The sequence below is a fragment of the Pelobates fuscus genome, chromosome 4 (assembly GCF_036172605.1).
Source record: "Pelobates fuscus isolate aPelFus1 chromosome 4, aPelFus1.pri, whole genome shotgun sequence".
NCBI lineage: Eukaryota > Metazoa > Chordata > Amphibia > Anura > Pelobatidae > Pelobates > Pelobates fuscus.
This window is the reverse complement of record NC_086320.1, coordinates 310,917,819-310,981,017: the sequence shown is the minus strand read 5'-3', so window position 1 is coordinate 310,981,017 and position 63,199 is coordinate 310,917,819. Positions and strand designations below refer to the sequence as shown.

At 40.7% G+C, this 63,199-nt stretch overlaps 1 protein-coding gene across 1 annotated transcript; it reads right to left on the bottom strand.

The window, feature by feature from the left end:
• Positions 1–2,698: 2,698 nt before the first annotated feature.
• Positions 2,699–31,942, bottom strand: SGO1 (shugoshin 1). The gene is made up of 10 exons (XM_063452298.1): positions 31,883–31,942; positions 23,087–23,250; positions 22,792–22,988; positions 18,474–18,575; positions 11,754–11,818; positions 11,215–11,360; positions 8,894–9,688; positions 5,623–5,838; positions 3,325–3,514; positions 2,699–3,199 (listed from the first exon to the last, which is right to left on the bottom strand). Exons 1-10 carry the CDS (start codon positions 31,930–31,932, stop codon positions 3,061–3,063), a joined length of 2,064 nt encoding a protein of 687 aa, XP_063308368.1. The 5' UTR covers positions 31,933–31,942; the 3' UTR covers positions 2,699–3,060.
• Positions 31,943–63,199: the final 31,257 nt, after the last annotated feature.

Here is a 63,199-nt window from a genome sequence, read left to right as displayed (position 1 = left end):
ATGTACATATTTATACAAATTAATTGATCCTGTCCCAAAATAACATGTGATGATGATATGGACAGAAAACAATGGTAATTTAACCCACATAACCTGTATTACAATTTGCATTTTTGGCTTCCATGCGTAGTTTATGAATCCAATCTGGACCGCTGTGTCCATCAATGCTGTTAGAACTGCTACTTCGCATTCTGCAATACGTGTTAAAGCGGCATTGTCATGCCGAACTTACCTTTCCCCAAAAGATTCCTCTTCTCTCCCTCTCCCAGGATCTGTTCTTTTCTTCGTATCTGCTCTAGTTTTCTTTAAAACATAAGACAAAGTAGGGACTATTTCTCTTATAGAGGTTTCCTACGCAGTGACCAGCGGAGGAGCAAAGTGTGCTTCGTTTCCAGTGGCCACAGCAATTTTCCCATGATCCTTTGCTTTCCTATCTGTTCCCGCGATGCTTCCTGTCACTTAGAACGCAATTCGGCAGTTTTGCCGGCGCCCTGTCTAACAGTTTCTCCATTCGTGTTAGAACGCAATTCGGGACTTTGTTTGGAATTTCATTCTAATGAATGAAACTCCGATCCGATTCATTGCTGTGGCTGCATCTTGCAGCCGCTTAGTAGATAGCTCCCTAATACCGTGCAAATTAGGGAGTTATCTACTAAAAGGCTGAAAGACCTAAATTGGTCTTTCAGCCACATTTACTAATACTAAGTAAAAATTACTTAGTATTAGTAAATGATCTGCCCCTACTCGCTATATGTCTAGTAAGCAGTGAGCAGCCTGTGGCAAAAAAACCCTATTACCCTAAAGGCTATTTTCTCCCCCCCCGGCCCCCACCCCTGCGTGGCGGGGGCTCAATAAAAGAATAATGGGGGGAGGGGGAAGGCTTATAAAGCCTTGCCACGCCCTGCAATTAGTCTAAGAACACTGATTGGTTGGTTTAAGCCAACCAGAGTGCTCTTTGTCATTTTACACAGCGTGGGAAAATTCCAAAGAACTTTCCCACGCTGTGTGAAATGACAAAGAGCACTCTGATTGGCTTAAACCCACCAGAGTGTTCTTTGCCTAATTGCAGGGCGGGGCAAGGCTTTATAAGCCTTCCACCGCCCTGCGGAGCTCAGTCTGCGCGGAGCCCTCCATGGGTGAAGATGGATTGTTTTTTTGGCGCTCGGGTTTTTTATTTTATTTTAAGTTCGACGGGTATAATGGATTTTTATTTGGCCTTTTTTGGGGCTGAAAAATGAAGATTTCAGAAAAAAGAAGACGTCGAATGGAAGGTTTAATTTTATTTACAAGGTAGTAATTTTATTACCCCCTCACTATTTTTTAGGTTGAGGGGGGTAGGTAGGGTTTTTTTTATTTGGGTGGGGGGTGGGTGACTTGGGGACCCCTAGTCACCTTTGATGGAGGGGGGGGGGGTTATTTTACTTAGGGCCCCCTAGGGGTGGGGGCCGGGGGGAGGGGGGGGGGGTGAAGACAGTAGCTGTGTCCCCCCCCCTCGTTATCTTTTTGGCCCCCACCTGCCGCCCAGGGGTGGGGGCCGGTGGAGAGGACAGTAGGTCCCCCCCCCTCATTATCATTATGGCCCCCACCCGCTGCCCAGGAGTGGGGGGGAGGACAGTAGGCCCCCACCCCTCGTTATCTTTATGGCCCCCACCCGCCGCCCAGGGGTGGGGGCGAGGAGGACAGTGGGTCCCCCCCCCCTTCAATATCATTATGGCCCCCACCCGCCGCACAGGAGTGGGGGAGGACAGTAGGTCCCCCACCCCCTCATTATGGCCCCCACCCGCCGCACAGGGGTGGGGGCCTGGGGGGGGAGGACAGTAGGTTCCCCCCCTCATTATCATTATGGCCCCCACCTGCCGCACAGTAGGTCCCCATCCCCCCCATTGTAATTTATGGCCCCCAACCGCCGCGCAGGGGTGGGGGCCGGATAGTAGGCATTTTGTTTTACAGTGAGCAGCCACAGGCCGCTTACTGTTTAGTAGACATGCCCCATCTCGTGGTATAGCGAGTAGGGGCATTGGGGAGATTTTATTCTCCTTTATACTATTATGGGGGGTCATATTGACCCCCATAGAGTGAGGGGGGACCTGGGGGGCTTATGAAGTGGTGGGGAGCACTGCTCCCTGCCGCTTCTATCTTTACATATTACAAGGAGGGAGCTGCACGCCAGTAGCTCCCTCCTTGTAATAAACTGAACGAACACTGATACACAGTGTTTGTTTGTCTGATTTTTCTATTCATTCATTCGTCTGTCTGATGAATGAATGGATGAAATTCCCGTTCGCATGTCCAAGTGTTTCACTGGGCATGTGCTATCTAGTGTGGGCAGATGACTTGTCCCACAGGGACTTCACCTACCCACAAAGATGGCGGCGCCCTGAATATAGATCAGGGCAGAAAATAAAGATTAATAAATAGGTAATATGGAGGGCGACTAGGGGGTCAATTGGATGTAGTGGGATTCGGCACGACAGTGCCGCTTTAAGTGATACAAAAAAGTTTTTGTTTTTTTTTTCTTATCAAGCCACATGGACATGTATAGCTGATGGATGATTGTTGCTGTATTCAAGGTAATAGAGTTCACTTGATTACCACAAACCTAATAGATTTAAATTACCAGAGACAACAATAACACTAATTATGATAAATAAAATGATTGCCTTTTTGTGCACACATAACCAGTTAATCTTCATGTTATTTCACACCACTTCCAATGTTACCAATCTCATGGAAAAAGTTAAGAGTTTATTTTTAGACATTTACACTTCATTTACAAGGTACAGGACTATGTATAAAAAAAAATAAATCTGTAGCTAAAACATTACCGATTTACAGAACAGATTAGAAAACAACAGGGAGAGGCAGATTCCATAACTAAAATACTCATGAAAACTAGTGATCATAACAAATTAAAATGTAGGCCCGTGCCAACGTTAATGAAGACAATTGTACACTACTCACAAGAATAGACACCTTACAAACGTACGGTACAAAACAGGAGACCACAAATTTGTGCATATACAAAATGAAACCTCGCAACAGTTCTATAGCCACATTGTCTCATCTACTGCAGCCAACAAATGCTTCATTGTATCTCGATAATGAATTCTTTTTAAGGGACCTCCGGGCATCTTTCTGCTTATAAATGGGAGAATTTAAAAATTCTGTGTCTGTGAAGGGATCCCCTCTTCTGAGTTTCCTGTAAAAAAAAATTTATACAATAGCATTAAATTAAAAAAAGTAATGTCAAGTAAGAAATAGAATAACCTTAACTTTATAACATTATTGATTATGTAAAGGTTAAATATATATCTATATACTTACGCGCTCAACTTGGGCTCAGCATAATTAACAGTTACTGTACAACGCCGTTTTCGGATCGGAGTTCCATGTTTTTTTCTTTCATCGCTGTTGTAAAGTGGACAAGAGCGTTTTTTAACTTCTGAACATCCCGATAAGTTTGTGACATCAGATAGGCTGAAGCGTGGGGTTGGAGGCGCTGCAGCAATGCAACCTGCGAAATATATGTAATATTTTTCTAAACGGTAAATACATGAGAAAATGGAAATAATGCTTATTGGAAGTGTAGCATCACAGGCTAAACTACTTATAGTTCTCAGGTCTGATCTGGCTGACTCATTCGAGATTGCTCTTTTACATTACAGGTACTGTGATGTGGTTGGAATAATTTTACATTATTAATAAAATTAAGCACCAAATCTTTTTTTTCCTTCTCCCAAATTATAAATTGCTTTGTTGACCAGCAGCTTTGCTTAACAGCAGCTGAATCACTTCATGACTGGCATCACGAACCAGCCGCCTATTTAAATAACAACGGTCACCAAAATTACTTTTTAATACAATAATCCTTACATCAAGTTTTGAAAGGAAATATATATTTTATATATATATATATATATATATATATATATATATATATATATATAAAAAGTTTTTTCTTCTAATGAAATATATGTAAAACAATGAGAAAACCAATTGCTACCTTATATAACATTATATACACTTTAAGAAAAAAAAAATGATATTTATTTTCAAAACTTGATAAATGGATTATTATATTCAAAACAATTGTTTTGAGGAGACAGTTGACCTTTAAGACTTTGCAAGATGGCAGAGGTCAGATGGATTTTTCAACAAAAGTTCTCAAGCATGTGCATAGGTATCAGACTGCCATCATTTTTATGTTGTGCAGCAGATGTCTGTCATCAATGAATAACAGCTGATGTGAATGCGAGGGCCTATCAACAATTATGTTGGTTTTGACCTACCCTTTTCAGTTACATACCAATATAACACAGTTAGTTATCTTAAACTGTCAGTAGGGATCGACCGATATTGATGTTTTAGAGCCGATACTGATAATCTGTGAACTTTCAGGCCGATAGCTTACTGATATTCTGTACATTTACCATTTTGAATTTTTTTTTTCACTATTTCTAAAGGTAAATGCACAAAATATACATGCCACGTGTAGTGGATGCAGTGTTTTTAGACAGGGGAGCTGTGTGTGTTTGTGTAGTGGATACAGTGTGTATTTGTGTAGTTTGTATATAATGAATGCAGGGTGTGTGTGTAGTGTGTGCGTAAAGTGAATGCAGTGTGTGTAGTATGCGTAAAGTGAATGCAGTGTGTGTAAAGTGAATGTGTGTATATAGTGAATGCAGAGTGTGTATGTGTGTAGTGGGTGTATAGTGAATGCAGTGTATTTGTGTAGTGTGTGTATATAACACAGAGTGTGTGTAGGTATGTTCTATGTGTAAAATGGGGGGGATGGGGGATAGGCATTTTTTATTTTAAATATTAAACTTTTTTTTAGCCCCCCTCCCCATTTCTTACTTGGTCAGGGAGGGGGATATGGCATTCCCTGATGGTCCAGTGGCTTGGACTGTGCAGTGGGGGCCCAGCAGCTCGCCTGTGTGCCGTGCAGAGCGTTGCCATGGTAACCTGTGGCAATGCTCTGGCGGCCGTGGGACTCGCAAGGTTTACACAGGGGAGCTGAAGGGAGCGGCTAGGAAGGTAAGTAAGCGCTTGCTGGGTCCCCAGGACCACGGGCTTGTCATTGGCCCGGCAGGCCTGGTATGCATTATCAGCAATATTGGTATCTCTATTTGCCGATACCGATATTGCCGAACATCGGTCGATCCCTAGTCAATACACACTTCTCTGCTCTCATTGCCTCACTGGAGTAAACATGCTTCTATTATATTCTTTTGTGCAACTGAAATTAGCAATGAGCCACCTTGAGCACACCTTTCTCACATTTGCTGATCAAACTGTCTAGATTGCGGAGGATAGTATAAAAGAATGGACACCTGGTTTATATACCAGTTTTACCAAAAACATTCTATGAACCTTGAAATAACAGAAATTGAACATTTTTACATAATTATTATTATCGTAACTGTATAGCATAAAATAGATCTCACAATGTTAACCCCTTAATGACACATGACGGAAATATTCCATCATGATTCCCTTTTATTCCAGAAGTTGTGTCCTTAAGGAGTTTTAAAGGGCAATTAAGAAACCATCCCCGCTTAGTTATATTTTGGGGTTGCAGGATTACTGAATAACTTTACACAAATACAAAAAATGCTATACCCAGAATTCTTTCTGTAGGAGTGTTTGTGTCAAGGTGAAGCTTCTCAGGGGGAACATTAAGCTGGAAAGGATTGCCGATTAAATCCTCTGCATCCTCATATGTTGGTAACAAGCTTTCTCTAGTTTCCACAGTTTCTGTTGGCACATTTGTGCTAGTCTCCACAGCATGCTCAGTCTTAACCTTTACACCATTTCTTCCATTTGTCTTTACATTCACTAAAACATAAAAATTAAACCAATAAATACTCAAAAAATTAAAAGGTCATGAATGGTTCAAAAAACGCTAAACAATTCCCAAACTATCCCTAAATAGCCTAATATATCTACACATACAAGATTAACACCAAGATGAGGCTAGATCCAATTTAAATCATTGGAAGAAATATTGGATGGTTCTGTAAATGACAATAAAGTAAATTAAAATTTGCTTCAAATAGAAGCAATTATACTTTACAAACACCAGTGCTTCCAGTTGAAGTAAAAGAGCTCTTGGCTTTATGGCCGTTTTAATACCATGATGTTTTTCATGGTTCTTATAGAAAGAATCCCAGGCACTCACTGTGATTGTTCTTCAAGCAGGTTTATTGCAACGTTTCGACCTCAATGAGGTATTTTTCAAGCTTGAAAAAGACTTCATTGAGGTCGAAACGTTGCAATAAACCTGCTTGAAGAACAATCACAGTGAGTGCCTGGGATTCTTTCTATATGCATACATTTCTTGGGGTTTTTTTGCTGACCCTTGCCCAGTAGCACCCTGTGTTTAAATTGATGTGATTGAGTGCGACCCTATCTCCGTCTTTCATGGTTCTGTCACTCTGTTCTCTAGAAAGCAGACAACCAGGAAGCAGTAAGTTGCTGTAGGCTGCTCCACTATAATTGTGAACTTTGCTTTGCACGCAAAGTGAAAGACGTCCAGGTGCCTGGTGTAACCATTTCATTTTCTTCTGCATAGTATGAGAAACACCATGAAGAGAAGCTAAAATTCAATTGTTTCATTACCAGAGAATTAGGTTTTCATGCCACAGGGACAGCTGCAGGACAATGAGATGCCAACAGGTTCCATATGGAACACAAGCAGTCTCCTGTCAACTTAATTATTTACAAATGTACACAATTATTATCATTGTTATAGTGCTGCCATATTCCTAGGGGCTTTACAATAATAGATTGGGGACAGCTGACAAGTAATGGACTTACTATATAATGACCGAGACAAGAGGTGAAGACCCTGCTCAAACGACCTTACAATATATGAGGCAGGAGTAAATAAAGACAAGAAAAAAAAAAAAAAAAAAGAATAGCAAGTCAGAGGGAGGCATTAATGAAGAAGATTCCGGTGGCAAAATAAGCTAATAAAAGTGGTGTATGGAAGAACCAAAAACTGGAGAGTGAACTAGGCTGCAGTAGAGAGGGAAGTGAGGAGGGCAATTGTAATGAGAGAAAATAATGAGAGCAACATGGGAACAAGGAGATTACAGCAAAAAGTTTCTCTTAGAGCAAAATAAATAACAGGAGGGTGTGTTATTGGGACAAAGGCAGCAACGTTTTGACCCTACCGGGGCTTTATCAAGCTTAATAAAGACCCGATGGGGTCAAAATGTTGCTGCTTTTGCCCTAATAAAGCTGTTTTTATTTTGTTATTCCAGAGTGCCTGAACCGTTATTTATTCTGCATATCTTGGAAAGAAGGTCTGGCCAGCTCTGGCTTCAGAGCACCTGGGTTATTTGGGGAGTGCAGTATCCAGTACACGTCTCTGCTCTTAGAGCAAAGGAAACAAGAAGGGGTGTTTTATCAACTAAAGAAAAAAAAGGTAATGAGGAGTAGAATTATGGAAGGCTTTATAGTAGGGATGCACCAAAACTTTGGCTTAAAATAGGCCTATCCCATAGAACTGGTACAGGACAAGCCATAAGCCGCGTTCTCTATTGCTTGTAACTTCTGTGTTGGAGCGCACTTTCTGGCGGAAGGCATGCGCTGGGCAGTCATGTGAAGAGGGGGCGGCCGCCCTGACGGCAGACACTACCCGTGAAGCTGTCCCGGAGAGCATGCAGCCTTGCAGGCCCGATGATTTTGATGGGCTGCAGCCGCCTACGGTGCAGGCCGAGGGGAGGACTACCAGCTCGTCTTCCCGGCAAGGTCATTCAGCTCCTTGTGTGAGCCGTCCCAGCATTAAGTGACCACCCCAGCGGACTTACCCAGCAGCCGCAACCTACAATGGGGGAAGAAAACACCTGTCTATGGGAGAGACGGCAGCCTGCCCCCAGCTGGCCTGGGGGAGGAGAGCAGCAGCAGTGGGGGTAAGAGGGCCGAACCTGGACAGCACATATAGAACCCACAGCAACAGGTGCTGGAAGAACTACAACTCCCATCATGCTTTCTCCCCCACTTTAGGCTCACAGAGCATCATGGGAGTTGCTGTTTTACAACAGCTACCGCTTTGACCTAGTGATAAATTCAGGGTTACTACTTAGCTGTCAATTGAGGAAGTGAAATTGAAATTAAACTGGCTAATTTGGGCTAAAATAAGAAAATCAAACTGAATTTATTTTTCTCTTAGTTTAGTTATTATGGCCTAAATAATGAAACTCACTTTAAGTTGTTAACAATTAAAAATATTAATAAAATGATAGGGAAAAAAATTAATTAAAAATAAATAATTTAAAATCATTTGGGGGAAAATGTCTTTCGGTTTTCGGCCAAGGGCATCCTGAATTTTCGTTTTGGCCCAGAATTTTCATTTTGGTGCATCCCTACTTCATAGGTTAAAGTTAACAGTTTAAATTGGATCCTGAAGTATAAAGAAAGCCAATGTAACAATTAGCAGAATAGGAAGCTTCAGTGGAAAGCCAGAACTGTAGCAAACAAAAGAAACTTCAGACTGGTATTCCCTCTTTGTATTGCAAGTGTTCTATTGTTGCAAATTCAAGATTCATCTTAAGTTAGAAGTGATGCTTGATTAAATAATGTTTAAATATTGTGGAAGTATGAACAGTTGCATTTTAATTCCCATGGTATTAAATTTCAACCTGTTGCACATAGGGAGGAAGAGCAGCACCTAATACAGAGAAGTCCAGCTACCCTACCACAAAAGATGTGTCGAGAAGTATTTGAATGCCAACACTTGGCAATAAAAGTCAGCTGAATATGCATGAGAATTTCTTTCACTAAATGCCAAAGCTGGACCCCCCACCCATTTTGAATCTTTCACACAAATTTAGCATTTTAAGGTTGATACATTACTCTCAAAAATTAATGTTCCATAAACACAAACCTTGTTCTTCCTGCACTTCTTTTTTATTTTCTTTCTTCTGAGGTTGAATAGCTTTGCTTCGTTTAGATCTGGGTCTTAATGGAACAGAAATACTGCTTTGTGTGCGATTTCTGTTTTTTGCGTTTTCCTTGTGAGGTACATACAAGCTGTCATCCATGTCATCCTCATTATTGCTTTCAACAGAACTGTTCTCATTAAGGTCTTCTTCCTCTGGTTTATTTTGACGAAAAGGAGTGACATGTACACTTTCCTCAAAGGCAAAGTCATAAGCATCGCCAGAATTTAAAGAAGAATTCATTTTTTCATTGGAGACCAAGTGTTTGCTTGTTCCCCGCTCCCTACTTTTTGATCTGGCTCTGGGTTTGGAATTTTCCCATGGCTTTTTCAAAGGGAGGCTACCTGCCTTATCCGTTTTGCCTTTTCGAACTCTCTCGCTGCCAGTCCGAGAGTCTTCTTTGCTCTTGGCTGGTATATCTTTTGTTTTTATTTCAGGGGTTGAACTTGCTATTTTGTTAATTTCGGAATCGGGCAGAAACTCTTCTTTAGATGGGCTTGGAAATGTGTCCAAGTTCTCCATTCCTCCATTATTTCTAAAATTACAATCCTCTACAGGAGCAATGTTTTCTGTTCCAGAATGAACATAATCTGCATTTAAAAAGTCATCTTCTGACCGGTCTTGAAACACAGGTTCCTCTCTGCAGGAGTTCAAGTTAGAACGGGGACGTCTGGTAGACACATTTCTATGCAAGTGAGCTATTCTTTCAGGCTTCTCATTAGGAACCAAATGCACTTCTTCTGATATAAAGCCAGGTTGATAAATATGAGAGAGAAAACAGAGCAGAAAATTAAGACTAATTTTTATTACGTGTATTTTCATACTAAACATAGTAATAGTGATTTGTCCTTACAAATATATGACCAAAGGGGAGAACATATTAGCTACATACATATACATTTTTCATTTTACAATATCTTGTATAAGATGTAATAAAATCACACGATAATTCCAGACATGCACAAGTTAAACTTCTCAAAAGAAAAAGAGAAAAAACAAAAACACACATTTACAGAAAAACTGTGAAATCGAGGGGGCGGGGCCTGCTTGCTGACCAAGATGGCCGCATGTTGCTGAAGCTTCTGAGAAAAATCCTTTTGCTACACCTAATCCTGGACAGCAGCATTCTAAATTTGGCACAAACCTGCTTATTATTATCGAGAAGCACATTGGTGAAGGGTTGGCCTCCTTAGGCTCCACCCTGGAGGCATAAGCCCATGCAAGGTTCTCTCTGTGGCCTGCACGAGTACTCGTGGCGGCGGCCAATCCTCTGCCCGGTACCTGCACTCTCCTGTTCTAGAGTCCTATCCCCTCCCTCTGGACCGGCAGGGGTTATTCTGGTCTCCACAGGTACACTCTCGTGGTGTGCTACTACAAGCGGCATAGTGATCCACAAAAACAGAAGAGGTTGGGGCCTGCTGTTTAAGATGGCCGATGCACCGGGACCTGCAGATTTGCATTCATTCCCAAAGCCATCCACCTATGTTGACCCGCTCCTTCAGGACTGACAGGTTGTGTACCCAATTCTGGGTGAAGCTGAATGCTCACATACCCACCTCTACTCCTGTCAGCCAAGGCAGAGTCCACGGAATCCGGCCTGTGTGTCAAAGCCGCATGGCAGGACCCATGTGGCCATCGCAAAATATTGCGAAAATAATTGGAGATGCAGAAGGCCACTCTTCGGTTGACTCTCAAAGTCGAATATCAGTAGCCTCCTTATCCACTGGCATCAGTTAAGTAGTCCTAAGAGAAGATCGCAGATTTTCTACAGCTCTGATTCTTCTGCTGGTTTATGCTCCACTTTATTTGATTTATTTACCCATATTTGATAGGCTATTATGCTTAGGTGCCTGGTGATTATTCCTGAAATGTTTCCTAACAGTTAGGGTCAAAAGGGAAAATATTTACTATGGTTGTTGCATGTTTTCTATATGACATGATCTCTTTTTCCTTACACCATAAAAGTGCCATGCTCGCTCTTCTGCAACAGTTAAAACTACTCCTCCAGTTGTATTACCTCCTGAAACTCTCTAAGGTTCTATTCTGCTACATCACTTATTCTTCCTATGCGTGCTCTAACAGAATAGTGCTCATGCTGTATTTTCTCCTTTACTATTATTATTAAAAATGTGCTGGATGATCGTTTGCCATGCAATTGTTCTACTATGTATTTTGATATACTTGCATCTGTTGTTGTGGCACTGCAAACTCGTCTGTAAATTCTAAACACAGCAAGACTAAAGAATAAAAAAGTCAGGACTCTAACCTTTGTTTGCGGAAGTTATCTTTTCAGAACTTTCAAAAACATCATCTTCGCAATTAAGGTTCTCGTCATTTCGGCCACTTTCCTTTGGGTACATAGAAGGTTCACTTGGATTTGAAGCAGGAGCATGTTGTGGAAGTCCCCTACATCTGTAAAATATGGTTGCATTTACATATATATGCAATGGTGTGAGGTAACACACAAACAGAAGAAAGGACATTTATAAGAAGGTATTTGATATTAAAAAAAAAACATGCTCAACACCATAAACACTACAGCTCACTGTAGCGGTTATGGTGCCAAGAGTGTCCTAGTGCACCTACATTGTAAGTAGTTAAATTATTTTAGAATGGTTTGACTTCTAACCTGGGGTTCATCAGGCAGCGACCCCACCTCCACTTCTAATGCTGGAGAGTGAGAAGCACCTAAGCAGGAGCTTCTGTTAGTTCTATTGTACAAAGTCTTGCAAATGACTTGCATATAGAAGTAAAAAAAGATATTGAATAGCTAAACAAAAGTACATTTAAAATAAAATTACTCACAAGGGTCTGATGGTTTCATACTTCTCCAAAGGTTTTTCACTAACAGAAGGGGTATTATCAATGTTCTAAAATAAAATAAAATGTACACATTATTTCCATGTATAGAGCCCAGTGCAGGAATGCTGATGGTATGGCAGTGTCATTTGTAGGAAAGATTCTCCCTAGGGACTCAGGGAGGGGAGATATCTTTACATGAATTACGGATTTATACCTCTTCATTTCCACAGAAACTACAGAGATGGCATTTAAATACTTTGCACCATAATGAACTCTGCTGGTGATTATGCTTCGCTTTGTTGAAATGAGATTTCTTTAAGTAAAGTAGCCCTTTGACTGTTGTTGATACTCTCAAAGGAAGACAAAGAATGAAGCATAACGGCAGCCATTTCTTTTAAATTAAACCATTGAGACAAAATAAAAAAATAAAAAAATACATCTGTGTAAAACAGTAAGGTATGAGGGTGCCTGGAAACTCAAGGCTTCGTAACTTAATTAGGCAAATTTAAGACTAAATGGTGCATGTGTATAATTAGTTTCTCTAGCTTAAGGATTTTGAGAATTTTCTTGGCTCTTTATTCTGCCATAAATTACAGCATGTATTAAGGCCTTTTGGCCTGTAATTGTGGGAGGGGCGTATGACACACCTCTTCCCTACTTAAGGGACACCCCTTACCTGGCTCCATATCGTTCGAGGTCAGCGCTGCATCATTTCCACTTCCGGGTCATCCAGACGCCATTTTACCTGATTACTCCATGAGGTTTTTTAAGCAGAGCTGTGTCAGGAATCCAGCCACAGGCTTTTCCGGCCTACCACCTTCTTTCTTCAATCCATCGCCGTGGATGGTGTCCAAGTGACTCACAAACTGTAAGTCAACCTACCCGTTATGCCAGGCATCAGTCCCACGGCACCATGCACGGGTCAGGTCCTCACTTTACGGCTGCATTTTGTCTAAGTCTGTTCTAAAACCATTGCATGTTCATGCATATCATTCGTTTAAACCCCCTACCGGTCTTTGGGTGTACTACAGGCTTCTTAGACATTATCGCATTTCATGTACAAACCAACGAACCACTGCATTTTTCGCCTACACACTGACCCCTACCGGTCATTCAGGCTACTACAGGCTTCTCAGACATTATTGCATTTCATGTACAAACCATCGAACCACTGCATTTTCGCCTACACACTGACCCCTACCGGTCATTCGGTGTACTACAGGCTTCTCAGACATTATTGCATTTCATGTACAAACCAACGAACCACTGCATTTTCGCCTACACACTGACCCCTACCGGTCATTCGGTGTACTACAGGCTTCTCAGACATTATTGTATTTCATGTACAAACCATCGAACCACTGCATTTTCGCCCACACACTGACCTGCTTCTCAGACATTATTGCATTTCATGTAAAAACCAACCTTGCTTCATTTAAACGATTGTCATTTCGGTGTGTTTTCTGGTCGGCACTTATTCATAGTATATTCTATGCACGATTGCTGTTCGCATTAAAATGCATACGGTTAAGCTATTCATGCTAACTTCTGTTTCCCTTCATACTAAGATTCGGTTATTCTGCTATGTATTCACATAGATCTTTTTCGTGAGTTACATTTCATCATTTCATGTATTTACATTTGGTTAAAAAGTTGCTTGGTTAAATAGACAGACCATTTTCATGCTATTTTTAAGGTATCACTTATTACATCAAGGTTATGAAACCAGCTAACATTTCTGTATAGACATTGGACTCCCACGCTTACTGGAGTTTTTTTTTTATAATTATCCATTTCATTACAATTAAATCAGCCTACGTTACAGGCCTCATTTCTTTGTTGTTAACCATGACACAAGGATTTAATTCCTTTTCATGCATACTCGAACTGATCCAACCAATCATACGTTTCCTGCACAGTTATCGGTTAAACTTTCAAATACTTATTTTACACGATCTTAGGTTGTCTATTTTGTTTCAGTTTGCTTATTATATATATATGGTTTTAATAATAATAGTTATTTTATTTTACAATGCAGATATTACATGTATATTACTGTTATGGTTAGCCTACATTACGGCTCCTTTTTCTGTCATGCTCGTACGACATACCACGAGTTCAAGGACACGGTCCTATTTTCAAAGAGTATAATGGAGATATGATGTTATTACAACCATGTACATTACGATTACATGGCACTAACTATTCAGGCCATTTCTTATCATACTCATACGATATACCACGAGTATATAAGAACACGGTCCTACCTTCCACAGAGGGTTTCGGGTTGAATCACACGCATTGGTTCAACCACTCATACGTCACGTTACAACATTTTCTGCATAGATTGTCATTTCACATAATTTCACATGGCATTTACAAACTCAGGCCTTTTCTTGACACACTCAGGCGACGTAACACGAGTATTCAAGAACACGGCATATACGTCTCAAGACTTTCGGTTTTTGAATCACACGTTCTGGTTCATACATTCATACGTCACTTTACAGCAACATTTATGATTCTGCATATTGTCACTTCACATTAAAAAGTCCCTTGCATTCCCAGATCAGTTTAGTGACATGCATATCATCTGATCACCTTCCATATATACACATTACACGGCCAATCCCCTGCTGCCAGGTATCGGACTCAGTGTAACGCTTGTCACCAAGCATGGGCAGTCATGTCACTATCATACTCATAGATTTTACACCTCCCACACATACTGCTAGAAGCCTAATCCCAGCCTATACAGATTACACAGGTCTCACAGGATCCATTCTCACTCGATCCCTTTTTAGGTTTATCCAGGTTTTCATACCTGTCGAATCTCAAAACTTCATACATACTACCAGGTACGTAAGCCTGCTCACGTTGTAGTTCACATACGTTTCATTCTTCTAGGCCATAGAGTACTGGCAAGTTAGGGGTATAGGCCCAAATAGGTACCTCCCTTCTTGGCATTTCTGCCTATCGTTTAGTGGTCCGCGAGGCCAACACCCCGCCTCAACGTTTCGGAGGCAAACGCCATCGGGCCACACGTGAGTTAGCCGCCTCGCAATATTATAGAGAGGGCCTCACCTGTCACTCCCTCCCCCTGTTTTCTTTTACTATCACCGAGAGGCCTACGATTCCTGCCACTACGACGGGTGGCCTCAATAACCCCTCGCGCCAACTCATAGACAGAGCCTCTCATAGCCACTTGGCAACTAGCAGGGCCTCACCTGTCACAAACAAGATTAATTTTTCGCCTTTAAGGCCTAGTTAGCCTGCCAGTATCACCCCTGGGGAATCGGTCACTACACCCCTTACCATGGCTGGGTCGGCCGCTGCGACCCCTCCAACACTGGTTGAGTTGCAATCACTTTCTCCAGCCATCTGTTTCAGGGCACATGCTAAATCTGTGTCCAAATAAAATGTATCCCAAAACTATACTTAACATCAATAAACATTTCTGTACTTACGACATTACTGCCACATCATCCATCTAGACATTTGGTGGAATTCATTATCTCGGGTCTATCAGAAGGATTCACACAGGCCTCATACACATGCCTTTCGGAATCCTGGAATGTCCTAATTTACAATCTGCACAACAAACCCTACAGCGGTGGAGGCACTCATAGCCAGGAAGTGGCAGAGGACTTCCTATGGGGGCCCTTCCAGTCCCCTCCGTTCACCACATGGCGGACAAACCCCATCGGTATTGTCACGGGGAAATCTTCTCACAAACAGAGACTTATCATTGATCTATCAACACCTCACACCTCTGCCACTCCTAGTCTGAACTCCCTCATACCCTCTGAGGAATTTTCACTGCAATATTCCACCATAGATCACGCCATTACGGCTATCATGCAGGCAGGGGCCGGAGCATGGCTCAGTAAGACTGATATCACAATGCTTTCAAGTTACTGCCTATCCACCCTACACTGTGTCACCTGCATGGTATCAAGTGGGCAGGGAACTACTATTTTGCTCACGTTTAACATTTAGGTTCCAAAGTAGTCCGGCCATTTTCGACGTATTCGCCGAAACCCTATGCTGGTTTTATTAAATATAGCCAGATGCCCTACAGTTATACATTATCTGGATGATTTCTTACTGGTCGAGGAGAATATTTCCCCTCCCAGTAGCCTAAAAGAAACCATCAGTCTATTCGAACAGGTGGGTGTCCCAGTCTCCTCCACCAAGACTGAAGGACCAGATACCTTCATCACATTCCTGGGTATCATACTAGACTCAGCCACCATGCAAGCTAGCCTGCCACGCCCAAGGTAGAAAACATTCTGATCAACATAATCTCTACATACAACTCGGTACTTGCAACCGCAAGAATTACAGTCTCTGCTTGGGTCACTGAATTTTGCCATTCGCATCATACCTCAAGGCCGGGCTTTCATCTCACAACTCCTTTACATGTTTCCCACTTTTAGACATGATGGACACAGGTCACCCCTGGATACCCAAGCCACGGCAGGTGTAATTATGTGGAGAAAATTTTTAACCACCTTGAATGGTAAAAGCATGTTCCTTCCAAAATTGTCTGACTCCTCACCTACCATTTGGTCAGACGCGGCGTCTACCACAGGTTTTACAGCAATTTTTCAGGAACAAATGGCTTTGGGGCAGCTGGCCTTCAGAAGTTCAGGACCTGGAGGGTTTTTCCACTACCTCAGCTCTGTTTGAGATATATCCCATCATGACGGTTGCCGTGGCATGGGTGCATTTATGGGCAGGTTCGTCTGTACGTTGCTACTCAGACAACCAAGTAACTTGTCACATTATAAACAAGGCCGATCCAAATCACTGACTATTATGAGATTCTTGAGGAAACTCACTTGGCTGGCTGCATGTCATAATTTTCTCTTGTTTTGTATTCATGTTCCAGGTGTATGTAACACTGCTGCTGACAATTTGTCTCGCTTTAATTTCCAGGCTTTTCGTCAAATACTCCCGTCAGCCGCACTCACAGCCATGAACACCCCACTATTCCACCATCTAGTAATGGACTAGATGCTATAATGCAACATAGCAGAACATTGTCCTAATTAGCACTGTCTACTAATACCCGGGAAACTTACGATAGAGCTTTCATTTGATTTAAAGATTCCTTTCTGAACCTGGTTGGGCTTTGCTTCTTTTTGCCACCTCAAACTCAAACTATCAAACAACACAATCAAACCATATCTGACAGGCATCCAACATCACATGCTAACTTTACAACCAGACAAATCAAGTGTCCTCCTACCAATTAAGAACATCCTTAGGGGTATTCAGAGATCCGAACCCCCACGTACGGCCCAGAGGCTACCCATAGATTTCCATATTTTTAAAGACTTATACAATTCACTAGATTTAAACCCTTTGCCAACAACACAAACCTCATCGTTAAAACCACCATATACGTAGCCTTGTTTATGGTTTCTTGAGACCAAGAGAATTTACCGCCATCAGCACAACACAGTCCACTCACATCCTACTTCATTCACACTTAACAAAACACATGGACTATTATATCTTGACTCTGCCTCACTCCAAAACCAGTCAACATGAACTTTCAGTAGAGGTTAAGTACTATCCTACTCACAACAGGTGGAGCCCCGTCAAACTACTGGACTCATATACCCAGCATAACAACGAACCACCATCTGAACCACTTTCAGTCTACAAGGTTCGGTACTCACTACCACCACCTTTATGACACACGTCAGGTCTTTACTTGCACAGCTGGGCCTCAAATCAGCTAACTATTCGGGCCACTCCTTCCGCATAGGAGCGGCCTCCACAGCATCCAGTGCAAACATTCCAGTTCATGTTATCAAGTCACTAGGGCGCTGGAAATCATCGGCTTACTCTAGATACATACCTAACCCGGTACAAGAAGTAAGAAATGCCTTTCAAGACATGTCTGGTTAAAGTATGTATATTGCTGGTATGTAATAAATTTGATTTTCTACTTTTGCCCTCTTTATTTACAGGCCTACCTCATCGTCGGTTCCGGCACACCACAACCGACTTGCTCTTTTAATACCATCCTACACTTATCAGTGTTTGTATCTTCTGTACTATCATGAGCCCTTAACACAAGTATTAAGGCCTTTTGGCCTGTAATTGTGGGAGGGGCGTATGACACACCTCTTCCCTACTTAAGGGACACCCCTTACCTGGCTCCATATCGTTCGAGGTCAGCGCTGCATCACCCTCCCACCCACTCCTCATTATTAACTCCTTTTCTCTTTACATTTCTTCTTGGTGGGCCCTCTTTATTTACAGGCCTACCTCATCGTCGGTTCCGGCACACCACAACCGACTTGCTCTTTTAATACCATCCTACACTTATCAGTGTTTGTATCTTCTGTACTATCATGAGCCCTTAACACAAATATAAATAAACGTGGAGGAAGATAATAGCCCCCCACTACTACCAGGGAAGGCACTCTAGAGCGCTATTTCTCGTCTAATCTTATTTCTCAGCCGTATCCCAAATATTTCTGGTTGTTCTATATAAATAAAAGTGGGCATGGTTGTGTAAGAACCATAACAAAGCCATCCAGTTGTCCATTTATCTTGCAATCTGTTTTGGTTTGTTTGCAACATCCTAGTGTCTCCCCAAAATTAAGGTGCAATCCCAATGTGGATCCTCTCTCTCACTGCACCCAGAGGAGTGCCAGTCACTCCTCACTGACGAGGCCATAGAAAAACTTGAGACATACTTACATTACTAGTGCATAGAACTTGAGCTGGTCCCAGGAGTTTTGCGGTCTCCAATAAATTGGAAGTGACTTTGGCAATTATGTCTTTCAAAGATGACAGTTTATCCTAGAATACAGAAAATGATAAAAGGTTACTCCTTAAAACCGATGAATATTGTGAAATTTGGTAATTTAATATTGTATAGGACAGGGCTCAAAATCTCCACTTACCACTGGTCTTTAGCAAGTGAAAGTGTAGCCATGGCTAGTATAAACTCCTGGTAAGTATGCTATGGCTTACAGTGGCAAGTAACTTTTAAAGGACCACTCTAGGCACCCAGACCACTTCAGCTTAATGAAGTAGTCTGGGTGCCAGGTCCCTCTAGGATTAACCCCCCCCCCCTTTTTTTTATAAACATAGTTTCAGAGAAACCATGTTTATAATAGGGTTAATCCAGCCTACAAATCCTCTAGTGGCTGTCTCACTGACAGCCGCTAGAGGCGCTTGCGTGATTCTCACTGTGAAAATCACAGTGAGAGCACGCAAGCGTCCATAGGAAAGCATTGAGAATGCTTTTCTTATGAGACCGTCTGAATGCGTGTGCAGCTCTTGCCGCGCATGCGCATTCAGCCGAAAGTGAGGATCGGAGGCGGAGAGGATCCGCCCGGTGCTGGAATAAAGGTAAGTTTTAACCCTTTACTCTGTCCAGAGCCCGGCGGGCACTATAGTGGTCCTTTAAGCTCTAGCTAGTAGCAAACGACTTTTCATTTTAACCATTAGTATAAGACCTTTAAAAAAATTTAAGTTACTCCCAGAAGGCTTACAATACTGGCACCAAAACAACTTTATCTTAATGAGGCAGTTTTGGTGTAAAGATCATGCTCCTGCAGTTTCACTTCTTAATCCTGTTATTTAGGAGTAAATCACTTTTGTTTTTTGTATATGTATACCTAGACACACATTCACTGGCTGTGACTGACAGCAGCATTAAATAAAACATGGTTTCAGTTCTTACTTACTTTAGTTAATTGCCCTTTAATTACACACGAGGATCATACAGGTTCTTGGCGTAGGAGATGAGCAATTCGAAATTCAACAGACAGTGCAATAGAGGAAGTTTAAACATTAGATCCCTCCTTACAGGAAATGTGTAGGTCACATGCTGGGGTTGTGTGACTAGGGTTGCATAAACAAAGCTATTTAACTCCTAAATAGAAGAAAATTGAGCAGGGGCATGATCTGTACACCCAAACTGCTTTATTAAGCTAACATTGTTCGGGTACTTATAGTATCCCTTTTATAGAACACCCTAGGCACTAGAACCACTACAGCCTAATGCAGTGTCTCTGGGGAAAAGAGATTATCCCTGCAGGTTCAGCAATACCTTTTTTGAGAACGGCAAGTGTTTGCAATGCTGTCTAACACAGTCTGACAGGCACTAAAGGGACTTCCTGTTTGGGAGCCTGCAAAAGATTACAGGAACGTTGTTCAGTGTCTCTACGCTCTGCACAAAGAAGCGGAATGATCCCCATCTCTGTGAGGAGATGCAGAGTAGTGCAGCTCAGCGATCTGACGCACATGCACACTAACCTCACAAAGCTTCCTGATAAGTAAGCATTAGATTGGCTGAGATCATCATTACTGCTGATCTCCGTCAGTTGAGGCTGGGATAGAAGGGGAGTAAAAAAAAAACTATTATATACACACACATAATATATATATATATATATATATATATATATATAAATAAATTCCTAACGCATGACTGTTTGTAATCATAAAAAGAAAATGCCTACTTTCACATTACTGTTGAGACAATGGAAACATCTCACAATACAATACAAAACAGATTCTGTAACAGAACTTGTGTACATCTCCCAAACGCGCACAAAGCAACATGGGACAGATAAATTGTTACCATGAGGAAGTGCAGTGGAAGTCATGCTTCTTTTAGTAAAAGCTGCAACAGTGCTTACTGGGGTGAAGAAACATAAATCTGTGTGAGAGTCCCTTTAAGTATAATTTTACTTAGTACTATATGCTGAATAATTACCCATAATTGGACTGAAACAAAAGTTAATTGCTTTCAAAGCCACCACCTTAGAATAAATTTTCTGCACTGGTTGATCTTGAAAGTTAAAATATCTTTCAATGTCTTATTTGCCAATTAGTCAAATTTAACAACTTGAATTATAGCTCACAACTAGACATCCAACCACTTTATAGTTCTGTTACAGAGTGAAGTGAGATAACCGATTTCCCATTGACCTCCTTAATGTGAGATTTCAGCCGAAAAAATAAATCTCCATTTATAACCTTAGCACAAATGGAATTAAAACTTGGTCAGTTTGCTGTAGTCGACTTATGTGCTATCAACGTGTTTAATCTTAACATGTATTGCCATTCAATATAGAGCTAGCGGAGTAAACAAAAACAAACAAAAATACTATTTTGTACAACCTATAGGTTTCTGTTACATAAAATAAATGATGTTATCTCGGAAAAGGACAATCTTCTCCCAAAAAGAAATTCACATTGATTTTGACATAATTTTTTGCAGTGTGTGTGTGTGTAGTGTGCATTATATAAACACTGCATTCACTACACAAACACTGCATTATTTAAACACACTATACAAACACTGCATTCACTATACAGACACTACACAAAAACACACACTGCATTATGTACAGTGTGTTTGTGTATATAATGCAGTGTGTGTTTCTGTAGGGGGGAGGGGGCATTTTTTAATTTAATTTTATTTTTAAATATTTAATTATTATTATTATTTTTTAGTCCCCCCTACCTGCTTGTTACCTGGTCAGGAAGGGGGGATATGGCATTCCCTGGTGGTCCGGTGGCATGGAAAGTACAGGGATTATCCTCCCCTCTGTACTCCTTACCTGCCTTATCCTGTTTAGTTCATGGATCTTATTACTTAAACACCAGGTGCCCAGGATAACATAGAAACAAAATGCTCTCTTTATACATAGTTTGTTGAAATGTAGAATCTTAAGATGGGCCCATGCTTAAAGCAGTCACACCAGCCTTTCTTTTGCCAATATTTCCATTTGAAGCGTGAATAACTGATTTTATAAACTTGTCACTGGTGTGGGAGAAATTGCAAGAGCCATGAAACAGAAGAGATGGTTCATACTTTTTGCCTTGAAGTCTACATAATTCTTAGCCGTAACTATACAAACAAGAAGGGTATGTCTATAAAAGTCTATATAAAAATATGTAATTTACACACATGTTATGGTCTGCCAGTTCTCAGAAGTCAATTCACAGTTCAAACTTTTCTTTAATTTGCCTATTCCCTATTAAACTGAATTGTCTAGAATGAACAGTGGAATTTAAATTATGGGTTATACCAACAGTTCCTAAACTGTGTGCCACAGCGCCCTGGCACACAGGGGTGCCGCCAAATATTTCCGTGCCTCACTCTCCCCTGCCGGCTCTGCAGGACTGGAGATCAGAGATATCTCTCACCGGCCTGCTAGAGTTCACTCTCACCACATGGACCATCAAGGTTTAGTACTGCTCCCCCTCCCAGGTAATGGTAAGAAGGGAGGGGGGAGTGGTATATGGATAATAAAAAAAAATATGAATTTATTAACCTGCCCTCCCACCCCCACACTGCACCCATCTCTCACACACACTACACCCTTCACAAACACAATGCAAGCCTGTACACACACACACTGTACCCCCCTCACACACACACACACCACTGTCCTTATCCCATACTACAGACCCTATCCTGGCAGACACCAGGTAAGTTGTCCAACTGTTCTTAAAGTTTATGCCGCAGCGCTATACATATATACAACCTAGAAATTTGTTTAGACTTAGGGCGCCTTGGAAAAATATTGAAATATTAAGGGCGCCTTGAACCTAAAAAGTTTGGGAACCACTGGGTTATATACTCATTAAAATGCACAAAAAATGTGGAGAGTTTTTCAAATGTGACTATTTTGGTTTAAATGTGAAATTAACTTCTGATAGCTTACAGTTGATAGGGATGATCTCATTCATGGTAAATCAGGGGGTATTTGAGCTTCACCATACTCCATGGTACTTTCAGAAGCTGTTAAATCACTAGCTGCTTACCGTTCCCACTTAGTATCTCCCTTTAACTTAAAAGTCCATCTTTCACACTATCTGCGGCTCATATAAATATCAAATCTTAAATGGACCACAATATATCATGCAATACAGAGACATATAGCAAACCCCAGCCCACCTACTAGACAAAATAATATTTATGGATTATTAACTCACAATATCAGTTAATCCATTATGTGTTCCTTTGATCAAACAAAATAATATAAGCACTTACGTTTGTAGACTCCCTTCCATTGTGCAAGCTGAGCTTCCTTCGTAACATGAAAATTTCAAACATCAAACTCTGGTGTTCTCTTTTTAAATGTAAGATAAGATCTTGAGCTTGCCTTGATGTGACCTTCTCTTCTTCCAGGGCCAAAGCAAGCGCTTTGTTGTTCTCTTGAACACTTTTCACGGACACAGAGCTGTTGTCTATAGTAAATTCGAAGGAAAAAAAAAATACATAAATAAAAATAGACTTTAAAAAAAAACAAAAAACAATGGATGAATTCAGGTGTGAAATCTCTTACTGATCTTCGTGGCTTTTGCAGAATAGGCCTTGACCGTAACCACCTTTGCCAGCCTTTTCACTCTTTTCTCCTTCATACGCTCCTTTATGTCCTCCAGGCTTTCCTGAAAGGTCTTTTTTAAACACCTTACTTTGGCCATCTTTAACAGGTATATCGACTGAGTGCTGTAACAGATTAGACTATTAACTACAAAACAAACAAAAAAAGAGAATTAGCAATTTATTAAAAATAATTTAAAGTAGTAAATTTGGAATAAAATATATTTAGACAGACTGTCTTTATTAAATAGAATTCACCCCAGCAAAAATGACAAACGATTCAGCAAGTATTTTGATGCGAGATGACTACTAGGTGATGAAAACAACAAAAATGGCATTCAAAACACAAAATTTGCACTAGCCCTGTGGATTTTGCTATAGAACGCTCACTGAACTGAAAGCAGCAGCTTGTTCTAAATGTGGCTGCATAGTTGATATCTACAGCCAATTCATCACAGTGAAGTTGATAAAATATTGGTCCCCTAACTTCTTTATGATTAAAGGACCACTAAACTTGTTTTCCTGACACTATAGCATCCTTAGGAACCCCCCCCCTACCGCCTGGCTCTCTCGGCACTGGTGACCTCCTCCCCTGCTCCGACTGGAGCGGAATGCGCGGCGCGCGCATGCAAACAGTCCATAAGAAAGCATTTCTCAATGCTTTCCTATGGACGTTCTGCACGCTGGATGCAAATTTTGCATCCAGCGTCACAGAAGCGCCTCAAGCGGCTGTCAGGAAGACAGCCACTAGAGGTTGGATTGGGCCTGCAATGTAAACATAGCAGTTTCTCTGAAACTGCTATGTTTACATCTGAAGGGTTAAAACCTGGGGGGACCTGGCACCCAGACCACTTCATTGAGCTGAAGTGAGTGACTATAGTGTATAGTGGGTGACTATAGTGTCCCTTTAACTTTTCTATTGTCTATTACAAATGTATCAATACACAGTGCTAGCCAAATGTTTTGCAAATATATAGCATTTTATTGTTTCTGACTTCCTTAGCTTTAGACTAAATATATTATGAATTCCCCAAGCATCCTGCAACAGCATACTAGGAATTGTCAGAAGTGTTAGTCATTTTGTGTCAGGGAGGTGGAGTGTTTTTCTTTGCGGTCCATTCCCAGTGGTTGCATTAGAAGAGAAGCTTTGCAGTGACAACTAAAAGTACTATTTTTACATTTTAAAAAAGTAACCAAATAATATTCTAAATTTGTAATATGGCAATTTTTTCAGAATAGAAGACGCACTGGAATACAACGCCAACCCATATATTTTAACTAGAAATTTAGGGAAGAATAACAACGCAGCCTGTACTATAATTACAGTAAGTTTCAGCTTATGTGTAGAATATAATGAATGCAGGGCTGGGGGTGTGAAGTGTACATAAACAGTCCAGCGCGGTCTAATAAATCAGAGTGTACCGTAACTCACTGAATGCTAAGAGTGAACCAGCTACAACAAAAAATGCTCTATCGAAATACCAGTACATGAACAGGTATTGCTTTACTGCCCCATGTAATATATAGACAAATGATGTCTATATGAGACAAATGAGACAAATGATTTTTGTCTCAAATGAGACAAATGAAAATGTGAAATGATTTTTCACACCAACCCTATTAAATTACACACAAGCTCCATACAGCCAGAACACACGGCACACTGTCAGCAAACCGTGTCAGTCAGCAAACAGCGCACTCGCATGCACACAGTCCGCAAACACATGGCACACTCTCCGCAAACACGCTATATCAAAGACAAACTATGGGATAGCGAGACACTCACTGTAATTCACAAAACTGATGTTTTGCTAATAAATCCAAATGGCAAACCGGATATAGAAATAGCCATGTTGTGACTATAGTAGAGAGAGACCATATTCCCATTACAACTATTTTTGCCTCAGTTTTCCATTAAGATTTAATTTGTGAAAATTGAGACATTAGTAAATAGCCCTGTCAATTTACCGGACTCTTAGAAAGGACCCAAATCTTTCTCATTTAAAATTATTTTGTGACAGGCGAAGCAGATTCTGATGACGGACAAAAAGAAAATAATAATAAGGTTCACACCCGCTGTGCCCTTTTGTGAGATTGCCTTCTCTTTCAAATATTTTCTTAGAGTATATTACAATACATCAAAATAATACAGGAAAATACCAGAGGGAAAAAATAAAATATGTACAATAAAAATAATAAATAAGATAAATCAATTTATGCATATTTCAATTAAGATCAAGATTAAAAAATTAAGAGATCAAGATTAAACATTAAAATTAGATATCAAGACCTGGGTCTTTCTGATTTAACTGATTATGTTACATTACAAGCCAAATCCATCTTACTTCCAAATGCCCAAATGTTACTGTTAATACCTGCCTCTGTCATTATCCAAGTTTATTTTTAATTTATTCTCAGCCAGCAATCCTCTTCTCTTACCCTTTCCTCTAATATAGAACCCCAGATTTTCCAGAACTTGGACAACATATTCGTAGCCGAATATGCCATATATTCCATTTGACATCTATTATAAAGCATTTTTAATAAGCCTTGTATTAAAGGAACTTCAATGCTCTTCCAGTTTTGTGCAATAAAATTCTTAATAGTCATAAAGAAGAAGAAGGATATCAATATTTTAGTTTGCAAGGTAATTGTTATTGGATAATTATTTAATAATGCTACCTCTAAAGAGAAGGGAATGCAGACCTGAAGATTAGATTCAATAAGATCATACACTAAACAAAATTATAAGCGCAACACTTTTGTTTTTGCAACCATTTGTTATGAGCTGAACTCAAAGATCTAAGACTTTTTCCATGTACACAAAAGGCCTATTTCTCTCAAATCTGTCTAAATCTGTGTTAGTGAGCACTTCTTCTTTGCCGAGATAATCCATCAACCTCACATGTGTGGCATATCAAGATGCTGATTAGACAGCATGATAATTGCACAGGTGTGCCTTAGGCTGGCCACTCTAAAATGTGCAGTTTTATCACACAGCACAATGCCTCAGATGTCGCAAGTTTTGAGGGAACGTGCATTTGGCATGCTGACTGCAGGTATGTCCACCAGAGCTGTTGCCTGTGAATTGAATGTGCATCTTTCGAGTTCACTTTATGATAGGAGACCTTCCCATTAGAAATAATCGCTTATTTAAGATGGTCTTTACCCTATGAGAATGTCGTCTGCAAAAATAACTTTTTCGAAACAAGATTAGGCATTGAAATTCCATGAATAGCTATATCTGATCTAATCCTATCTGCCAAAAGTTCTAAAGCCAGAATATACAACAGGGGAGACAGAGGGCCCTGTCCAGTAACCTTACTGATTGTAAATGAATATGAGACTGAACCAGAGAGAAGTACGGCTGCCGTAGGGTTAAAATATAAAGCCATAACAGCTTTTATATATCTATATAGCAGACCCAATTTCTCCAGAACTTGGAACAGAAAGTCCCAATGAAGACGATCGAATGCCTTCTCTGCGTCAAGTGACATGAGAAGGCATTCAGTCCTAGAGTTCCCAGCCACCGAAATCATATTGATGATTTTACGAGTGGCATCTGAAGCTTGACGCCCCCCTACAAATCCCATCTGATAGTTTATAAAATATTGGAAGTAAAGGAAATAAACAAGTTGCCAGAATGTTAGCATAAATTTTATAGTCAAGGTTTAAAAGAGATAAAGGGTGTAAGTTAGAACATTGAATTAGAGGCTTCCCAGGTTTTAGTAGAGCTCTAATATAGGCAGTCAACTTTTATTTTGACATTGTACTATTAGACATACAGGGAGTGCAGAATTATTAGGCAAGTTGTATTTTTGAGGATTAATTTTATTATTGAACAACAACCATGTTCTCAATGAACCCAAAAAACTCATTAATATCAAAGCTGAATATTTTTGGAAGTAGTTTTTAGTTATAGCTATTTTAGGGGGATATCTGTGTGTGCAGGTGACTATTACTGTGCATAATTATTAGGCAACTTAACAAAAAACAAATATATACCCATTTCAATTATTTATTTTTACCAGTGAAACCAACATCTCAACATTCACAAATATACATTTCTGACATTCAAAAACATAAAAACAAATCAGTGACCAATATAGCCACCTTTCTTTGCAAGGACACTCAAAAGCCTGCCATCCATGGATTCTGTCAGTGTTTTGATCTGTTCACCATCAACATTGCGTGCAGCAGCAACCACAGCCTCCCAGACACTGTTCAGAGAGGTGTACTGTTTTCCCTCCTTGTAAATCTCACATTTGATGATGGACCACAGGTTCTCAATGGGGTTCAGATCAGGTGAACAAGGAGGCCATGTCATTAGATTTTCTTCTTTTATACCCTTTCTTGCCAGCCACGCTGTGGAGTACTTGGACGCGTGTGATGGAGCATTGTCCTGCATGAAAATCATGTTTTTCTTGAAGGATGCAGACTTCTTCCTGTACCACTGCTTGAAGAAGGTGTCTTCCAGAAACTGGCAGTAGGACTGGGAGTTGAGCTTGACTCCATCCTCAACCCGAAAAGGCCCCACAAGCTCATCTTTGATGATACCAGCCCAAAACAGTACTCCACCTCCACCTTGCTGGCGTCTGAGTCGGACTGGAGCTCTCTGCCCTTTACCAATCCAGCCACGGGCCCATCCATCTGGCCCATCAAGACTCACTCTCATTTCATCAGTCCATAAAACCTTAGAAAAATCAGTTTTGAGATATTTCTTGGCCCAGTCTTGACGTTTCAGCTTGTGTGTCTTGTTCAGTGGTGGTCGTCTTTCAGCCTTTCTTACCTTGGCCATGTCTCTGAGTATTGCACACCTTGTGCTTTTGGGCACTCCAGTGATGTTGCAGCTCTGAAATATGGCCAAACTGGTGGCAAGTGGCATCTTGGCAGCTGCACGCTTGACTTCTCAGTTCATGGGCAGTTATTTTGCGCCTTGGTTTCTCCACACGCTTCTTGCGACCCTGTTGACTATTTTGAATGAAACGCTTGATTGTTCGATGATCACGCTTCAGAAGCTTTGCAATTTTAAGAGTGCTGCATCCCTCTGCAAGATATCTCACTAATTTTGACTTTTCTGAGCCTGTCAAGTCCTTCTTTTGACCCATTTTGCCAAAGGAAAGGAAGTTGCCTAATAATTATGCACACCTGATATAGGGTGTTGATGTCATTAGACCACACCCCTTCTCATTACAGAGATGCACATCACCTAATATGCTTAATTGGTAGTAGGCTTTCGAGCCTATACAGCTTGGAGTAAGACAACATGCATAAAGAGGATGATGTGGTCAAAATACTAATTTGCCTAATAATTTTGCATTCCCTGTACAAGAATTAAAAAGAGAAAGAAGAAGATTTTGGACCCGAGCTACTAAGTGCTTACCCCTTCAAAGCACTATAGGTTTTAAGACTTTAGTAATAATCCTTAACCCCTTAAGGACACATGACATGTCATGATTCCCTTTATTCCAGAAGTTTGGTCCTTAAGGGGTTAAGTGAAGAGAAGTTAAAAACTCTCCTACTTAGAAACATTTGTCATCTACCTTGCAGCATAGATAATTAACTTATTCAGGCTAGAGTAATTTAAGACAAAGCAAAAAAGCTTACCTTAAATGTCCTCAGAGTGTGTTGGAGGTTGGTGAGAACACACTTGCAACAGATTCTGAGTGCACCTGGCAACAGTTAGTTGCTGCTGGGTAAACAGCCTCTCTAAGTCCTGGAAACCAATATCTTGACCCCGGAGAGAAAAAACAAAGATATTGGCGCCTGAATTTAAAATCACACTACGCATGTCCTGCATTTTGCGATTCCACGGTGGAAATAAATATAACCTGTACGAGTCTTCCACCGCCAGGACAACCCAGCCAGTGCCCAAAAGCGCACCATCGTCTGCCCGGCACCTGGCTCAGTCTAGACGGAACTAATACAACCCGGGGAGATACAGCCGTCTGGATTGTTAACCCTGGCTGATCTCTGAAAAAAGTATTTAAAAGAAGTAGAGCCTCCAGAGCCTAAGCCCTCTCACCATACTTCTAGGGAGAAAACCTGACACCCTCCTCTGCCAGAGGCAGGCAAAGAACTGGGGATGTCATGGGTAGGAAGCAATTTATAAGGCCAAAGGTTAATTGGAGGAGGTTCTTGAAAAGTTTTGGAGAGTGCCTGCCTGTTTTTCCCCTCCAGGTGATGAAATCCCAGTCGTAAAGCACTGCCTCTAATCTGGGGGAAAAAAACAATAATTTAATCACACCATGAACTATGTACGACAGTACTCTAGTAACTTTGGTGGGTATTATATTTAGCCCTTGTATTACAGGCATTAATTCCAACAAATTGGAAACAATAGAAAAACCTTGTCCCCTAGGGGGAATTAAAAGATAAATAGGGGGAATTAAAAGATAAATAGAAGGAAGCAACGACAGAGAAATTAAAGGGGAAAAAAAGGATACATGCATTCCTGTTATAAAGTATTAAATCATTTCCACATCAACAAACAATGCTTAATAAATTAAGCTAATAAAAAGAAAAAGGTCAGTAGTCTACCGAGCAGTACAGTAAATAATTGTATATAAATGGCTGCGCCAGAGTGCTGAATCCCAATATGAGGAAAGTGCAACCTAACATGTAACACATATTTAATTCTACACAGTGTTAAATCATTTCCCATAGTGCCAACGATGCATAATAGATTTAAAGGAACACTATAGGGTCAGGAACACAAACATGTATTCCTGACCCTATAGTGAAAAATCCACCATTTAGGTGGCTTGCTCCCCCCCCCCTCCCCCCCACTCTCCCTTAAAAGGAGTTAAAACTGGCTCCGCCCCCTTGATGACATCAAGATTGCTGATGTTTGGCCAATCCAATGCTTTCCCATGGGGAAAGCATTGGATTGGATAAAATCGGCAAGAAGGCAGGGCCAAACGCTGTTTTGGAAATTCAGCACCTCCTCATAGAGATGCATTGAATCAATGCATTTCTATGAGGAAAATTCAGCGTCCCCATTCAGAGCGTGGAGACGCTGAACGGCAGTGCTGCCTACTGTGCAGCACTGAGCCAGGAAGCACCTCCAGTGACCATCTGAGGAGTGGCCACCTGGAGGTGTGTCTAGGGGGCAACGTAAACACTGCCTTTTTTTCTGTAAAGGCAGTGTTTGCATAAAAATGCTTGCAAATAAATGATTCTACTCACCAGAACAACTACATTAAGCTGTAGTTGTTCTGGTGACTATAGTGTCCCTTTAAGCAAAAATAAAAATTAAATAAATCTTCTAAGCAATTTTAAGCAGTACCTAATTAAATATATTTCAGTAAAGGATAGCTGCTCACCGGTCTTATAAAAATCCTAAATTTATTTAAACAGAGTTAAAAATGAGACCAACGTTTCAGTCCCCGCTCGGGACTTTCCTCAGGGTATCAAAACAATAATAAATCAGTTCAAGTCATGGCACCCGGCGAACTGATATCTACAAAAGCGTGAGTGCGGGGGATTTTCAATTGTTTACTAATTAAATATAGATATCTGCTCCAGGGTGCAGGTTCCCAATACAGGGAAGGTACAGCCTAGCACAAACATTTATTTCTACAAAGGATTAAATCATTTTCCACAGCGTCAAAGGGTGCTTAGTAGATTTATGCTAATAGCAAAGGGTTCGGTAGTCTTATAACCACTTTTAAACAATACCTAATTATATATAAATAGCTGCGCCAGGATGCAGATTCCCAATATAGGGAAGGTGCATCCTAGCACGTATATTTAGTTCTACAAGAGGTTAGATCATTTTCGACAACGCCAAACAGTGCATAGTAGAGTTAAACTAATAAAGTTTTGGCAATCTTCCAACCAATGCCTAACTGTATGGTAGCTGTGCTAGGGTGCAAGCCAGCATATACATTTCAAAAATTCCACAAAGAGTTAAATCATACTCCACGGCACCAAACTGTGCACAATAGATTAGGTTGATAAAGATTTCAATAGTCTTCTGACCGCGTGTAATCAATATCACAGATAGCTGTGCCAGGGTGCATTCTCCCAATCCAGAGAGAGTGCAACCTTGCACAAACGATCCACATCACAGGGGCCACAGAAAGGCCTCAGATACCAAATTTGCAAACCCAAAAAAAATATAAGTGAAGATTCACTAAACGATTAAAAGTTTACAAGCATAACTCAGTTAGGCAGATATGTCTGAACAGCATCTCTATTTGAAGAGTTCGTTAAATTTGAGCTCTTAGAAGATTTTGAGTGCAAAGTGGAGGATAATGCCCACTCTCTGCATATTTTGTTTGGTCTCTGGGAATGGTCTCTAATTTGTTTAGATATGGGAGGTAGCTGAATTTTCCATAGTTCAAATAATTTATTTCCTTCTTGAAGCGATGAGATCACCTTGGTCGCATCATTGTGTGAGATCACTTTAACACACCAGCGGTAGACAATATTATTGGTTCTCAAAGTCTGTGTTATGGGCTGGGGTTCCTTACTCACAGTAGAAGATGAAAAGACAGTGAACAATTGAATACGAGCAAACTTGTCAGCCACTTCACCTTTAGAACGGCCTGCCTCCACAATTTTAATTTTATGATGGAAAAGTGGATCCTTGCTAACATCTCTTGAAGAATCCGGAGGAGTCTTCTGGCTTTTTGGTAGCCTGTGAATCCTGTCAATTATGATCTCAGAGGTTAATATGGAGATTTACAAAATATTGGACTTTTCTGGCAACTAATTTTTACATTAGCTGCTGTATGCTCTCATTCACACTAACCACGATCCACAGCAGAGGGGAAAGGCTGTTAGATGTTGGAACAGCTCCATTTGTTTAACAACTCAAAAAAGGTTTGACAAATGCAGAAAAAGAGCCTCTCCATCATAACTACCATAGTGAGCTGGGAGCCGGTCACAGCTTTCACAACTCCCTTTGGAACAACATGCTCCATCCCCTGAGCTAAGCCCTGCATTGCCAGCCTAGCTCAGAGAACTTCTAATTCACCTGTAGCAGATATCCAGCACATTTCAGTTAGGTGTCAAACTGTACTTAACCCCTCAAGAATTGTACACGTTCTGATCAAAAGAAAACCTAAACAAAACCTAAGATTGGAGCTATACGGTCTGCTCAACCATAATTCAAAATTTTTATATTAAGTTCACCCTCGCTTAATATATATCATTTTGTTCAGGAGAAACCAGGCTTTCATTTCACATCACATATTTATATATAAAACAAATTATGAATTAAAAAAAAAAAATGTGAAAGTTAAGAAATGGTTTAATTTTTAGTTCTGCATAGCATTTTAACTGTGAATGTCCTAATACGGTTTGCTTTTACTGCAATAAAAAATACACATATTTGTATTCAGCGATGTCTCACGAGTACAACAGTACCCCCCATTTAAAGGTTTTATGGTGTTTTGTAAAGTTACAGGTCAAATATAACACGTTACATTTTTCATATTATACACATTGAAATTTGCCAAATTTGTTATGATGCCTTTGAGACCGTATAGTAGCCCAGGAATGAAAATTACCCCCACGAAAGCATACCACTTGCAAAAGTAGACAACCCAAAGTATAACAAATTGGGTATGTGATTTTCCAGCGTGTGCAAACAGCAAAAAGTACTTAGCTGCAGCAATACAGATACGTAAGAGTCAGTGACGCTGTAATCTGAGGGAATAATAATGAGACAATGGTGATTAATAAGTGGTCTCTCCAGCTGTAGCAGACACACGACTCTCTCTCGGATTTTGCAGCCATAAAGCTGATAAAACATTTTTAGTTCTGGTCCTGCACCATCAGAACACCCTAATTTCAGACGAACTTGATCCAAAACAATAAGACCCCCCCCATCCCCCTAGAGTGGGGATAGCAGCATAGAGAGCTCAGTGTTGGTGTCTAGCTGGGCCCCACGTCCTGCACTCACACCCAGGGACACAAACACCCCTCGCCTCCCTCTGCCTGATCTCCATCCCTGCCCGTTGGACATGCCCGCCATATTGGCTCACCTTACACAGAGTCCGGTTCAATCCCGACCAATAAGTGACAGCCCATACACTCACACAGCCCGGGCAGAGCCGTTTACACTCTGCAGTTCAAACGCCTAGCGCCGTAACCTGTGATTGGACAGGATGGTTACATCACGTGACCTAGACTAGCCTAGCTGAGCTGAGCGGACGTACCATCGAGCAGTCAGGGCAAGTCGTTTACAGAGGGCGGAAAGATGGGTGCCGCCATCTTTGCTGAGGGCAAAAGGAGGGTCGTTGCTGACCGAAAATACAGGAGATGAGGAAACATTTTAATCAGACATTGTACAATGAATAACTTTTATTTATTTATTTTTCTAAAGTAGATCCGTGGCTTATATTGGAAGTGAGAGTTGCTTGTTCACTCTCCCTAAAATCATACCTACTAACACAACACATAGGGGATGAAGCCAGGGGCGGGGAGGTTTTAACAAATTATAGGGGATTTACTAATACTTTATTTATTTTAAATGAAACTGTAATTTACCTCTTTAAGGGCCCAGGCAATTTTGAGATGTGATGGTTTTGTGAGCAAGGCATTTTTTTTACACTTTTGCCATGTGATCATTCTACAACAATGTCACAATGTCCTTTTTTAATAAGCGCACCCATACATTTTATAAAGCATTTTTTTAAAGTAGAGTTCAGACCTTTTCTTTTACATCATATTTGTATGCGTAACACAAAATTTACTAAGAGTAAAACTTTTTTTTTTGTCTCAGTTTTTACATTTAAACATTTCTAAACACCAAGACAGTGCAACTTGGTGCAACTCAAAGTAGATTAAATAATTAGTTCTGATTGTTAAAATGCCCAATATGTCTAGGATTAAATTCGATTTTGGAAGTTATAAAACAAATACTGCAACGAGTGAATTACATGTTTATATAGTATTCGCAGAATCCAAAACCACTACACAAAAGTATATATTTGTTGAAAGTACGCACCCAGGTTATGTAACTAATGGAATTTTGACACCTTTCCTCTCTTCTTCTCTCCGATTTCTCCTCTCCCTCTCCTCTCCTCCTTTCTTTTTTCTCAAGCTCTTTCCCTTTTTAAGGACCTTTAGTTTTCCCAACTGTGTACAAATATATACAAAATATGTACAATAGTATTTATGCACTTAAAGGACCACTATAGGCACCCAGACCACTTCAGCTCAATGAAGTGGTCTGGGTGCCAGGTCCATCTAGGGTTAACCCTGCAGCTGTAAACATAGCAGCTTCAGAGAAACTGCCATGTTTACATTTGGGTTAATCCAGCCTCTAGTGCAGTGATGGCGAACCTTTTTGAGCCCGAGTGCCCAAACCGCAATATATGCCAACTTTTTTTTCCTCAAAGTGCCAACACTGCAATTAAACCTGAATACTGAGGTTTAAGTTTAGAAAAAACAACTTATACAGTTGTCCGAACTAATTAACATCTTTTGTTTTAAAAGAAGAACACAACAGAGAGTTCAATGATACAGATTTTAAATAATGATATAAATAGATAAAATTCAGCTTATATTTATTAGTATCTCCAACAAATGCAATACATACACACAGACTGCAGAACACATTCTCACACCGTCCGCTAAACACATACACACATCGTCCGCTAAATACATACACACACACTGTCCGCTAAATACACACGCACACACAGTCCGCTGAGTACACATACAGACAGACTGCTGAATACACACACATACTGCATTGAGGGGTGCAGTGTGTGTGTGTAAGGGTGTGGAGTGCTGTGTGTGTGTGTGTGTGGGGTGTGCTGTGTATGTGTGGGCAGGTAGGGGTGCTGTGCTGTGGGTGGTACTGTGGTGGTAGGGGTCCTGTGGGGGTAAGGGGTAGTAGGGGTGCTGTGGGTGGTTCTGTGGGTGTTAGGGGTGTTGTGGGTGGTACTGTGGTGGTAGGGGGTCCTGTGGGTGGTACTGTGGTGGTAGGGGTGCTGTGGGTGGTAAGGGGTGCTGTGGGTGGTAAGGATGCTGTGGGTGGTAAGGAGTGCTTAGGGTGGTAGGGGTGCTGTGGGGGTAAGGGCTGCTGAGAGCGGTAAGGGGTGCTGTGGGTGGTTAGGGGTGCGGAGGGTGGTAAGGGGTGCTGTGGGTGGTAAGGGGTGCTGTGGGTGGTAGGGGTGCTGTGGGTGGTAAGGGGTACTGAGGGTGGTAAGGGGTGCTGTGGGTGGTAGGGGTGCTGTGGGTGGTAAGGGGTACTGAGGGTGGTAAGGGGTGCTGTGGGTGGTAGGGGTGCTGTGGGTGGTAGGGGTGCTGAGGGTGGTAAGGGGTGCTGTGGGTGGTAAGAGGTGCTGTGGGTGGTAAGGGGTACTGAGGGTGGTAAGGGGTGCTGTGGGTGGTAAGGGGTGCTGTGGGTGGTAAGGGGTGCTGTGGGTGGTAGGGGTGCTGTGGGTGGTAGGGGTGCTGTGGGTGGTAAGGGGTACTGAGGGTGGTAAGGGGTGCTGTGGGTGGTAGGGGTGCTGAGGGTGGTAAGGGGTGCTGTGGGTGGTAGGGGGTACTGTGGGTGGTAGGGGTGCTGTGGGTGGTAGGGGTGCTGAGGGTGGTAAGGGGTGCTGTGGGTGGTAAGGGGTGCTGTGGGTGGTAAGGGGTGCTGTGGGTGGTAAGGGGTGCTGAGAGCGGTAAGGGGTGCTGTGGGTGGTAGGGGTGCTGTGGGTGGTAGGGGTGCTGAGGGTGGTAAGGGGTGCTGTGGGTGGTAAGGGGTGCTGTGGGTGGTAAGGGGTGCTGAGAGCGGTAAGGGGTGCTGTGGGTGGTTAGGGGTGCGGAGGGTGGTAAGGGGTGCTGTGGGTGGTAAGGGGTGCTGTGGGTGGTAGGGGTGCTGTGGGTGGTAAGGGGTACTGAGGGTGGTAAGGGGTGCTGTGGGTGGTAGGGGTGCTGTGGGTGGTAAGGGGTACTGAGGGTGGTAAGGGGTGCTGTGGGTGGTAGGGGTGCTGTGGGTGGTAGGGGTGCTGAGGGTGGTAAGGGGTGCTGTGGGTGGTAAGGGGTGCTGTGGGTGGTAAGGGGTGCTGAGAGCGGTAAGGGGTGCTGTGGGTGGTTAGGGGTGCTGAGGGTGGTAGGGGTGCTGTGGGTGGTAGGGGTGCTGTGGGTGGTAGGGGTGCTGTGGGTGGTAAGGGGTACTGAGGGTGGTAAGGGGTGCTGTGGGTGGTAGGGGTGCTGTGGGTGGTAGGGGTGCTGAGGGTGGTAAGGGGTGCTGTGGGTGGTAGGGGGTACTGTGGGTGGTAGGGGTGCTGTGGGTGGTAAGGGGTGCTGTGGGTGGTAGGGGTGCTGTGGGTGGTAAGGGGTGCTGTGGGTGGTAGGGGTGCTGTGGGGGTAAGGGGTGCTGAGGGTGGTAAGGGGTGCTGTGGGTGGTAAGGGGTGCTGAGGGTGGTAAGGGGTGCTGTGGGTGGTAGGGGTGCTGAGTGTGGTAAGGGGTGCTGTGGGTGGTTAGGGGTGCTGTGGGTGGTAAGGGGTGCTGTGGGTGGAAGGGGTGCTGTGGGTGAGGTGGTAAGGAGCTGTAAGGATGCTGTGGGTGGTAAGGGGTGCTTAGGGTGGTAGGGGTGCTGTGGGGGTAAGGGGTGCTGAGAGCGGTAAGGGGTGCTGTGGGTGGTTAGGGGTGCTGTGGGTGGTAGGGGTGCTGTGGGTGGTAAGGGGTGCTGTGGGTGGTAGGGGTGCTGTGGGTGGTAGGGGTGCTGAGGGTGGTAAGGGGTGCTGAGGGTGGTAAGGGGTGCTGTGGGTGGTAGGGGTGCTGTGGGTGGTAAGGGTGCTGTGGGTGGTAAGGGTGCTGTGGGGGTAAGGGGTGCTGAGGGTGGTAAGGGGTGCTGTGGGTGGTAAGGGGTGCTGATGGTGGTAAGGGGTGCTGTGGGTGGTAGGGGTGCTGAGTGTGGTAAGGGGTGCTGTGGGTGGTTAGGGGTGCTGTGGGTGGTATGGGGTGCTGTGGGTGGTAGGGGTGCTGTGGGTGATAAGGGGTGCTGTGGGTGGTAAGGGGTGCTGTGGGTGGTAAGGGGTGCTGTGGGTGTTAGGGGTGCTGTGGGGGTAAGGGGTGCTGAGGGTGGTAAGGGGTGCTGTGGGTGGTAAGGGGTGCTGTGGGTGGTAGGGGTGCTGTGGGGGTAAGGGGTGCTGTGGGTGCTGTAGGTGGTAAGGGGTGCTGAGGGTGGTAAGGGGTGCTGAGGGTGGTAAGGGGTGCTGAGGGTGGTAAGGGGTGCTGTGGGTGATAAGGGGTGCTGAGGGTGGTAAGGGGTGCTGTGGGTGGTAAGGGGTGCTGAGGGTGGTAAGGGGTGCTGTGGGTGGTAAGGGGTGCTGAGGGTGGTAAGGGGTGCTGAGGGTGGTAAGGGGTAAAAATACATAAAAAAACAAAACAAAAGAAAAGCTATATTAATGCTGTATCCCTCCCTTCCTCTTACCTTTGGTGAAGGGGGGGGGACGGGGGACGGGGGGGGACGACACAGTCATCCCTGGTGGTCCGGTGGTAAGTTTGTTTGTGGCAGCTACGAAGCAGCTCTTCTGTCCTCCTCCGCGATGCTGTGTGGAGCGTTGCCATGGTAACGCGCGGCAGCGCTCCACACAGCATCGCGCGGGAGGACAGGGGAGCTACTTGCTAGAGCCCTCCCCCTGCCTCCCGACCCGGAAGCAGAGTAGGCGCCTGCCGTTTCGGGCAGGCAGGTGCCTACTCTGCAGACAGCCAGCAGCCCCCTCTCTCCCGGCGACCTATGGCCGCGTGCCAACAAGGCGGGCCCGGCGTGCCACCTGTGGCACGCGTGCCATAGGTTCGCCATCACTGCTCTAGTGGCTGTCTCATTGACAGCCGCTAGAGGCGCTTCCGTGCTTCTCACTGTGATATTCACAGTGAGATGACGCCAACGTCCATAGGAAAGCATTGAGAAATGCTTTCCTATGGACTGAATGAATGCCGCGCATGCGCATTCGGCGGATGACATCGGAAGAGGGAGTAGAGTCCCCAGCGCCGAGGAAACCCGGTGCTGAAGAAAGGTAAAAATGTAACCCCTTCCTCCCCCTCCCGGCGGGAGTGGGACACAGAGGGTGGGGGGGACCCAAAGACCCTATAAAGCCAGGAAAATAAGTTTGTTTTCCTGGCACTATAGTGGTCCTTTAAGTGAGTTATTGCATTAAATGGCCTATTCATGTTATAGAAGCTATTTACAGTGATATATACAGTGCTTCTTAATGCCGCTCTGTGTAATCAGTTTCCTTATTCTTTATGATGCTTTTCCATTTGCCGTTTATCTATTCTTGCAAAACAAGAGAAAAAGGGTGCTAAAGGGTCTCAAACTAAAACAGGTTGTGAGACCCCGTGCATCCCCTGGATATCAGTATAGCCAGCTGGAAAATAAAAATATATAAAAGCTGGTTGGCTCAATGGCCCAAAATAGAGAGGTAAGTACTGCAAAAAAACAAAATATATACAAAAGATCTAATCCCTACTATGTGGCAAAACTGAAATAGGGCACACATGCCGCGGCTCTCGCGAGATTTACACTGTGAGCTGACAGAAGAGCTGAATGGACCGGCGGAGGAGGAGAGAGCTGACAGGAGCTGCAGGAAAGGTAAGTAACATCTCTCTGCAGCCCCCACAGCCCCCAGTCTGTATTATGGCAATGCAAATTGCCATAATACAGACTATTGACTCGAGTATATGCCGAGTTGGGGGTTTTCAGCACAAAAAATGTGCTGAAAAACTCGGCTTATACTCGAGTATATACGGTAGTAGGGAAAAAAAAGAGAAAGAATAAATCAAAAGTAGTGGCTTAGAGTATCATCAAGGTGCTCTACACCCAAGGTGTCTAATAAGTGCCCATGTGAGAACAGCAAAGTAATAGTAACAAAACGCCCGACGCGCGTTTCGGTGCCTAGAGAAAACGGACCTCTATTGGGGGGGTTATTATTTAAAAAAAAAATATATATTTTTTTTTTTGGAGATCTTGATAAAAAGCTCTTACAAAGAGAGAGTTTTTGGATCTATAATTTGTAGCCACGCCCCCAAAACATGAGAATTTGAACGTTTTGGCAGGCCGTGACGTTATTAGCGTCATGATGCCGAGGAGCACGCGCCGCGGCATAAAAGGGGGTGGGACTATTGCGGCCAGCACTGGAAACAAGATAGGATCTTCTGAAAAAAGTTCCCAAGCTCCTGCAGGATGTCTTCAGTGTGTGGCATAGCCTGTGACATAAGGTACCCTGACAGTCATGAATACATGTTTGTATTCCTGACACTATAATGTTCCTTTAAATTCACCATAGCATCATATCATGCAAATATGGGTATTTGGTTACATCATATATTCATACCATGTTCAGTACCCCACCCCTCCATTTCATCTGCCCCCTTGGAAGTGACTACAGGAGAGCATTTCAAGAGAGTTCTTAAAAGCAGTTTAACCCCTTAAGGACTGAGCCAAATGTACACGTTGTGATCAAAACAAAACGTAAACAAAATCTGGAATTTGACTATATGTCTGTTCAACCGTAATTCACCTCTTTCATATTAAGTGCACCCACACTTACTATATATAATTGTATTCAGGGAAAACAGGGCTTTCATTTAACATCAAATATTTAGCTATGAAATATAATTTTATATGAATAAAATATTTAAAAAAAGGGAGAAAATAAGATTTTTTTTTTTTTTAAAATTGTTCTACGTGACATTTTAACTGTGAATGTCATAATACTGTTTGCTTTTACTGCAATAAAATACACATATTTGTATTCAGCAATGACTCACGTGTAAAAGTACCCCCTATGTACAGATTTTATGGTGTTTTGGGCAGTTACAGGGTCAAATATAGCATATTAAATTTTTCAGTTTTTTTCACATTGAAATTCACTAGATTGATTACGTTGCCTTTGAAACCGTATTGTAGCCCAGGAGTGAAAATTACCCCGATGATGGCCTACCATTTGCAATAGTAGACAACCCAAGGTATTGTAAATGGGGTATTTTCAGTCTTTTTTAGTAGCCACTTGGTCACAAACACTGGCCAAAGTTAATGTTAATATTTGTTTGTGTGTGAAAAACGCCAAAAAACTAATTTGGATGCAAATTTTGGCCAGTGTTTGTGACTAAGTGGCTACTAAAAATGACCGGACATACCCCATTTGCAATACCTTGGGTTGTCTACTATTGCAAATGGTATGCCATCATGGGGGTAATTTTCATTCCTGGGCTACCACACGGTCTCAAATGCAATGTAACCAATCTGGCAAATTTCAATGTGAAAAAAATGAAATGCAAGCCTTATATTTGACTCTCTAATTTTCCAAAACACCATAAAACCTGTACATAGGGGGTACTGTTATACTTGGGAGACTTCACTGAACACAAATATAAGTGTTTCAAAACAGTAAAACATATTACAACAATAATATCGTCAGTAAAAGTGCCGTTCGTGTGTGAAAAATGCAAAAAAAGTCACTTTTACTAAATATATCATCGTTGTAATACAATTTATAATTTTGAAACACTAATATTTGTGTTCAGTGAAGTCTCCAGAGTAAAACAGTACCCCCCATGTACAGGTTTTATGGTGTCTTGGAAAGTTACAGGGTTAAATATAGTGCGTGCTAATTTCATTCTCTGCACTTGCTGCCTGGGTTGTCAGGCACATCAATACAATTTTAATTAGGCGCATCCAGGATGACGTAGGACGTACGACGTCAACCGGAAGTAACGCGTTGCGTGAGCGTGGAGGCGGCAGGTAGGGAGAACAAGCTAGAGGAGCGGCGGCGTTCTCTAAGTGAAGGGTCCTATGAAGGGTCCTTTGACAAACCCCTTAACACCGAGAGGTAACGACTGAGGAACGATACGTTCTCAGAAGCAACACTTAAATTAAGGTACGTCTGTGGGCGCTATCAGAGGCAAACAGAGGGACATCGGCGTGTAATGTGAGTTGCCAACGATCTCCACAACGCTGTTAGGTGCAAGGAGGCTCCATTACAAACACCATATCTAAGGTATGAGTTGATAGTGAATCTTGATGAGGTAAAAGATCTTACAAAGATCCTGCAAAGCATTAAGGTAAGATCTTAGTGGATGTAAAGTGAAAATTTATCCTTATAATTTTAAAACCAACAAAGCCAAATATTGAGAAATTATATACCGTATTAGAGATACTGAAGGAAACTGCAAAAGTTTCTTTTTTTTTTTCCTTTCTCTCCTCCTTTTTTTTTTTTCGCATAACAAAGAACAGAGCATAAAAGACTAAAGACCGAAAGAGGTTATAGAGACAGAAAAGCACGGAGTGCGATACAGAGGAGAAGGGGGGAGAAGGGGGGAGTTTGAAATAGAGAGGGACAGAAAAGGAAGGCAGGGGAAAGAAAGGAAGAAAGGAAGAGACAATTAAACTAAGAGACAATGCCCCCCAGGAAAGAGAAACAGATGGAATCAGATAAAGCAGACAAATCAAAAACTATAAATACCTTCTATTCCCCAAAGTCACATAACCCCCCACCAAAGCAATCGAGACAATCTATTACACCAGAGGACTCTATGCCTCAAATTAATATAGAAGAAGGAAGAGTAATAACACAAAAAACATGCTCACAAGAGAGCATGATAGAAGCATTGGATAATTTATATTGTAAGATAAAACAAGATCTCCAAGCAACATCAATTGAACTAAAAAATGAAGTCTCAGAAATAAAAGAGAAATTAGAAAACCAAAATCAAAACTTCATAAAATTACAAAATGAAATACAAATGCTTCAGACACAAAATAATACAATGAAATCTAAAATAACAACTCTCGAACAAAAACTAACGGAAATAGAGGATAGATCGAGAAGAAATAATATCCGAATAAAAGGAATACCAGAAAACATAAATCATGATGATATGGAAAATTATCTTAAAGAATTTGTTGGCCAATTTCTTGATAACCAACACGAAGGAACACATCCTTTTGAAAGATGGCACAGGTTACCGAAACCAATGGGAATTAATCCCTCTGAACCTAGGGACGTTATTGTCCGATTTATGAACTGCCTCATAAAAGACAAGTTGCTACAGAAAATTAGATACCAAAAACCACACGACGAAAAATGTACAGGACTTGTTATTTACCATGATTTATCAGCGGCTACACGTATGTCTAGGAAAAAATTTCAAGGAATAACCTTACAACTACGAAAAAACAATATCCATTACAGATGGGGTTTTCCAGTAAAATTAATTATCCTTCACAAAGGGAAAACGATAATTATCTCGGACCCACTAGAGGATGTGGGTAAACTGGGACTATTTTAAACTGAATGCCACCACTAAAAATAGATGGAAAAAAAAGAGATGTAAGGGGGATTAGGTAGAGGAGTTGGAATTATTAGTCATATAATTATATATATATTTTTTTTTTTTTTTTTTTTTAGTGAGTAAGGACAAATAATAGAAATATTAACACAACATAGGAAACAACACGAGTAAGACTAGTAAGATTTCAAGAAAGGTGTGGAATATGATGAACGATTGCATACATATATATAGTCTCAAATTTATTTGGAATGAATGTAACTGAGTGAAAGTGTTTAATAGAGACCTATACGGTCTCCACATTTTTATAAAGGGTAAGGGATAAGGGGGGAAAGGGGGGAAAAGAAAAAAAGGAGAAAAAAGTGTTTCGTTTTGTTTTTGGCACTTATAATATATACACAAGTAAATACTGAAATAGGTTAGGGGAAATTAATAAATAAAGGCAATAGTATTAAGAAATTCGATTTAGCAGATATTTAAGGGAATTTGGGTAATAGTTTATATGAAATTTAGATTTAAAACACATATTATTTGATCCAAATAATATATAACTTAAACCCACAATAGGATATCCACAATGGTGAATACTGTGAACTAGAGACATATCAGGGGAAATTAATAAATAAAGGCAAGTATTATTAAGAAATTCGATTTACCAGATAGACAAAGGAAATGGGGTTATAGTTTATATGAAAGGGAGACTTAAACACACATCACTCGATCTAAATAATAGATAATATAAATCCACATCAGGATATCCATAATGGTGAATATTGTGAACTAGAGATATATCATCAAAGAAAATGATGGTAGATCCCTAATAAATCAATGTAGAATTAGTTATATAAATTAAAGAGACTTGGATGGGATAGGTTCCCTCCCTCTCCCCTCCCCCTTTTTTTTTTTTTCTTTCTCTTCCCTTCTCTCCCCACCCCCCTCTCTTTCCCCCTTCCACACAACCACGTCAGCAACTGTGATCTAGCTAGTAGCTCAAATTAGAGTAGCTAGACAATGTATAATCCTGTGGATTACTACCCAGTGATTATAGTGACTTGTAGATCCTGTGTCCCCCATAGGGACACAGGCTCATTTGTTTGTATGAATGTGTGCATCAGGGGTATACGGAGAGGGAATTGGAGGGATGTTTTTAGAACTACTATAGATTATAAAGGACCAGAAAAGACCCATGAATATGGCTAGGGTACTATCTATTAATGCCCAGGGATTAAATACCCCTCAAAAGAGAGGATATCTATATGATACAATCAGAAAGAATAAAATAGATCTATGCTTCGTTCAGGAGACACACTGGCACAAACAGAATATCAATTACTGGAAATTTTCTAAATTCCCAGTAATTTTCACATCAAATTATAACAAAAAGAAGAGAGGAGTTGCAATAATAATCTCAGCATATACTAAATTTGAACTTATTATGGAAAGAAAAGATAATCAAGGTAGAAGTTTGATTCTGATCTGTAAACTAGATGAAGAACTATATACATTAGTAAACTTATACGCGCCAAATATATATTCTGGTAAATTTTTTAAATCACTGTTTAAAGAAATTGAAAAAATTAAAAAAGGAACTTTATTAATAGCTGGGGATATGAATGTTACACCAGATGTAAAAATGGATAGAACAGTAACTAGTAAGAACAATCGATATTCCAGAAAAATAATTAATAATGCCAGATCATTTAGTAATATTATGATAGAACACGATCTTTATGATATCTGGAGGGTTCATCATCCTAACAATAGAGATTATTCGTATTTTTCTCATGTACATAAAACATATTCTAGAATAGATATTTATTTAACAAATTCGTATAATTTACAGAAGTTCGAGAATTCTAATATCGATAACATATCTTGGTCAGACCATGCACCAATAATAATTAATATTAAACAAAAAAATCATACTAAGGTAACTATACCCTGGAGGATGAAAGACGAAATTCTAGATTCAGTACCTGGTCTAAAATATTTGGAAGATCAAGCAGAAGAATTTATAAGATTCAATGATAATAAAGAAGTATCTAATAGCACCCTTTGGTGTACATACAAATGTTTTATGAGGGGAAATTTTATAAAAGTTGGAGCAAAACTGGAAAAAGATCGGGGGAAAAACTTAACGGATCTTCACATAGAATTAGCTATACTTGAAAATATTAATAAAAAAGACTTTAGTACAGTAACATTAAACAAAATTAAACAAATACAAACTCAAATAAAAACTAGTTTATCAAATAAAGTGAACAATGCTATTATAAGGTTAAAACAACTATGGTACCACGGAGAAAATAGAACGAGTAAAATCTTTACTGATAAATTAAAATTCAAAAAAAGACAACAAAGGATTATAAAGATTAAATATAATAAAAAAGATCATTTGTCACCAAATGAAATAGGGGAAGTATTTGGTCAATACTATAAGTCATTATATAATTTACCCGAGATTACCAAAACAACTGACGAGATAGACACCTTTCTATCCACTTGCAAATTACCAAAAATTAATGCAGAACAGATCCAAGACCTGGAATCTCCTATATCCATAACAGAAATTACCCACGCTATAAAATCACTCCGTAAAGGGAAAGCTCCTGGACCAGATGGTCTAACGGATTCCTTTTATAAAAAATTCCTTATCCCTATAGCCTCTCTTCTTTTCAAAGTGTATAACGAAGTGAGAATTTTAAAAAAATTCCCTAAGGAAATGTTACAAACAATGATTACTCCTATCTTAAAACCAGAGAAAGACCCACATTTTGTATCAAACTATAGACCTATTTCGCTATTAAACATTGATATAAAGATCTTTTCAAGGATATTAGCTGATAGAATAAAAAAAATCATTCCGTCGTTAATTCACCCAGATCAAGCTGGATTTATAATAGGTAGAAAAGGAGCTCACAATGTCCGTAGGCTTTTAAACCTAACACAAGTAATAGAAGATAATAAAATTCCATCAATATTCGTCGCAGTTGATGCAGAGAAGGCCTTCGACAGGGTAAACTGGTTGTTCCTGTTGAGGGTCCTCAAAGCATTTGGGTTCCAGGATTTTATATACGACTTAATCTGGTCTCTCTATACCAACCCTACAGCAAGGGTTATGGGTAGGGGTATTACATCAGACTGGTTTGACGTAAATAACGGCACACGCCAGGGCTGTCCCCTGGCCCCATTGTTGTACGCCCTAACTATAGAACCACTCGCCTCAGCCATCAGACTGGACCGGAAAATCCAAGGGATCCAACTAGTCGGTAAACAAGTTAGGGTTCTATTATATGCAGACGACATAATTTTGACACTAACAGACTGTGAGGAATCATTATACCAATTTATGGAACTAATTGAAAATTATAGATCTATCTCTAATTATAAAATAAATGTAAATAAAACACAGGTAATATATACTAACATACCTGAACAACAACTTTTAACTTTAAAATCTAAATTCCCATTCACTTGGTCGAGGGAGAGCATAAAATATTTAGGAGTTAAAATAAGCTTCGATTGGAATCAAATAATTCAAATTAATTATCACCCATTACTTAAGGATATGAAAGATACGTTACTTAAATGGAACAACTTATATGTATCATGGATAGGGAAATCAAATGCGGTTAGACATTACTTACTACCTAAACTTGAATATATAATGAGAACCGTTCCCATGAAAGTCCCAAAAGATATATTAAAAGAGTATCAAAAAATATTCTCACAATACCTTTGGGGGAAAAAAAAATCAAGAATAGCCCTGAAATATATAACTACAAAATTTAGGGACGGTGGAATATCATTCCCAGATGTAAATCAAGTACATGACGCAATCATGTTTTCCCATATCCTAGAATGGAATAACTATAACAATCAGGATAATATGTGGATAGATCAAGAACAAATCTCGAGTAATATTTCGGATATTAAACTATTATATTGGATTGATCCTCCAACATTTCACAAATTAAACATTAAAAATAAGATAATACTGGACATTTTTTCTAATTTACAAACTTTAAAGAAAAAGTTACAGATTAAAGAATATCTAACTATAAATTCACCAATTGAAATAATACAAATATATATAGAGGACATTAACATTAAAAAATGGAAAGATAATGGTTTCATAAAATTAGCAGACATTCTGAAACCAGATCTTAAAATAAAAACGTTTCAACAAATTCTTATAAATACAGTAGGTTTTGATAATGAACTGTTCACATATATCAGAATCAAACATTTTTTACAATCTAATCCAATTCACAATATTTCACTTATAGATAATATTCTTAATATAGAACAGAAGAATAATATGGTTTCAAAAATAAATAAGGTTCTATATAATAGATACAATAAGGGAAAAATTAAATCTATGCTCAAATGGGAAAATGATATCGGAAAGGAGTTCTCATTGGACCAATGGAAGGAATCATTTAATTTGCTCACGAAAGCGATACATAGTATAAGTTTGTATGAATTACAGATTAAATTGGTCCATAGGTGGTATATGGTTCCAGCGAGAGTTGCAAGATTCCACTCTCCTACAGATCCTCTTTGCTGGAGATGCTTAAGATGTGAAGGAACATTTAGACATATATGGTGGGACTGTCATGCTCTCGATCCTTTAAAACGAGCGACATCAACAATAATTAATACTATTCTTAAAAAAACGGTGGACCTTTCTCCACAATTATTTCTCCTACATATGAATATCCCTACCAAAACTAAAAACACAAAATATTTAATAATTCATATCTTAATGGCAGTTAAAACCTTTATGACTCGATATTGGAAAACTATAAATATACCCTCATGGAAAGAGGTGGAATATCAAATAGCATACCAACGTCTAATGGAGAAACAGATATATAGAAATCTTGATATGACAAGCAAATATATCAAGATCTGGGAACCCTGGGCAACTGAGATATCCATTAACCAATAATTAATAATATTCTTAAAGAAAACTGGTCTTTAACACTATGGGTTTTTATTTATTTTCTTTCCCCTTCTCTTAATGCCCCTGATGCACTGTGTGAATGAGTACGTCGTTTTTTTTTTTTTTTTAATGTATGTTTTTCGTATAGTCTGATAAGATACGGTTAGGGGAGCTATGTACCAATTTATTGGTTAATATAGAATACGATAACTACCAGATATGGATCCCCCATGGCCGGTCTTACGTTAATAATAATAATACAAATAAATTGAATATAAATGAAAATTTATAGAGAACTTCCTTTTTGCATATAACAACATATGATGAATTGGCATCTTTCCCATTACTAAGCGATGGATACTCATGGGACAGAAGCCTCTCTGATGTTAAAAAAAAGAAAAAAAAAAAGAATACAATTTTAATTAATTAAATCACATAATTATGTTAAAATATTACTTAAGCATACACGTAGAATTTTTATATATATAAATATATATGTATTTAAATTCTACGTGTATACTTATGTAGCTATTTATGTAATTATATATATTTATCTATATATAAATATTTGCAGTTATTTGTATTTTATATATAGATAGATATATAGAGAATGTCATTCTAAGTGTATTTTGTTACCAATATATATGTATTAATAACAAAATACAGTTAGAATGAGATTACATATGTATATATAATTAATTTAAATTTTTTTAAAATATTTTATTTATTTATTTTATTATTTTATTGATTTACTATTGTAATTATATGTATATATCTAAATATAATATATATATATATGTATTATATATACAATATATATATCTTATATATATGTAACGTCATTCTAAGTGTATTTTAAGATTAATATATGTACTTATATTAACATTAACATACATTACGTATCACGTTACATATATATATATATTATATTTATATATAAATACATTTATTTTATTTTAAAACATGTTTAATTATTATTTTTTTACTTTCCCACCAGCAGGGGTACTGTCTGACATTTCAGACAGTCCCCCTGCTGGCAAATCCACAGCCATCTATAGGGGGCCATGTGATCGCCCTTTGAGAGCGATCACATGGCTCCCGGGGGCCTCATTAGCCAGGGGAGGGCTGCCTGGTCTGTCAGGCAGCCCTCCAGAAGAGGATATAAGTAAATTTCACCTCCTGGGGCTGCAAGCCGTTACGGCGTTCTATGCCACCGCAATGGCTTTAAAGCCCATTTAATGCGGGACGGCATAGAACACCATAATGGCGTTAAGGGGTTAAGCTCCATCTAACAATTTAATCCTTCTCTCCTGTATCTCTTCATCTTCCTCCAGGTTCTTTGTCCCTATACCTCTCTTTTCTTCCTTAACCCCTTAAGGACCAAACTTCTGGAATAAAAGGGAATCATGACATGTCATACATGTCATGTGTCCTTAAGGGGTTAAAGGGACTCCCCAGTGCCAGGAAAACAGCATTATTCAATTGTAACTGCAGCTGGTTCCCTTATTTACCACTATAACGTCTTAAAGTGAAAGAGAGTATAATGTACAATTCACCACTTTGTATCACACTGAAACAATGAAACTACACCACAAAAAGGTTGAAAGAGCTTAGCTTCTGCTTAGTAGGAATTAAGTGTTAGCCAATGATGTCTGGCACTTGGGTGAAAACATTTGCACAGCACCACCCACAATGCACCAGTGAGGGTGGGTAAATGTATAGTCCCAAACAATTCCAGAAAAGATTAAAATTCTCTGCCTTGTCAAACATAAAATCTTGTTGACACACCAATTTTTTTAGCACAGCCTTTACAAATACGGTAACACCTTTTTCTTCCTCAGTGTGGAACAAAACTATGTTGTCCACCAAAACAGTTTTAAATAAAGATTTAGTGAATAGAAAAAAAAAGCACTGGACCCATTTAACATCCCCATATTGAATATGAAGACCTTCCATTTTTTAAAGTTTTCATGAGATAATGTTTCTAGCGGCTGTCAGTCTGACAGTTGCTAGAGGCATTTTCTCTGGCAAATATAAACATTACAAAACAGTGACAAGGTCTGTGCACCAAAGCCACATCAGTAAGATGAAATGGTTTTGATGCTTAAGGTGTCCCTTTAAGTGACAACGATAAAACAGAATGAACACTAGAAAACAGGCAGTTGCTCTAAATGTTTAACAGTACTTGTGAAAAGAGTACTTTTCGATACTTTTCACTTAAAAAATAAAAATCAAGATTTCCCCAGCATAAAATATTAAGTTGTGAAAGTTACTTTGGGTGAAATAGATTATAAACTAGGTGCTTCTAGTTTATAGACTGACTTTAAAATTATAGTTTTCAAAAATTATTTGCATAAGCACTGGAAAGACAAGCTATATTTATGATTAGTTCCATTTATATATACACCTCCATCTTCCTCGCAGTTAAAAGGCTGGTAAATCAAACTCAAGTTCTATACGTCAAGTTTATGAACCATGCAAATTTACCTGTGCTTTCCTGGTAAGTTAAGATTGGTGTCTCAAAGTAGTTTGAGAAGAAATACTGAGAGGATGAGATTAAATGACTAAATCATATTTTTGCTGAAAACTGTAGCACATTGGAGATCTATTGTATTGTTTGCTAGAGCAAGGAACAATATATTGTAAAATGGAAAAAAACACAGTAATGCAAATTACATTGCTGGATTGCTCTCACGGTTTGTAACTATAGCTAGAGTACTATAACACTAGCCTAGCTAAGATATAGAAATAAAAATATATATGCAAAAACAATATACATTTCAAATATAAGTATGAAATAGTTAACTATATGTTCATGAAATAATTTTTAAAGTGACAGTTTCTGCTTTGTTCGGTGTGTTTGTTTATTTAATTAATTTAATTTTAACAGTAACAGGTCTGTACTGTTACAGTTGCTGTTATCTGTTAAGTTATTGTTAATTATTGGGACAGGTATAAGTGATTTGTTGTTCTAAGAGACTTTAGTATGAGGGTCAAGTGACCTGGGGACTGTTATTGCATTACTACCCCCCAATAAAAGGAGGCAGGGCTGGATCAAGGCTTATTGCATGTGTGTCAGTGTTTGTGGATCTGTGTGTGTATCTGTACTTGTGTGTCAGTGTTTCTGGATCTGTGCATATGTGTGTCTGTGTATATGTGCATGTGTGTGGCAATGTTTTGTGTTTCTGTCTAAGGTCATGTGCACCTTGTGTGTGTTTGGTAATATATACGTGTGTCGGCCACCCCGAGAGAATGAGGGGTTTCGCCGCCAGAGATGTTCTTTCCCCCTATTCAGAGTGATGCTTTCCAAATCCCTGTGTAGCTCTTATAAGAGCTGGTGAGTATAGCTAGTGTAGCGGTTCCCTACAAACATGAAATGAAACTCTATGTTGAGAGTAAGCAGGAACTGATTTATTGGTAGCCACAGAGAGATAAGATATATATCAATTGTGCAGATGGTAATAAAACAGCAAACCTGATATAAGTATATGGATAAACTCACATGGGGTGGAGACTTGATATATTTCAGCTATGTGCTACAAGGGGTAACACTCCCTTAACCCAGGAGACTGAAACAGTCAGCTTAGGGCTTTCAAACTCCTACTTTATTGCAATAAAAAACAACAAGGTAAGATTTGGTTTGTAAGCCTACTTCTAAAAACACTTTAAAACAATACAGCAGCTCTAAGAAACCCGCAGAATGTCTTGAAACTCGTTTCGCCACTTCGTCATGGCTTCCTCAATATATGCTTGTCAAGTCTCCCCGCTTTTGGATTTAATTCTCTCTCTGTTGACGTCATCGGTTGTCATCGCTACTCTATTTAGCATGTTATATCATTGGTTGAGCAGCTGCCTCATCACGCCTCTGTAATAGAGGTGTGTGTCCATGCCAGCTAATCAGTCCGCTTTGTTCCGATACCTGGAACTTGAAAGCTGTCAGAATAAATAACCTTGAATACCGATCTTATACAAGAGAAATAATCATAGCGATTAAACACATAAGGTATTGGTCCTCTATAAAAAGGATACATAAAATAAACATTCTTACAAATAGAGGATACATGATAATCATAAATAAAACAAAGGGTGGTGTAATAATCAATAAAATAACTCAATTTAGATATAACTGTCATTCTTAAATTTAAAAAGATACTAAGTAAAAGACTTAATGAAATCCAAAAAAACCTCAAAATTATCAATAAAAATTATCAGTAATCATTATCGCTGCACCTTCATACAAGTAATACCCTGAAAGGATGGGAAAATATTAGATCCACAGCTGACAAAGCATCATGGAAGATGTATGACAGTTGAGGACCTTACCATTTGGCCACTCCTGCTTTCATTTTTCACACCAGGGCCCTCTCTCTTCATTATTTATGCCACTGCATTAACCACTGGGTAGAAGGAAGAGGCAGGAGCATTGTGCATTGTTTGACTGTTTAATAATCTCTCATATATGCATTAAGGATTCTCTGCAAAATAGAAATATAGAAACATAGATAATAATATAATAATAAGGCATTTTAGAAGGTTTGTGCAGGGGGACCACTGCTTTTTGAAAACTTATTGGCTACTGGGGGTTTTAGCCACCCCTAATGTTTTTTGTTTTGTTTTTTACATTAGACTAGTTTTGTAATATACGGGTTTTGGGAATCTCCAACAACATTAGACAGGTTAGACATAGCTTACACTTATTTACTTTGTTATGGTGGCAGGGGAGTCTGAGTGCCATCTTTGTTTAAGGGTTAAACTGTTTTGCATCTTACATCAAATGTAAATGCACAAACAGCGATGGCAGTCAAAACACAGCAAGTTGGCTAAATAAAAAATAATTTAAAAAAATCAGGATGTTGTGAACATTAATATTAAGTAGTTGTTGGACCATCTTTAACAGCAGTGACTTAAACCAAATGTTTTATGTTTTTTGTGATCTATTCATCTTCATATGGCTGCTTCATGTCATTAATATTTGTGTTTTGACTTGGAAAAAAACACAACATTTGAGTAAGAATTTGAGTCAAATATTTAAAGCTTTCATGTTTCTTTAACTTAAATTGGCTCTGTCACCCACCACCCGAAGAATTGTTATAATTATGAAATGAGTGTTTCGTAGAGATAAAATCATAAAGACTGTGTTGGAAGTTCATTGTGAATCCAGTGCAGTGAAAAAATATCATAAGATAAATTAGAGATTACTTTTTGCATACTGTCCTATGTATTTTTCCTCCACTTGGCAAAACGTGACAAATGCAGGAGCTAAGGGTCAAGTTTGATCAGTTTCCCACTCACCACCAGAGGAACAAAGCATTGTCTTTGGAGACTTCTCCAGTCTCTCGCAGGATCCTCCCATCAGTGTTAAACTGTCTCACTTTTGCAAGTGTACACATTTCGCTGCATCTCATGGTGGATGAAGTGCTTGGAGCTGACAAAAGAAGATGAAGGTACCTGTGGAGGACAGCATCAGGAAAGTATATCTCTCATCCACAGCACCTCAGGCCACCGCACATTAAAAAGTAAAAGAACCGCTTTAAATCAGGTGTACATACTTTGTATGTTTAAGATTACTTTTTGCCACAACGCCCGGGGTCCACATTCTTTTGAACTTCAGATCACGGACACCTTTACCTGTTGGATTTGCTGCTATTAATTGTTATAAGACTGGTGGTAACTAAAGTTACAGCTCCTCAGACACATACCTAATTGTCAACTGCCTCAAATATCCCCCTTGATGGTGGTGATTAGCCTATATATAGATGTTCAGTAAAAACAACTTACACTTGTCAATCATTTGTCAGCATATATGTCTACTTGCTGACAACTGAATGACAGAGGAGGGGAACACACCGGCACATTGTTCTCCTACACAGCAACCACAGCACAAAATAGGCAGTATTCTAGATTTAAGTATGCTTAATCCTATATTTATCTATATGTAACCCCATCTGATAATGTGTTACATTTTGTAAACTACTTTGGATTAAAATGGATAAAAACTGTTCGATAAAAAAAAAAAAAAAAAAAATTACTTTTCAACAAGTTAGAAACAAGGGCTCTTCAGAGTAAACTCTAATGGAAATAAGAAAATTTTCTGGTGAACTGACACTAAAACATAGTAAAGCAGCAATAGTGCTTTTTTTTTTAGAACAGTTAAACATCATAATTTTTTTTTTCTCTCCTTCAACTGTAATAGATGTTACAAAATGACATATCTACATGTTTTATCCCCACGCATGTCTAAATAGCAGTTTGGACAAGAAATGTAAGAAATATCCATTTTTTTTTGTAGCAGAAAAAGCTAGCATTCATTACCACACATTCAATGGTTCTAATTCTGTTCTATTGGTCGTATTGCAAATTATCCACAGCAGTTTTTGAAATTTCTATGCCATGGATATATTTCTGTTATACAGTGGGACATTAATTATGATAGTAAACTACATATTTGACTATAATTATAGTAGATGAAAAGGTTCAACTTTGTAAATATAAACTTATTAAGGGGGAGGTAATAGCACATCTTACAGTGACTCTGTCACCTTCTGGGGTTTTTGCCTATTTTGCAAAAAACTCTGATGTTGACGTCGTTGCTTGGGCTGCAGTGGCAGGAGTGCAACAGAGGTGAGTTATACTTAAATGATACTGTCTACAACGGGCTCCATTTTCTTTGATCTTTAGCTCCTGTTGCTTCATCTATCAGGAGACAACTCTAGTGCTGTACTCTTATCAGGGTGTGACACACACACATACACAGGGGCATACTGACACACATGCAGATACACATAAAGACACATGCAGATATACAGACACACAGATACACATGAGACACACATATAGATACACAGACACACATATAGATACACATACACACAGAAATACACATACAGACAAAGAGATAGATACATATACACACTCACATACACAGACAAAGAGATACACAGGCACGTGCAGATACACAGAACCACCGATATACACAGACACATACAGAAACACATACAGAAACATGCAGATACACAAACACACGCAAGAGCCACATATACACATACAGACACATAGATACACATACATACACACATATTTACATAGATACAGGCACACAGATACACATACAGTCAGGTCCTTTTTTAACACGGGGCAAACTGGGCAGCTGCCCTGGGCCCAGTTACTCCTGGAGGGGCCCAAAGCAGCTGCCCTCCACGTTTAATTTATCTTCCATATGGTCCGCCGATGCAACAGGGTGCCCGTACATTAATGAGGGCCACTGGGTGGCCCATGCACAAAGTGCCACCCGCTGGGAATTTGTAAGCAGGGGTCCATTTGCGCGCTGTGCCCCTTGCTATTTTGGCATCCTGGGAGGAAGTGACAGCCGTGAATCACTTCCTCCCACAAAGGAGAAGAGGAGCCGCGTGGGAGGGGGTTGGGCAGAGAGAGCCAAACCCAACAGCCTCAGCCACCATTGTGGACACTGGGGACACCACCCTCCAAGGTAGGAAACTGGAGGGTGGATTTAAAAGTGTTAATTTGTGTCAGTATGTCTATGTAAGTGTCTGTCCGTGTTAGTATGTCTGTCAGTGTATGTTTCTGTGGGTTCGTATGTCACTATGTCTGCCAGTGTATGTGTCTGTCTGTGTCAGTATGTCTTTCAGTGTATGTGTCTGTGTCTATGTGTGTCACTATGTCTGCCAGTGTATGTGTCTGTCTGTGTTAGCATGTCTGTCAGTGTCTATGTGTGTGTGTCACTGTCTATGTCTGCCAGTGTATGTGTCTGACTGTGTTAGTATTTCTGTCAATGTATTTGTGTGTGTGTGTGTTTTTGTCTGTCTGTGTCAGTATGTCTGTCAGTGTATGTGTCTGACAGTATATGTGTCTGTGTATATGTATGTGTGTATCTGTATGTTGTCATTGTGTGTATACGTGTATTTGTATGTTGTCAGTGTGTGTATCTGTGTGTCTGAGTAACTACATGTGTGCCAGTGTTTGTATCTGTGTCTGTGTATCTGCATGCGGGTCAGGTTGTGTATCTGTTTGTCTGTATGTGTATTGGTGTATCTGTATCTGCGTCAGTCTGCGTGTCTGTATCTGCATGTGTGTCAGTTTGTATATCTGTGTATCTGCATGTGTTTCAGTGTGTGTATCTGTGTGTGTACGGGTATCACAGTGTGTGTGTGGCAGGATATGTGTATATGTACATCCATCTCAACATTCAAACACCAAAACTACACACAAATAAACCCCTGCATTCAAACTTCAACTACATATAAACACACTCCTGCATTGAGACATGAACACTACATACAAACACACTTCTGTATTTTACACCAAAATTCAATATCAATACACCCCTTCATTTAAAAACCAACACTACATATAAATGCATACTTACATTCAAATGCCAGCACCACATAGAAACACACCCCTACATTCACACAAACTTGCTTACATTCAAACACAGAAACACTGCTCAGTGCTAAACACAAATCACTACAAGCATGGGAAAATGGTAGAGCCCCAACTGTCAAAGCATTGTAAGAGTTGCACGACAGATAGTGCTCTACCTTTTGGTCACTGTTGTGGTAGGAGGGCCCAAAAGAATTCTTGCAATAGGGCCCTTCCTACTTTAGTTCTTTTACTGCATTGGGGTGGATGACATGATTGCATGCCAGGGAGTGGGAGGGGGCAGGGTCCAGGGGGCCCAAAAAAATGGTTGCCCAGGGTCCAGTCAATATTAAAGATGGCCCTGCATTCAGGCACACAAATTTACATACACACACATGCAGACATAAAGGCACACAGGCAGACATACCGACACACATATTCACATACAGGCACACAGATACACAGAATGACATTCATACAGATGCAAACACTGACACTCACAGATACACGGGGGCAATATCACACACATGCAGATACACAGATACCCAGATACACATGCAGGCACACATAAAGATACACAGACACATAGATACATATACACACAGATATACACATACAGACAAACAGATAGATACACAGACATACATACAGCCACATAGACATGCATTCAGATAAACAGATACACAGACACATATGCAGACACAGATATACACAGACACAAGCAGATACACTTCTTGTCTGTTGCACCATATGATGTCACAATAGAATGTCTGTGATGTAGATGGATTTGGCAGGTATGTCAATAGACATTAATATATATACACATAGTTAAGCATGTGTACTATATCTTAAGGATGCAGTATCTACAACAAGCATGTAATATTATGCCAAGGTAAGATGATTTGTTTTATGAAAATCTAGTTGAAATGTTATAACAGTTACAGGATTATTCCCTCAAGTGGGAATTGTTTGAAATTCAGAGTTAATTTAAAATTTTGGCCAAAATTGAATTATTCTTCTACACATCTCTGTTTTCTGTTTGACTATTTTTGTCTCAAATTTGACTTTGAATATTTTTTTAAATAACCCTATGTATCTTTTATTAGGAAATGTTAAAGGAACACTATAATCACCTAAATTACTTTAGCAGTTTTAGTGTATAGCTCATTCCCCTGCAATTTCACTGCTCAATTCACTGTCATTTAGGAGTTAAATCACTTTGTTTCTGTTTATGCAGCCCTAGCCACACCTCCCCTGGCTATGATTGACAGAGCCTGCATGAAAAAAAAAACAGGTTTCACTTTCAAACAGATGTAATTTACCTTAAATAATTGTACCTCGATCTCTAAATTGAACTTTAATCACATACAGGAGGCTCTTGCAGGATCTAGCAAGCTATTAACATAGCAGGGGATAAGAAAATCTTAATTAAACAGAACTTGCAATAAAGAAAGCCTAAAAAGGGCTCTCTTTACAGGAAGTGTTTATGGAAGGCTGTGCAAGTCACATGCAGGGAGGTGTGACTAGGGTTCATGAACAAAGGGATTTAACTCCTAAATGGCAGAGGATTGAGCAGTGAGGCTGCAGGGGCATGTTCTATACACTAAAACTGCTTCATTAAGCTAAAGTTGTTCAGGTGACTATAGTGTCCCTTTAATATTATAATTCTTGCAATTGTTAATTAGTATCACTGAATAGTGATGTCGCGAACATAACATTTTCAGTTCGCGAATGGCGAACGCGAACTTCCGCAAATGTTCGCGAACGGGCGAACCGGGCGAACCGCCATAGACTTCAATGGACAGGCGAATTTTAAAATCCACAGGGACTCTGTCTGGCCACAATAGAGATGGAAAAGTTGTTTCAAGGGGACTAACACCAGGACTGTGGCATGCCGGAGGGGGATCCATGGCAAAACTCGCATGGAAAATTACATAGTTGATGCAGAGTCTGGTTTTAATCCATAAAGGGCATATATCACCTAACATTCCTAAATTGTTTGGAATAACGTGCTTTAAAACATCAGGTATGATGTTGTATCGATCAGGTAGTGTAAGGGTTACGCCCGCTTCACAGTGACAGACCAAACTCCCCGTTTAACGCACCGCAAACAACCGCAAACAGTCCATAAACATATACATAGGCAACAAAAGGAAAATAAAAGAACAGAGCGTAAACCGGACCTTAGAATGGCCGGACTAATACGCTAGAGACAGAGAATGGTCAAAGGGAAAGCCAAGGTCAAGGAAGCCAGAAAATACACAATACGGTTTACACAAGCCAAGTCAGGGAAACCAGAATTCAGAATAACCAGGGAAAAGCCAAGATCAGGATACCAGGAAATCAGATCCACAATGATAAAGCACTCTCAGGACTCTCAAGGTACTGGGGTGAGCTAGGGATTTAAATATCACGCGGCGGGCCGGCAGCCGCTACACCCTGTTACGTCCCCCTCATCAGGCCTTTTTTAGTCGAATGTATCGCCCACTGTCAGTCCTTTCGGGATCCATCCCTCATTCATCTTAATAAAGGTGAGGTAATCTAGACTTTTTTGACCTAGGCGACTTCTCTTCTCAGTGACAATACCTCCTGCTGCACTGAAGGTCCTTTCTGACAGGACACTTGAAGCGGGGCAGGCCAGAAGTTCTATCGCAAATTGGGATAGCTCAGGCCACAGGTCAAGCCTGCACACCCAGTAGTCAAGGGGTTCATCGCTCCTCAGAGTGTCGATATCTGCAGTTAAGGTGAGGTAGTCTGCTACCTGTCGGTCGAGTCGTTCTCTGAGGGTGGACCCCGAAGGGCTGTGGCGATGCGTAGGACTTAAAAAGCTCTGCATGTCCTCCTTCAACAACACGTATGTAAACCGTCCTGTCCTTGCCGGCGTGGTCGTGGGAGGAGGAGGATTACTTTCACCTCTTCCCCTGTTAGATTCCCGTTGTGCTGTGACATCAACAGTCAACTATGTCCTCAGAACTTTTCCAGTTCAGGGTACGTGGCCTCTGAACACTGGCCATTATTCTAGGGCCAAAGGGAATCACAGCACCACGACCACGACGGCCCCTGCGGGGTGGCCCTCCTCTGCCTGTCATTTTTTTTTCGATTAGTGGTACTATGCGTGCAAGCTACTGTGACAACAGATATGAGTGTCACTGTGCACTGGCAGAAGTTGGCAGAGTATACGCTGTGAGCTTGACACACACGCTGGCAGACAACTAACTGCTATTCAATCTATTACAGTCAAAATTGTATTTTTTTTTTAAATGTACACTACTGTTACACCAGATATGAGTTGCACTGGTGTGACACTGTGCCCTGGCAGGCCCTGAAACGCACACGTGTGAAGGAAACTGACTGCTATTGTAACCGTGGGCGGTTCCCTTATTTACCACTATAATGTCTTAAAGCATGGAACTTAGCAGGGCTAACCATACAGATATCTTAGTCATAATTTTATATAGTTAGTAAGAGATCCTCTATTTAACATATATAAATAATTGAGAATACAATATAAAATAAGGATTGTCTTGGAAGCAATAGTTTTGTCTTTTAGATATTTATTATATAAAAATATAAATATAGACATATAAAATCCATTATAGCAGAGTTTATAAGATGAAATTAAATGCTTGCAAATATCATTAATAGGTTAACATACCCTTCTGAACATGTCATCATGTCAGCCTCTCAGTCATTTCAAGATGGAGCAGCGTCTGCCTCCAAGTCTCTCCTCTGTGTCTTAACATTTAAAAGTACACCTATTTATACCTTAGGTGTCGTCATTTTACGGTCACTGTAGTTCATATATGAAAAAGTTACTCTTTTACTTTATTAATTTTAGGACCTCCTTTAACTTGGCACACATACAAGGCCATAACTAAAGGGTGTATACGTCATGGAAATTTTCCTGACTTAGTTCAAGATGGCATCTTAAAGTCTGAATAGCTTATCTGTTGTTTATACTAAGACGTAAGTGCACAGTCGTGGGAGATTCACGGATTTGGGGAAGTTCCATTAACTTGGGGTTACCACAGTATATTGTGTACTGAAAAAGTCATAGGATAGCCTTGAAGCTTGTTTATGCATTATTGTTATTGTAATTCGTCTGGGACAAAATGGCGCAAACATATTATGCACTGAGGTTATTGCTTAAAGAAACATCTATGAAAAACATGTTCCATTTCTAACACCTTGTCAATTTGCAATATCTCTTAAAGACAACGTACACAGTTTAAGAAATACAAAATTTCATTCTAAAACTTGTAATATTTGCATTTGCACATAACACTATTATATTACAGTCAAAAAAGTTTAGTTTTTTTTAATGCAAGCTATTGTGACACCAGTGAGTGAGTGGTGGCACTGGGCAGGCCCTGAAACGCACACTCGTGAAGGAAACTGACTGCTATTATATTACAGTCAAAAAAGTTTTTTTTTTTGTTAAATGCCAGCTATTGTGAAACCAGATATGAGTGGTGGCACTGGGCAAGTGGGCACAGTATACGCTGTGAGCCTGACACACAGGCTGGCAAGCAGGCAACTGCAATTACATTACACAGAAAAAAAAAAAAAGCAGCCTGATGTTCTAGCCCTAAAAAGGGCTTTTTGGGGTGCTGTCCTTACAGCAGAGATCAGATGAGTCCTTCAGGACTGTAGTGGACAATGAATACTACCTAGCTATCAATTTCCCTATCAAATCAGCAGCAGCTACACTGTCCCTACTCTCACTAAGAATGCAGCTTCACAATGAATGTAAAATGGATGCTGTCCAGGAGGTGGGAGGGTCTGCTGCTGATTGGCTGGAATGTGTCTGCTGACTGTGAGGTACAGGGTCAAAGTTTACTCAATGATGACGAATAGGGGGCGGACCGAACATCGCATATGTTCGCCATCCGTGGCGAACACGAACAAGTGATGTTCGCCGGGAACTATTCGCCGGCAAACCGTCTGGGACATCACTATTGTGGTGGAATCTCGGTAAAAATAAATTTAGTAGGCCGAGATTACCACGTGGCATGTGTACGTGCATATGCTGACGTATCGATCAGTTGGTTGCACGAGGCAAGATACGATCAGTAGTGTACGGAGCATGTGCAAGAATACAGGATGTAGTATTCCCCCTCCTCCATTGTGCTGGACAAGCCATGCGGTCAAACAGGAAGTTAATTCTTATTTGTGTTGATTGGTTAAGAGAATGTGCGGGTGGAGCTTAATATGGGAGGAGTTATGTGCCTATATAAGGAGCCTGCACTATTGTCCGGGGCTCAGAACTTGCTGTATTTTGGTGACATTAGTCCCTCTGAGTCCCGATCGGTGATCCAATAAAGAATCTCTTCCTTCCTGAAGAAACCTGTGTCCATCTCTCTGTGCTTGGCTTCCGTCAGTTTCTCCGGTATCATTTGGTGCATTGGCCGGGAAGCTCATCGTTCAACGGTAGCTGAGAGGCAGAGGCGTGAGACGGTCTATCTTTGCCCACGTTCTCTACGGCTGCACCCCTGAACTTCTGCGTGGACCTCCCTTCGTCTCGGCGCCACTGGTCTGTTGTCCAGGAGATCATCGGCCTCTACGTGAGAAGTGCTGGGGTGTCCCCGTCGATGAGTGTGAACTCAGGTTCAGGAACGAGGAGGTAAGACAACTGCTGTTTTAGACGGCAGGACCCACTAGGGGTATACCGATTGTGCGGTAGGCCCAAAGGGGTTTTGAATCTGTGTATCTGCCCCCTTTGTCGGAGGGAAGGAGCGAAGGCGCACCGCTCGATCGAACGCTCTTTAGTCAGACCGTTTGATTTTGTTAGTCAGGCGGGGCTCTGGTGTAAATAGCCATAGCCGGACACCGGTGTCTTGTCTAGACTAGCGTTCTAGGGTGTATATTTTGTTCGCTAGGTCGGAGGGACCGGGAGACTAAGCGGCGTCTGTGTAAATTCGGTTCGCTAGTTCTCATCCTATCTGGGCTAAGTGGGAAGGCGTGTAAATTTGGAACCCACTAGACTTTTGATAGTGCGACTAAGAGGCGTCTGTGTAAATTCGGTCCTCTAGCTCGCTATATATGTGGTGATTGGGCAGTGTGGCTAACCAAAACGTATGTAGATTGTTTTTAGGTAGTCCATTCAAGGTACTGGCCAATAGTTTAGTTGGGAATTGTAAATGTGTTAACGATTGTTTAGTAAAGTGTATATCTTGTTAGATAGCGCGAGCTCAGCCGTCTAGCGAGAGTGTTAATAGTGTGTTGCTGTATTATAGTGCACTGTACCATAACCCTGTATATTTACTGACACTGTATATAAGTACTAATCATTGTCGTCTATTGCATGTTTAACACCATAACCACTAATAATTGTATTGTGACCTTAACTTGTGCTTTGACCTATGCTAACCGTACTGTAACCGCTATTTGTAAAAGACGATGTTACTGGGGTGTGTTATAGACGGGTAATTCGTATATAGAGAATTATAGCGTGGGTGACTGTATAGTTACGCCAAAGGGCATAATATTGATTATATAGTGACTGGTGTAACAGCTGTGTGTGTACGGGAATTCCCTGAGTGTTTATTGTTATTGTGTACGTTTCACTTGGTAACCGTACCACGTGGTGCTGTTGCCAGAGGAAACGGGTGTGACTGTTGAATAGTACGCGTGTATAGTATTCGTTGTCGACGACGTTCCATTGTTAAGTATGGGTGCGTCGCAGTCAACGATTCCGGATCCCTTAGGTTGTATGGTGAAGAATTTTAAAAAGGGATTCAAAACTTGTGATTTTGGGGTTAAAATGTCTCCTGTACGTTTGGTCACTTTGTGTACTAGGGAGTGGCCTACTTTGGTTGCGGCATGGCCGCCACGTGGCAGTTTGGATCCAACTCTGGTACAGCGCTTACACGTGGCTGTATCAGGTAGGCCTGAACTTTACGGCCAGTTTCCTTATGTTGATTGTTGGAGACAGGCCGTAAATGACTCGCCAAAATGGCTCCGGACATGCCACGAGGAGCAATGTCGCCTCATGGTAGCTAGAACTTGTTCGTCCATTAGGACTGGTGTTAGGCCCATTTTGGACACGCCCCCTGAGTCCGAGATCCCTTTGCCGCCCCCTTACTTTCCGTTAAGAGGAAGTGACGCGAATGCAGGAAGTCCTGCAGCCCTCCCCTCATTACCCCCATCCACTTCCGCTTCCTCCTCTAGTACAGGATCCACCCCCCCTCGTACTAAATCTCCCCTTCCGGAATCAGAACCAACCCCCATTAAAAACGAATATCCTGATTTGGCGCCACTTCAGACTTCCGGTCAAGCTTCATCTAGCTCGGCTCGAAGTGTTTTATTTACCACCTTTTCCCAAAACCAAGCTCCCACATCCCCATACCCTATTTCTCCCCGACTGGAACCTATGACTGACGCCCCTCCACGTAGCCCCATACAGACCCGACAGTTGACCGGTGCCCAACAATTAAGACACTATCAGATGCCTCTTCGTCTGAATCCTGGGCCAGCCTATATCGATGCCGCAGGCCAAATGG

What these genes read in the sequence shown, in the direction of transcription:
- SGO1 (XM_063452298.1), bottom strand. Translation starts at nt 31,932, where the DNA reads ATGGAGCTGTTCCAACATCTAACAGCCTTTCCCCTCTGCTGTGGATCG. An exon ending in AAGTTCTATGCACTAGTAAT is followed by an intron (nt 11,819 to 18,473) that starts GTAAGTATGTCT and finishes ATTTTATTTTAG; the next exon opens with AACATTGATAATACCCCTTC. An exon ending in GCTGAGCCCAAGTTGAGCGC is followed by an intron (nt 3,200 to 3,324) that starts GTAAGTATATAG and finishes TTTTTTTTACAG; the next exon opens with GAAACTCAGAAGAGGGGATC.